Source organism: Bidens hawaiensis, unplaced genomic scaffold (genome assembly GCF_021521415.1).
Source record: "Bidens hawaiensis isolate Kalapana, Puna unplaced genomic scaffold, B.hawaiensis_p1.1 tig00038167_1, whole genome shotgun sequence".
Taxonomy (NCBI): Eukaryota; Viridiplantae; Streptophyta; class Magnoliopsida; order Asterales; family Asteraceae; genus Bidens; species Bidens hawaiensis.
In genome coordinates, this window is record NW_027496697.1 from 1 (window position 1) to 72,089 (window position 72,089).

The 72,089-nt window shown below is 39.2% G+C and overlaps 1 pseudogene; it reads left to right on the forward strand.

Moving 5' to 3' along the window:
* Nucleotides 1–2,475: 2,475 nt before the first annotated feature.
* LOC143590098 (65-kDa microtubule-associated protein 1-like) lies at nt 2,476–39,437 on the forward strand (annotated as a pseudogene).
* Nucleotides 39,438–72,089: the final 32,652 nt, after the last annotated feature.

Genomic DNA, 72,089 nt, shown 5'->3' on the forward strand with positions numbered 1-72,089 from the left:
ACTCTGACTATCAAAATTTGGAGTAGGGGGTGACTGAAAATCATTATAGTGAAAGAGATTGATATATGCATAGATACGTACGTATATGTTTAGAATTGCAGAGATAGATTTGTATGTAAAGATTTACCATAGCAGAAGCAGATTTTAATTGCTTACTCGAGCAGCAAACATCATCCTCCTACAACAAACATCATTATTATCATGCGTTATGAAGAAGATAAACCAAATTTTGACAAAGATGTAGAAGTAAAACAAATGTTTCAGAGATTACCTAAATAGCAACGGTTTCATAAATCAGGAAATCGACTCCGCCTCTATTTTTGGGTACAGGAGTCATAGTATAGGGATTGCACCATAAAGTTCATCATTCAATTGATAACGTAACTGTTGAATTGAACTAACTCTGCATTGATTGCAATTAAAGCAGCCAGAGGTAGATTTGTAAGGTCGCCTGAAAGGAATTGGAAGGTCGTCAGTGAACTAAACTTAATTATAACGAGGTCTCCCTATAAACACCGATTGCACCCTCACAACATGGGTATAAAGCAGTCTATCATCATTACCTAGCATAATCAAACACAAAAACATACCTCTTGAAGTCTCTATCGGAACTCTTGGCCTCGAATCGGTGACTTAAATCGTGTGCAATAGAGGTAAACTGCTACTCCCATTCATAGATCTCAGGCGTGAATCTCCCATGGTTTGAGGCCAAGAGGCGATTTATGGTTTTGTGTCATTCCGCTTCACTCTACTGTATGATATGAACGTGGTGAGATTGAAAATTTGAATTTCAAAATTTGGATATGGGAACGGGTGATTTAGTATAAAGCTGCATTTGCTAAAACACTTGTACTTTTAGCTTCAAAGTATTGTACCTCTTAGTTTTAAGAGTTTTTAAGTAAATTACCAACTTGCCCTTCCTATATGTATTTTAATATAGTGTATCTATTACTATATATAATGGATATAAGGGGGTGTTTGGTAGAGGGAATTGAGGGGTGAGAAATGAAATTGGAAAGAATTCTCTTGTTTGTTTATGAAAGAAAGAGGTGAGAAATGGAAATAAACCATTTCCATTTCTCTGAATTTGTTTCTCTACAAAAAGCGGAGAATTGGATTTCCAGGTTTCATTTCTCAGCCTCACTCTCTCACGCCTCTCCCTGCCCGATCGACTTGCAGCCTGTAATCACCCACAAATCATCTCCAATCCAAGAACCGATCTCAGTTATCATCATCATAATAATAATAACCCGAAACCCTCATTCGTTCTTCATCTTCACCGTACAACACACACACACACACCATCACCGTAACACACATCCGCCACGTCACCACGCCGATAACCGTCAATTGAATCGAATGCTTCACACTTAATATTATTATTATTATTAATTATTATTAGGTTTCTCAATTCCATTCACGAAAAAACCCTAAGGTACGTTCAATTTCTCTTATTTCTGTATATTACCATCACTGCTAACGATTCAATCGTTATAATAACGAAATTGTTAATAGTTATTGGATAATGTTGTGTATTGCTAGTGTAATTCGATTGGAATGTATTTATTATTATTATTATTTAGGTTTGGATGTTGATTTGTATATTTTTTTATAATTTTTGGTTGGTGTAGGATTGTGTGTTGGTGAGAGGAATGAAATCATTTGACGGGATTGTGAAAGATTATTGTTTTTGGTAGAATGAGAAATGTTGTGAGTGGTATAATTATTAAGAGATATGGCACAGCAACAATCTTCTCGCCTCCAACGGTTGCTGACTTTACTCGAGAGTATCTTTTTATTGCAATCTTTCTTTTCTAGGCTTATTGTTGTTATTATCATTATTATATTGTAAATGCATATTTTGTGGGAAAACGGATGAGTTTTTAGCAATAAGTTTATAGTTTGGTTTCATAACCGACTTGCCTTTGAATTGTTTAAAAAGTGATTAGGTGCCATGCATGTATGCCTAATCATGCAATATGGGAGTTTAGTTGAAAAATCATTAATATATATAGTTTAGATGGATTTAGAGTGGTGATACTATCTGATGCAGCAGATTGACATAATTAACGGTTGGAACTTGAATGTCACAATTTGGATTTGGTATGAGAGAAGCAGCTTAATCTAGAGTTAGGTTAATATTAGCTTGAAATAAGGTAGAGTGAAAATGTGTACTTTTTCATGTTCATGCTGGCTGCTTGTATTTCTTGACCGTTGTTAAGCTGGCTCGACACAAGCCACACGATTCACTGCAGCTCGCCAGATAGGGGAGATTGCAAAATTACATCCTCAAGATTTAAGCTCTTTGCTACGTAAGGTATGTATTACTGCATTGATTTATTTTAGTATTGTTTTTTAGTTTGGGACATATTATGGCGGTTGTGCATTCAAATTGGTTTGATTATTGCTTAATGCATTTTTCAGGTATCACAATATCTTCATAGCAAAAACTAGGATACCAGAGTTGCGGCGGCTCATGCCATTGGAGCAATTGCTGGATGTTTCAAGCATTTATCTATGACTGATCTCTTTAATCTTGTTGAGACAAAGATGAAGGAGGCTTGCATAAACTGTTCTGTTGAAGAGGTTGTTTTTTGGCCAACATCTCTCCCCAAAATAAGTGCTAGCACTTCATTCCAGAGGTTTTTCTTGGTCCCTTACGTACGCCCATTTTTTGCTCTGTTTCAGCTATTGATCTGACATTTTTTATTGACAGCTTTGAACTCTCTAAAGTGTTGGGACATGGGGCTCTTTTGGCTTCCAGAGGACAGGTACTGTATTTTTTTGAACTTTTAGCTTAGAGTCTTGTGGATATAGTTAATCTTGATATATTGATTATTCTGTTTTAGGAGTATGACCTTGCAAGTGATTCTGGCAGCAACTCGAAAGAAAGACTAGCCAAACAAAGGCAAAACCTAAAGCGGCGGATGGGTGAGTTGTGAATGTGCTATTACCCTTGGCTATATTTGCATCGTGAAATAATTTCTTTATTGAATTGCTTTAAACTTGTATGTCTGATAGCAGGTTTGGATGTGTGTGAGCTGTTTACGGATGTACAAGGTTTGATTGGAGACGAAGATCTTGTGATGCATAAACCTAATCCCGCTGGAAGCAGTGTACCATATGATTTTTACCTACAAAGACCGGGGCGTAATGTCCAGCAGTTTGTTGTAGATGTGGTTCCTGGTTACAGATCAGAGGGGGAAAGTGCTCGTCAAAGAAACTCCTCAAAACGTAAGTGTTTGGAATGAATACGTGAAGGTATATTCTAAAAAATATATTTTTAGATTTAAAATTTTAGTCTAATTTATTTGTAATTGTCTTGTAGTCTCACAAAGGTGCTGTGAATTTTCGTGACAAGTCATTTCCTTTCTATGACAAATTGTGTACCATATTCGGTAAGGAGGTAGAAGCACGGATGCTGATGAGATATATCGAGAGTCTTGCAAAGATATCAAGGAAGTTTTGCTTCGATTTGGGGAGATGGTGGGTGAACAACTTAGCAAAGAAGGTATGGAGGCTCGTGAAATCTATGAAAAGGTTAGTGATGAGTTGAAAGCTTTACCAGGTATCACTACGAAAAAACGGTTCAAAGCAGCTCATTTGATTGGTAAAGATGTGGATCTAGGACGTTCTTTTCTTGCGTTGACAATAGAAGAGAAAATTGAGATGGTCGAGTTGTATACCGATGGTTCAATGGGATAGTTGTGTATGGTTGAAGTATGTTTTGTATGTGAATTGGTTTTAACTATGGTTGATGTTTTTTGCTTAAAAACTATGTTTTGTATGTGAATTGGTTTGATCAATGCATATTTTGGTTGGAATTTATGCATCTTTTTATATGTTTTTTATTTTTTAATAAATATTTGTTATGAAAAAAATACTTGTGCTAATGATAAAGTTGATATAAATTCTCTGTTTATTTTCTATGTACCAAACAAGAGAAATGATTCTCAGCTATATTTCTCTACTGAAATCTCTGTACTACCAAACAGAACAGTCAATTCTCATTCTCCAGACCAATTCCCTTTCTTTGCAATTCCATTTCTCTACAATTCCATTCTCAGTACCAAACACCTCCTAAGAGAGAGAGAAACAGGAGATGTTGAATTTTTAAGAGTTTTACTACATGTTATGCACAATGTACAACATATAATGCACTTGTCTCAAAACCATTATCCCGCCTATATTTCTATCTGCGTATCCAATTCAGGTGAATTCAAAATCCAAATAAAGCCTTTTATGCTCTCCCAAAAGTCAGCCCTAATGCAGAATATTACTCATGTTTGATTCATCTTTACCCAATTGGCTTGGACGGTCAGATCCGATGTTCATAACCGCCTGCAGGTACATCTTCTTTTACACCTTAAATTATCAAATATAGGTTATATGATTGGATTGTTGTGTATATGCAGTTGGCGAGTAACCTAACCCTAATTTCTTTGATTTGTTGAAATTTTCTAAAGATATACATAAACTCTTGTATCAGCAACTTGCTTCAGGGAAGCTTGTTTCTAGAAAGACATCTCATAATTGTGAACATATGACATCTCATAACTGTGAACAGGTTGAAAAAACAAATTCATGAAAAAGGGCTTTTTTTTTTTTGGATAGAGACATGGGATTTTATTCGTTAGCTGAATCTGCAAGTGTAGGTAACTTACCTTACCTGATTTAAAATCCAGGGCTTGTGCAAATTAATCTGAAAGTGTAACTAAGAACATAATTTTTTAACCTTTTTTTACTTATCTTCTCTTTATACTAATAGATTAATAGGTCATTTTGCTGCTGTTAATGGGCTGAGTTCTAAATTAGGTGCATAATGAAAGTGCAGTTAGATTACAGTTAACTGCAGGGGTAACTTTGTCACAAAATGTTTGTTTGATGTTGTAAGATAAATACAATTAAATGCAAATTCTGTTTATAGCAGTTTGAAAACAAATTTACAACCAGTCAAATTTCAAACGGTTTTTTTATTTTGAATGAAAAGTTTCTACAAATTTGAAGCAAATTTGTTTACGAGATTAGTCTTGGTCAAATTAAATTTGTTCATGGGTTGAATGAGTCTCATTTTGAGTTAAGTTTGATATTTGGTTCAAAAGTAATGTGGTATGTTTCAAGTTTCGGTTTCGGGTTACAACATATTTTGATACCACATTTTGGATTAGATTTGGTCTCAGTTGTCAGATTTAGTGAAAGGGCATTTTGGTCTCAGATTTAATTAGGTGCAATATCAACTTTAGGTTGCTCATACTAATTGGTTCAAAAGATCATTTCATTAACTATACATTCTGTAATATATGTGCAATATTTAGGTTGTTCATACGGATTGTAATATATTTGCAACCTTTCTACATTGCTACAGGGAGTTATCACAAAAAAAATGGCATGCAATCAATGATCTTTTCAGCGACAAAACCAAGACAAAAGTCCAATAGAGGTTATTTTCTAATTCATAATTTGAACACAGTTTTATTTTAGAAAGTTCATTTCACTTAATGTAGTACATGGGTACCAATGGCAGGTTAGTGATCCCTTTGCGTGGATTTATCAGTGTGTTGGAGATTTTTCTAGACAATAATTTTCCGCTTGGGTCAAAACAAGTCAGGTGGCTGACCCAAAACAAATTGTCTATAACGCTTCTAAGGTACTTTACTTTGCATATATATTTTAATGTTATTCTTTTTAGATAAAGAGTTGCTAATCTGTTTTGTGTAGTCTTTCTTGATATTAAGTTCTATAATTGACCATATGTCTATTACATGTTTTTCTTTTTTAATTTCTTTTATGCTTTAAGTAAAAGAAGTTTCTAATTTGTTTGTAATTTATTCTTGCTGTTCACGCAGCTATACTTTAAGTAGCTTTTGGTTTTGATGGGCAACCGTTGGCTAGCGGTTCAGGTGATACTATGGTCAGAATGTGGGACCAAAATATACAAACTCCAATGTTCAACTGTACAGGTTAGCTACCCTTTTGACCCGTTGCTCACCCCGAGCTGACCCACATGTCTTGCCATACTTAGTACCGCTAAGGGTGTAAACTAACAGGATTGGATCGGATACAGCCATTATAAATCAATCTAGGAATAACCATATTCGGTTATTGGTATGCACCTTACTCGACCCCTTGAACCCATGATATTTATAGATCATAGGGATGGCAAAATGGAAGGTCGAGCCGACTCAATGGGTTGTACTTATAATGTACTTATAGTATTGTTAAATGTTTTAGTATGGTTAGGAATAATAATGTGGGCCGAGTACTTAACTCATTTGTTTATGGGCTATGTATCTAGATGTCTTCATAGACTTTGATGACAGTGGCGTTTGAATAAAGCGATTAAACTCAGTGGAACTGATGTTTATGGGCTATATATCTTTATTTTTTTTCATAGACTTCGATAACTAAACGGGCTTTACTCTTGTCGAGCTTTCTATCGTTCCAAGATCAAGTAGCTTGCAAGCAGCTCAGCTCGTTTGCACCCTTACCTTTAATCATATGGATATTCACATATCCCAGTTCCCAAACCAGCTTTAATTTATGTTGTTTAATTTAATATCTTCAACTGATTCTGGATGTGTTAACATAGATTATAAAGGCACAATTTGGGGTGGTTTGACTCGTGGAAAAGTTGTATATGAAGTTGAGCAAGGACTGTTCAGGTTTGATTATATTGCCTTGATGTTTTTCAATATTTGGTGACTAGCCCTGCTTTTTTTTTAATCTGAAACCCAAGGCCAGGTTCGGTTACAAATTGCAAACAAATTTATTTGTCGTCTTAAATTAGTAACTGAATTAGCAAACCATGTATTAAACTGCTAGGAATGAAAGAGGGTATTTCTGGAATTAATAATATAATGCTCAATTTTTTTTTATTTTTTTATCCGGTTAAAGTTATGGACTCATTTTGTATGGTATCTTTATCTAGATTCTTTTTTTCATGTGATTTATTGGCATTCATGCTATATTAACTAAATACTTCCACTTATCTGTATTAATATCTTCCACTTATTGTTGAAATTCAAATGATCGTCTTCTTTTTTTTTATTATTATTTTTATAAAGTTGTGTTATTTGATAGGGTGGGCATTCTAGCACTAAAAGAGTAAAATTTGAGCAAGATGTTGAATCACATGTTCGGGGTGAACCAAAGCCATCATTAATAGAGAAAACTACATCAACTATTGAGTAACAAACGGAAGCTGCATCAACATATATGACTGCAAGTATATCCTACTCAACTTCTACATCCGAGACTGAAAAGTCAGATTATGATGAGCTTCCAAATCTCAGATTATGATGAGTAACGCTGTTGTGTTGCTGCATGTAAGCTTGAGTTTAAATGGAAGAGTGTGTCGAGTTAAACGATGCAACTTTGTTAATTTTGATTATATATGTAAGTTACCGTTGACTTTTTGTGGTCAAAATCAGTGTTTGAAGATTGCACAACCATCATTGTTAGAGCATCATCTGTATACGATTTTTAAGTCATTGTACATTTTATGAAATTATTCATTCCTCATCTAAATCTCTTATTTTTTAAACTTGTGTTGCATTCTCACAATACCGATGCTACGAATAAGGAAATAAACAGAACCGATATACAATATATCACGAGGTAATTGATAAACTAACAGAAAAAAAGTACCGCATCGTAAATTGCCATCACCGCCACATCGCGCGGGTTTACCACTAGTGTATATATATATATATATATATGCAGGTTAGGTTGCAGTGATGGCACTTGCAACTTTGCAACTTGTGGATCTTTACTCCATCACTTGCAAGTCAAATGCATTTCCTATTTTAACTGATAATATTAGAAGAAAAAAAATTGACCTTCAGTGTGTTTAATTTGGCAGAAAATTTGGGATGAAGTAGGCGAAAGTGACGATGAACGGGATAAGATTATTCTTGAAATTGAACGTGAATGTTTAGACGTCTACAAGAGGAAGGTTAGCCAAGCCACAAAGTCAGTATCACACCTCCTGTAGACAGCCAGACACTAGCAGATGCTCAACTCTCTTGTTGCTTCACTCGGGAGAAAACGTTTGTTGGGATGTTGAGTACGTAATAAGGCCCACGGGATCGAATAATCGAACAATAATACGTAAATAACAACAATTATAATAAAAGAATCTTTGTATTATTGATTTGTAATTGAAACGGGTTGATTTACAATGATGGTGGTCGGAGGTATTTATACCCACCGACGGTTACAATATACCGTCGCGATGGTTTGTATAAACGACGCAACCTTCGTTTATTTTCTAACTAATTACAACCATATACACCAACTGTTAACTAATTACACTTTGTACCCTAACTTTGTTAACTTAACATTCTAACAAAGTTTATCTATTCTATAATAACTAACGAAATATTTAACGAAACTTTAACGCGATCGATGATTAACCAACAATCACCCCCTTAATCTCGATCTTCAACACGGCTTGCTTTGTCTTCATAGTAGTGTAGTTAAATTATGTATGAGATGAGCCTCCGGATCTTCTTTTTCTTTGCCTTTCCACTTTGGGCATTCATATGTGAAGTGACCATATTCATTACATTTATAGCACTAGAGATCACTTTTGTCTTTGTATCCGCGACTCGAATTTCCATGTCTTCTTTCTTCTTTGAAAGGTTCTCTTGCTTGATCTTTGTCTTGGCTTCTATTACCACGACCTTTTCCATGACACCAGTTCTTAGGATGATTACTAGCCATCAAAAGCTTTCTTTCGTTATCGTCTTCTGGTCCGTCTTGACTTTTAAGGCGTTCTTCAAAAGCTATTATTCTTCCTACCGCTTCTTCAAATGGCATTTTGTCAATTTCCAAATATTGCTCGATAGATGACACGATTGGTAGAAATTTCTTTGGAATTGGATTGAGCAATTTCCTTACAATTATCTTATCCTTGAGATTGGAACCAAAACTTTTAAATTTGGCTCTTATGTTTCCCAATTTTCCAGAGAAATCACTCACAGTCTCATTTTCTTTCATCTTTAACTTCTCCAACTCGCTCCTTAATGTCTGTAGACGTGCTTTCTGAACTAGATCCGCTCCTAGGTGTCGAACTTTTATTGCCTCCCACACTTCTTTTGTTGAGGGTGTTGTGCCACTTGTATCAAAATATCTTCCGGCAACGTTTGTAGGATCATTGCCTTGGTCGTATATGCCTTCTTTTCATCAACTTCTTTTTCTGAGCTTACCGCTTCCCAAAGTCCATAAGCCTTTAAGATTGTCTCCATCAATAATGCCCATGTCGTATAGTTTGACTCAGTCAATTTTGGACATTGAAGATATATATTCCCTTGCTCACGAGCTTTTGTTGATCCACTTGATGAATCTTCTTTGCTAGACATATTTACTTCTTACTCGATTGAACCACACAGGTTTTTGCTTTTACCACACAGGATTTGTACCACACAGGATTTATTTGCCACACAGGTCTTATTGCCACACAGGACTTAGGTTACCACACAGGACTTATATTGCCACACAGGTTTTACTCTTGCTCTACGAACCACGAAGGTTCGGAGCCACTTATTCTCAACAAATCACGAAGGTTCGGAGTCTTGCTATTCGAATCACACAGGTTCGATGTATTATTTGCTACATTTTCAAAGAAAACAATTTTCTTTTCTTTTCCTTTTATTCAAATTTTTATTTCTTTAAAAATCTTGAATATAGTTTTTAATATTTAAGGAAAACAATTAAGTTTCCTTTCCTTTTCTTGACCACGTTTCTAATTAATATGCAAATATACTTTTATTAAAAGTATATATGTATGCTTGACTTTTGTATACGTCTTTACAAAATCAAAACAACTTTCTTTCCTCCGTTCACTTTCCGATCAACACAAATCACGCCGCCGAATTTCTTCAAAACTATCGTTCTGATTTTTCTTTTGATCGGAACTTCTTTCAAATGGTGATTCTTCTCCATCTTCTAATCTGCAGGTCTGTTTCCCTCTTTTGTTCTTACCGATTAGGGTTCCGAAATTTGGGGTTTTCTTAGAGCCTCGCTCTGATACCAATTGAGGGCCACGGGATCGAATAACCAAACAATAATACGTAAATAACAACAATTATAATAAACGAATCTTTGTATTATTGATTTGTAATTGAAACGGGTTGATCTACAATGATGGTGGTCGGAGGTATTTATACCCACCGACGGTTACAATATATCGTCGCGATGGTTCGTATAAACGACGCAACCTTCGTTTATTTTCTAACTAATTACAACAATATACACCAACTATTAACTAATTACACTTTGTACGCTAACTTTGTTAACTGAACATTCTAACAAAGTCTATCTATTCTATAATAACTAACGAAATATTTAACGAAACATTAACGAGATCGATGATTAACCAACACGTAATGCATCTTGTTATTATTATTAAGAAAAGAATAATAATGTTTCTAATATTTTAATGTGCAGCCTGACAACTGACAAGACTTTAGGAACAATCAAAGAACAACTTGAAGCTATTGCACCGGCTCTTGAACAGTTATCGAAGCAAAAAGAAGAAAGAACAAAGAAGTTTTCGGATGTACAAACATCGATACAGAAAATACGTGGACAAATTGCAGGAAATAGTGACCGTGCAGGAACTCAAACCGTTCATGTGTCTAATTTATCCTTGAAAAAGTTGGATGAATTTCATGCTCAGTTGCAACAACTTCATAAAGAAAAGGTAAAACTTATTTCATGATATTTGTTTATTACGAAGTTGACTTTTGTTGACTTAACAAAGTGATAGGATACATAAGGTTCTTGAACGATCTTTGTGTTGTCCTTGGGATTGCCTTTGTAGCACGGTCACCGAGGTCCAACGAGCTTAAACAATGCAACTGATATGCAATCTAAAAGCATAAGCAATGACACTTTCGCTAGGTTGGCTAAGACCGTTGTAACTTTGGAAGAAGATAAGAAGCAAAGATTGCAAAAGGTATACACTTTCAGTATTTCATATCTCACAGTTGTTTAGATTTTAGACTTTAGACTTTAGAGAGAAAATGGTTTAATATCTGGTTTTGTTTTTCAATATACAGCTTCAAGAATTAGCAACCCAATTAACCGATCTTTGTAATTTGATGGATACACCTGAAGATGAACAAAGTTTATTTGATCATGCTACCTGTAACATATCGGCTTCAGTGGATGAAGTTAATGTTCCAGGTGCTCTTGCTAAATATTTGATTGAACAGGTAGCAGGTCGTTAATTATTGAAAAATAACAAATCAAAACTGAACCGAATGGACATGAACAGTGCAGGTTCGTGTTCATTTGGTTAACTTTAACCAAAAAATAAATCAAACACTACACTAACAGTTTGTTTTTTTGTTCATTTTCATTTGTTAAAAAAATGAACACGTTTGTGTTCGTTTATGTTCAACGGTATAAAAGAATGGTTCATGTACGCAAATGAATGGACACAACTGAACGAACATAGCTGAACATAGATGAACGGACATAACTGAGCTAAAACTAGTTACAAGTAATGTGAGGAACAATGTGTTGGGCCTAAAATGTTATTAAAACTAGATTAAGTAGTAATGAGCCAAACATTTTTAAATGAACATATTAACAAATGTAAATTAACAAACTTAAACAAATGTGAACTAACAAACGTAAACGAACATAAAGAGAGAAACATAAATGAATTTAAATGAACAAACTTCTAGCCACTGAACATTACATGTGATCATTTACAAGCTTACATATAATGGGTTTATTATTTATTATTCTACCATAATGTAACATATTATTTGTTTTAAAGGCTAAGGTGGAAGTTTCAATGCTAGATCAATTAAAATTGAGTCGAACGAAAGAGATTGCGTTTAGGAGACAACACGAGCTTGAAGAGATATTTGCATGCTCACACATCGAGATCGACACACAGGCTGCTCGGGAGAAGATTCTGGCACTGATTGATTCTGGGAATGTGGAACCATCCGAGTTGTTTGCTGTCATGGAAAATCAGATTATTAAAGCGAAAGAAGAGGCTCTCAGTAGAAAAGATGTTTTGGATAAGATTGAAAAGTGGATGTCAGCTTGTGAAGAAGAGAGCTGTCTTGAAGATTACAACAGGGTAAGTAAAAATTTGAAACTTATGTTGATGACGGGGGTAGCCCAAGGAAATAATAAAATGGCTAGAACATATTAACGCTAAAATGGTTAAAAGGTTAAAAGCTTCAATTCCCGCCCAAACTTATGTAAATAAGTACCCACGTGCTACAGTACAATGTCACATCACTGTTCACATCCTTGTCCCCTCTGAGCAAAGGACATATTCAGATAAAGTATTATTACTTTATCTACGGACCATCGGTCCAAACCTTCCCGCCCACAAAGGTCAACTCTCTATGCAAACAAGAGGCTAACTAGTTTAGTTAACTGGACTAAAAGGCTTATAGCTCTTCACCTATATAAGAGATGCTTAGTCACAAACAAGAACACACCAGATTTGGGCAGATAACATCATTTCTCTAATCTTCTCTTCTCTCTTAAGAAATATACACTTTGCTTATTTCTTTCTTACTTCAAAAATATCATAGCTTCATCCAAGAACCGATTCCTAACATCATGGTTCTTGATCTTCGGTGAGCTATAACAACAAACAACTAACTAGTGAACCTCCTTCTACGTATTGCAAACGTAGAGGGACACCATGTCCTGCGTTTGGCTAACCTGAACCCTTGAAGCCTTTTAGCCTAGCCAGTCCATTCACTATCAATGGTCTTATCTTTGTTGTAGCAACAAGTTGGCGCCCACCGTGGGGCTACGCCGCTTACTTTATCTTAAAGACCAGTAGTGTAGCTCCATTTTCACTAAAATCATTATGGTAGAAGGTGAATCTCCCGAAGAAGTTAACCAAGTGTCAAGAACACTGACACCAAGCGCCGGTCAACAAACTCCGGCGACAACCTCGATTTTCTCCACTCCGGGAGGAACCACGACGGGACCTTTGTTCCTCGAGTTGTCACCTTTTCGAACTCCGACTCCTTCACGATATAGGGTTACTTCTCCTCATGCAGGAGTCACGAACACCCCGGAACGTGTCGACTTGACAATGGAAGGTGTATCACGACATTTTTTGCAACTAAGACATCTTCTTAACCAACAAGTGAGCCAAGAAAGAGAAAAGGGGTAAGACTAAGGCTGGAATATGACGACGAAGAACCCTCACTGTCACTTGGACGTCTGCCTTCCCTTTAACCAGCTCACGACCTGCTGCTTCTAGTTTAGAGGCTGGTCCAAGTGTAACCTGCCAAACTTTTAACCCATCTCCTTATACCTATGCAAGGCAAGCCCAACGGCTTTCCCTTTGTATACTTCACAACCCCTTGGGCACGAGACCACTCTCGACCAAATATGGCAGTCACCAGCTTCAAGTGTTCCCCCTCCTACAGCCACCACGTGGGAACAGGCCTTGTCGGTCCAATCCTTGGCTCGGAATACAACGATGAGCACTCCCATTGGAACAAGCCAAGCAGCAACAACCCCTGAAAGCCTTCAAGGGTTCAACCTCATGCCTCAGATGATAGCTCAAATGATGGCACACCTCCCTTGGACCCAGCTCATCAACCAAGCACTGGGTACTCACCAAGGAACAACGAGTCATAATACAAGAGTAGATGAAGACCTTGCGAAACCTTACAAGCCCGACAACCTTTCTTGTTTCTCCCAGCAAATTTCCAATTATGACTCTCAAGCAAAGATCAAGATGCCACCCCATATAAAAACATATGATGGAACCGAGGATCCCGAAGACCACCTCCAGGTCTTCACTGGGGCAGCCAGAATCGAAAAATGGTCCCACGCTGAATGTTGCTTAATGTTTATGCAAACACTTGTCGGATCAGCCAGGATATGGTTCAACGACATTCCTGCTCAAAGCGTTCGAAGCTTCGATGATTTGAGCAAAGGATTTCTGGCCCACTTTTCACAACAAAGGAGGTATGTCAGGGATGCCAAGGTCATTTTCCAGATAAAGCAGAAGGATGATGAAAGCCTTCGAGACTTCATCGAAAGGTACAAAAAAGAAGGGTAACACTATGTGGGGGCTGGCGAAAAAATGAGGGTGGCATGCTTCATGAACGCCATCACCTCCAAATACCTCACAAGGGACTTTAACAAATGCCTACCTAAAACCCTTGAAGAAGCTCTTGAGCGGGCTGAAGCTCATATCCGAGGCGAAGAGGCTGTTGATTTCAAAGAACAAAGAAAAGGGCTCCTAGTTGGCGAGGCAATAGCCCCAACAGAAAGAAAGGGAACTACAACCCCTATGACAAATATTCAAGAAGCTCAGATCAACGAAGGCCTGAAGGTCGGAACCCTCCAAGCAGAGAAAAGACTGTGAACTTCACAGCCTTAACCAAAACACCTCAGGAGATCCTTGCCACTAAAGAGGTGAAACACAACTTCCGACCTCCTCGACCCTTGCCTAAGAGCAAGAAGAACGAAAACTCCACCCAGTTCTGTGATTTTCATAAAGAAAAAGGTCACCACACAAACGATTGCTTTCAACTCAAGAGAATAATTGAGGAAGCTGTCAAGTCTGGAGAATTGGCTCATTTGGTAAAAGGGGTCAAAGACAAGATGCCCGAAAGGAAAAGCAAAGAAGTGAACATGGTGAATGTAGACGATGGTGTCTCCCACAAATGACAACGCTTGGAGGCTTGGGAGCTTCAATGTGTCTGCTTCCCACCACCCCAAGGTAACTTACTCTCAAACCCTTTGGTGGTAGAGGCAAACGTGGGAACACTCAAAACAAGCAAAGCCTACATCGACACAGGGGCGGCCACAGAGATCATGTATGAAAGGTTCTTCAATCGTCTGAGTAGCGTGGAATGTTCAAGGCTTCAACCCTCCGGGTCTTCTATAAAAGGTATCGCCGATGTACCCTTGAAGCCTTTAGGCAAACTAACCCTTGATGTCTATTTTAGTGAAGGCAAGATGACGAGAACCAAACCACTCACTTTTGTGGTTATCAACATACCTTCCAACTATGATGTAATCATAGGAAGGCCAGGACAATGTGCGTTCAACATGGCTGTCTCAGTTGGTCAAGGTGCTGTGAAGTTCCCAACCGACAGGGGAATTTCAACCCTTCAACCCACACAAGAGGTTTACACGGTTGAAGGGGAAAGTTCAAAAAGCGAAAACGAAGAGCAAAGCTTGATCATAAAGCCAAAGTATCCTGAACAAAAGGTACGGGTAAACACGAGCCTTTCTAAAGAAACACTCTCACACCTTGAGAAGCTCTTGATATGCTACAATGATGTCTTTGCATGGTGCCCGGAAGACATGACCGGCATCCCTTGAAGCATTGCAGAGCTTGAGCTAAAAATACCACCTGATGTCAAGCCTGTTGTCCAAAAGAAACGGAGCTTGGCTCCTGAACGAAGCTTGGCAGCCTGCCATGAAGTTGAAAAGCTAGTCTTAGCAGGGATCCTATGTGAGGTTAAATATCAATCTTGGGTGGCTAATCCAGTCATGGTTCGAAAGCCTGACAAGTCTTGGAGGATGTGCATCGACATCAAGGACTTGAACAAAGCATGTCCAAAGGATTGCTACCCATTACCCGAGATGGACCTCAAGGTTGACTCCTTAACAGGCCATCCCTTCAAGTGTTTTCTTGATGCCTACAAGGGTTATCATCAAATCCTCATGAAGGTGGAAGTTGAAGAAAAAACTGCAATCCACACGGACAAGGGCATTTTCTGTTATCAAAAGATGCCTTTTGGCCTACGAAATGTCGTTGCAACTTACCAACGTTTGATCGACAAAGCATTCGCTAGCCAAATTAGCAGAAACTTGGAAGCTTATGTCGATCGTTTGGTGATCAAAAGCAAAACCGAATGTCAAATGCTTGATGACATAGAAGAAACCTTCCAAAACCTGAGGAAGATCAATATGAAGCTCAACCCTGGGAAATGTTCATTTGGATTCAAAGAATGCAAGTTTTTGGGACACATTGTGGGTAAACAAAGCATAAAAGCCAATCCCAACAAAGTTAGGGCTGTTCTTGAAACTAAATCTCCACAAAGCAAAAAAGAAGTGGAAAGCCTGAACGGAAGGCTTGCAGCCTTGAAGCGTTTTACCTTCAAGCTTGCTGAGAAATCCCTACCCTTTTTCAAAACATTAAAGGGTTGCACAAACAAGAAAGACTTCAGGTGGACGGAAGAAGCAGAAGAAGCCTTCAACCAAATGAAGCAACACTTGGCTTCACTTGCAGCTATTGCAGCCCCTAAAACAGGAGAACCGATCTCTGTCTATCTCTTAGTCGCTGAAGAAGCATTAAGCACGGTTCTAACCATCGAACGAGACAAAGTTCAGGTACCCGTTTATTTCTTTAGTAAAACACTAAAACTGGCAGAGATCAAATATCCTCCTTTGGAAAAACTTGCTCTGGCCTTAATTCAAACGGCCAGAAGGCTTCGAAGGTACTTTCAAGCACACCCTATACAAGTAGTCACTGACCAACCTATCAAAAGAGTGCTTGAAAAACCCGAACATTAAGGACGATTGGCCAAATGGGCTGTGGAACTAGGTGAACATAATATCACCTATGTCCCAAGAAAAGCTATAAAAGCCCAAGTCTTGGCGGACTTCATTGTAGAAATCCCGAAGCAAGGCATTCCTGAAATACACACAACTGCCACTGGACCTTCTGACCCCGAAGCCTGGAAGCTTTTTACCGATGGGGCTTCCAGCATCGAAGGGTCAGGAGTTGGGCTCATTTTAATCAACCCTGAAGGGTTAGAATTTACATATGCTCTTCGACTTGAATTTCAGACCACCAACAACGAAGCTGAATACGAAGCATTGATCGCTGGTCTGAAGATTGCCAAAGAGATGAAGATCCAGAAGCTACAAGTCATCACAGACTCGTTGCTTGTTTCAAGTCAAGTCAATGATAACTATATAGCAAAAGAGCCCAACATGAAGAAGTATCGTGAAAAGGCAAAAGGGTTGATGACCACATTTCAAGAATGCACTATCAAGCATGTTCCAAGATCACAGAACACGAGAGCCGATGCCCTGAGCAAACTAGCATCCCTCACATTTGCACACCTCACCAAGAATGTTTTGGTGGAAGTGTTGAAAACTCCTTCAATCCAAGAATTGGAGGTTTAAGATGTAATCACTGAAGAAGGTCCAAGTTGGATGACTCCCATTGAAAAGTTCCTCAAAAATGGTGAGTTAACTTTGGACCAGACAGAGGCTGAAAGGGTTCGAATCAAGTCCAGACAGTATGTGTTGCAAGGAGAAATCCTTTATAAAAAGGCCTACCTTGCGCCACTACTGAGATGTGTAGGCCCTGAACAAAGTCAATATCTGATCAAAGAGGTTCACGAGGGGATATGTGGAGCTCATTTTGGGCCAAGAACGGTGGTTGCAAAATTGATGAACCATGGATACTTCTGGCCCACCATGCACCGAGATGTAACGGAACAACTCAAAAAGTGTTAAGCTTGTCAGATTCATGCACCGGTTCCCAAAAGTCCTAAACACGATCTAGTCCCCATCTCTTCGGCTTGGCCATTTCACAAATAGGGAATGGATATTGTTGGTCCATTCCCACCGGCCAAGGGTGTGGTAAAATTTTTTCTAGTAGCTGTTGACTACTTTACCAAGTGGCCTGAAGTCAAACCACTTGCAAAAATAACGGGCAAACAAGTCATCGACTTCGTATGGGAAACCATTATTTGTCGCTATGGGCTGCCAGGAGTGTTAGTCACGGATAATGGGAAGCAATTTGCCGAGAAGCCTTTTAGCACATGGTGCAAGGAATTCAGAATCACCCAAGTGTTCAGCTCGGTTTCTTACCCACAATCCAATGGCCAAGTTGAAAGAACAAACAGAACCATTGTAGAAGGAATCAAAACAAGGCTGGGAAGGCACAACAACAATTGGCTTGAAGAACTCCCAAATGTTCTATGGGCAATAAGAATAACCGAAAAAACAAGCCAGAAACGAACATCTTTGTTGGTGCATAGATGTCAGTAGTTCATATGTCTAATGTCTGTAATCGAGTCTGTAATATTGTTTGTGTATTTGTTTGTAAAAGCGAAGTTGTTGACAAGTTCGCTTAGGCGAACTTGTTAAACGAGCGTAGTTATGGACAACTTCGCCTGAGGCGAAGTTGTCGTGTATTTATATAGGTTACGGTTTAACCGTTTATGAGTGATTAGTTGATCGAGTAGTTCAGTTTACGTGTAATTCAGTGAGTCAAGTGACGTGAGGTCGAGAGGCTGTAAGTATCACGGTTCAAGTTATTAATATAACGTGTGTTTGTTCGTATCGTGTTCGTGTGTTTGTGAATACCCGAAATGTGACGAATTCTACACCCGCGTGAATATCCCGAACCACACAATCGAGCAAAAGCTCTGATACCAATTGTAGGTTCCCTGGACGGATGATCTTTTGTGTTTGTTAGAATTGAGAGCAACGGTCAAAGGGGAGACTGTTGGTGCATTTTGTGACCGTCGCTATGCAATTCAGACCAGCGGAGACGCCACAGGCGAAGTTAGAACAACTTCGCCAACGGCGAAGTTGTAACAACTTCTGCCTTAGGCGAAGTTATCACAACTTCGCCATAGGCGAAGTTATGAACAACTTCGCCTACTGGCCCAAGCCCAAGCCCGAGGAGATGTTTTGTCTATATATATATGTGTCTTGTTTAGGTTTTGTATCCAGTAATTCAGAGAGTTGTGTGTTACAGTTTATTTGTCGAAAGAGAGACCGAGAGTGAGAGTCGTGTGGGACGAACCGAGGTAGAGCTCACCTCGGGTCGGCCGTCATTTGTTTACGAGTTTGGTATGTAATTCGTTTTGATTATTATATAAGAATCTGCAGATTTGTTTATCCCGTTCTTGTATTTGTTCGTGTATTTGTTCGTGTACGTGTTTGTGTTCTTTATCTTTACACCAATAAACGAGTCTAGGAGGATTCCGCACTCCTAGACCACGTGCGGATCTCGTATCGATCGGCAACGCCCCCGGGGGGACCTACAAGTGGTATCAGAGCCTTAGGCTCTTATGCTATGGTTCGAGATCTGCGTTTTGGTGTTTCTGGCACGTTTCTGTGCGTTTCTGGCCGAACAGCGCCGTAGGCGAAGTTATTGTTCATCAGGCGAAGTTGCCGTCACTGTTCGTAGGGTTTCAGCGAAGATATAAGGTCTGGCGAAGTTGACTTTAGGCGAAGATGACTTTAGGCGAAGTTGACTTCTCGGCGAAGTTATAGCCAGGCGAAGTTATAGCCAGGCGAAGTTATGGACAGACGAAGTTAACTTTAGGCGAAGTTAACGAGAAAAAAAAAAGTATTTTGGTGTTTTCGTCTGTATGGCCAGGTGTACACGATTATTGTGAGACCGGAGATGTTGTTCCGTCAACGAGTGAAACTTGTTATCTCTGGGTCTTACGTGTGAACAAATACGTGTCAACTCTGGATATGGAGTTGAGTTTGTGAATGGGATATTGATTGAAACTGGATATTGACATATATTTGGGTGTTTGTGGGCAATGAAATTGTTGTTGTTCGAGGTGACCAATTGAAGAAAGTCAAATTGAACTGAAGGTTTTTGTCATTACTGGATTGCGGTCAGAGCATATTATTTATGTTACTTTCAAGACGTTCGAGAATTGGATCCTGAAACGTGATGCTTATTTATTAGAGTGAAAATTCTGGAACAAGTTGGATTTAATCCGGAACTAAAGTGTTTATGTTCTTGATCGTTATCCCTGGTGATTGAAGATGCTTCGGATTAATTAATGGTCATGTGTTAGATTCTGTCAAGGTGGTTTTGTGATGAAATTGATCACTTGATGTTGAGTAGTTGAAGATTAAACCTTATCGTATGCCGACGAGTTGGTGAAGTTGTGGAGGAAGCCCAACTTCACGTGTTGGTGAAGTCAGATGGACTCACGTGATTGGTTGAGATGATCTATTGGCACGAGGATGCATGCATTTCAAAGACCTCAATCGTTATAGTCGGAGAAGCTTACACTGAAGGGGAGATCTGATATGGAAGACGATGGGTGACTGGTAGATTTGTGAAGCTACAGGACAGTTTCAGACACGGCTGGTTGTTGACCAAACAGAAGATCATCAGTTAAGAGGGAGTCTGTTGGTGCATAGATGTCAGTAGTTCATATGTCTAATGTCTGTAATCGAGTCTGTAATATTGTTTGTATATTTGTTTGTTAAAGCGAAGTTGTTGACAAGTTCGCTTAGGCGAACTTGTTAACCAAGCGAAGTTGTTGACAAGTTCGCTTAGGCGAACTTGTTAAACGAGCGTAGTTATGGACAACTTCGCCTGTCGTGTATTTATATAGGTTACGGTTTAACCGTTTATGAGTGATTAGTTGATCGAGTAGTTCAGTTTACGTGTAATTCAGTGAGTCAAGTGACGTGAGGTCGAGAGGCTGTAAGTATCACGGTTCAAGTTATTAATATAACGTGTGTTTGTTCGTATCGTGTTCGTGTGTTTGTGAGCTTGTATTCTACGTCCGTAACGATCTACACAGGGATTCCGCACCTGTGTATATCGGGATATCTCGTGTGATCCGTCCAGGGAACCTACAATTGGTATCAGAGCTTTTGCTCGATTGTGTGGTTCGGGATATTCACGCGGGTGTAGAATTCGTCTCATTTCGGGTATTCACGGGACGAGTTTTTGGTGTTTTTGCTCATTCTAGCCTCCTACCAGTGTGTTTAAGCCTTTAAACCGTCAAAAACGTCGTTAAAATCCGATTTTCAGATCTGCAGAAAGTTTAAGTTCGTCAGGCGAAGTTGCTGTTCATCAGGCGAAGTTGCCGTCAGGATACGTAGGGTTTCAGCGAAGATATAAGGAGAAGCGAAGTTATTCACAACTTCGCCTACCTCCTCAACTTCGCCTAACTCGGCGAAGTTCTCATCAAGTTCGCCTAGCTCAGCGAAGTTTTCTTCAAGTTCGCCTACTCTCTAAGTTCGCTTACCCTAAGCGAAGTTATTCTTAACTTCGCCCAGTCACACGAATTTAAGAAGAATCCAGCGAAGTTATTACTTAAGCGAAGTTATCCTTAACTTCGCCTACAGTACTGTTCAGAAGAAATTTTTTTTAACTTCGCCATTTTCAGAATTTTTCGGGTTTCTTAGTCTTCAAGAAGGATGTCGTCGATCAACATTTCGGAGCTTGTAAAGATGGAAGTTGAAGCGGGGTCAGCTACAAAGGCCCCAAGGTTGCTGAAGGGAACCGATTTTGTCGCGTGGAAGGATCGATTCATACAATACGTTAAGTACCAGGATGCGAAAATGTGGGTATGCATCCAAGATGGATATATTCCACCAATCATGGAGTATGAGGGTCGAGACCAAATCAAGAAATACAGTAAAATGGAAGAGGAGGAGAAAAAGATGTATGAAGCCGAAAGCAAGGCTCATGCTGCAATCACAATGGCTCTTCCACAGGAGATCCTCCATACATTCAGAAAGTATACATCAGCTAGAGAGCTTTGGGAAGCTCTTGAGAGCAGATTTGAAGGGAATGTAGGTATTCGGGCGTCAAAGATAAAATTGCTCAAAACTCAATTTTCAGTCTTTAAGTACTTGAAGAACGAATCTCTTGATGATATTATCACTCGATATTATCATCTAATGACTGAATTGAGTAACTACTCCATTTCATACCGAGAAGAAGAGATTGTGGAAAAACTTCTCGATGCTCTCCCACCAAAATGGGAGATGTATACTGTGCTAATGAGGGAAGACAAGGACTTCCCTACTTATGATCTTGAAACCGCTGTCAACAAGCTCAGAACTTTTGAGCTTAATATGGTAAGAAAAGAAACATCTATGGATCAGGTTCAAGATCCAGGCATGTACGGTGCTAAAGTAAACTCCAATACAAGTTCAAAGACTGATTCTGCCGCCTACTACTCGAAGGGCGAGTCTTGTGACAAGTCTTCACAGGAGGGGCATGTGTCAGTAAACTCAAATGGGGACGTTTGCTTTGTTGCGGGTGGATCAAGTGGTACTCAACAGACAGCAAGCAAGAGTAGTGGATCTTCAAGTTCCTCAAGCAATAATTACTCAAAGATGCCAATGAGCGTCAAATCTGCTGAAGAGCAGTTTGGCCTCTATGCTTCGTTTATTGCTTCATACGAAAACTATATTCAAGGAAAGGTGGTTGATCCAGCGATGCTGGATGAAGACTATGACCAGATCGATGCTGATGATCTGGAGGAAATGGATTTACAATGGCAGATGGCCATGATAGTGAGAAGAGTGAAGAAGTTTCTGAGAAAGACGGGGAGAAAGTTTGTTGGTGGCAGGCCAGGGTTCGACAAGTCTAAGGTGAGGTGCTATAACTGTCAACAAAACGGGCACTTTGCCAAAGATTGCAGAAACGAGAGAGTTGAACGTGGTCAGGGCCGGTCTGCACAGCACACTGGGAGTACTAAAGAAGTCAATGCCATGATGTCCAGAGAAGCAGGTGAATACAACTGGAACCTGCATTTGAATGAAACTAGTGAACAGGCAAATATGGCTAAGGTTGAGTATGAAGAATGTGAGAAGATTAACGGAGAAGAGAAAACTACTGGTAAGGAAAAAGCTTTCATGGCAGATAACAATGATCAACTCTCTGAGGTAAGTTCTAAATCTATTTGTACTAAATGTGAGAATTTGTCTGAGCAACTTGCTACCATAACTGATCAGTATGTTCGTTTAGATGCTGAATTTAAAACTCTTAAAGAAGATCATCACTTTATGAAAGCAAGAGAAAACAGTTACAAAGTTAAAATAAAAGCGTGTGAAAAAGATGTTAAAAGCTTAAAAACAAAACTTGCTGAAAAAATTGAAGTAATTGATCTAAGTTATGAAGTTTTAGAAGAAAAGACTAAACTGATTGCTGAACGAGAAAAGCAGATTGCTGACCACCAGGTGAAAGTGGTGGAACTGAACCGAAAACTTGAACAGTTCAGAAATTCCTCAGCTATTCTTGATCACCTTGTTAGTGATCAAGGTACCTCTACAAAGAGGGGAGGAATTGGTTATCACGAGGTTCCACCACCTTATAACCACAATTACACTTTTAACCCTAGTGTTCAGAAATCTGTTGACTTTGAAGTTCCTCAGACAGTTCCAATCAAGGTTTCGAGTAAAGAACCAAGTGTTAGTAGTGGCGAAACGAGTTCGCCTGTTTCAAGTGAGAAAATTTCTGTTACGAGTCCTGTCTCATCAGATTCGGATAAGTTGTCCGAATCGGGTAAGATAAAAGAGAAGGTAGTGTTACCCACTGGTGGAGAAAAAGATAAAACTTCTAAAAAGAGTACTCCACTCAATCCGTACGTCCCACTCAATCCGGTAACACAGCCTCTACATCCAAAACAACCTTTGGAAAGAAAATGGAGCATAGGTGTTGTTTTAGGTGTAATAAGTTAGGACATCTTGTTGCAGATTGCCCTCTGACACCAAAATTCAGAGGTGTGAGGCCTATTAAAACTGAGCGTAAGTCTAATGGTAATTTTAATACTGCTAAAAATGAAAACCTTTCAAAGTTCCGAAATGTAACAAATTCAGGTTTTTACAGAAACAAACCTCAGTTTAACAATGCTAATAACCAAACCGCAAGATATAACACTTTCAATATACATAGGTTTGGAAGGCCTCACACTCAATTTCCAAGGAGATTTCCTAATAGGACTGACAGGAATTATCCAAATGCTAACTTTGGAAAGCAGAAGTACGGGATGTATAGATCCAAGACCAATTGGTCTTGGGTCCCTAGATTCTAATCCTTTGCTTTATTGTGCAGGAACAGTTGAACAGGGCTGCCCACAGTCTTTGGATTGTAGATAGCGGCTGTTCCCGGCACATGACGGGTAACAAATACTTGTTGCACGACTTAAAACCTGTTCAAGGAGCGAGAGTTAGCTTTGCTGGTGAAAGTAGAGGAAGAATTACTGGAAAAGGAACGGTGTCCAATGGGAAAATAACTCTTGAAAATGTTAACTTTGTAGAAGAGTTGAAGCACAATCTGCTGAGTGTGTTGCAGATTTGTGATAAGGATTACACTGTTCACTTCACGAAGAATGAGGCGATCGTGTTGAAGCCTGGTTTTCAGATACCAGACTAGTGGATAGTGATGAAAGCTCCACGTGATACAAATACTTATGTGATGGATATGAGGTCTACTGAAATGGCCACGGGAGAATCATGTTTAATGACGAAAGCAAGCGAATCGGAATCCGAACTATGGCACAGGAGGATGGGGCACATTCATCTTCGGAAGATGAACCACATTGTCAGGAATGGACTTGTGATGGGCGTTCCCTTGAAAAGTTTTAACTTTGAAGACAAATGTATAGCATGCAAGAAGGGAAAGCAACACAAGAAATCCCATCTCACCAAGAAGGTAAACTCAATTGCCAGTACTCTAGAACTGCTTCACATGGATCTCTTCGGTCCCGTGAATGTAAAAAGTCTAGGAGGTACTTCTTACTGCTTGGTGATCACTGATGACTACTCGCGATATTCGTGGGTATATTTTCTGAAATCGAAAGATGAGACGGCTCAAATGGTGAAGAATTTAATTACTAAAGTTGAGAACGTCATGGGTAAAACAGTGAAGTTCATCAGGAGTGACAATGGAACGGAGTTCAAGAATTTTGAAATGGAAATCTTCTGTCTTCAGAAAGGAATTGAACATCAATACAGCGCTCCGTATACTCCGCAACAGAATGGAGTGGCTGAAAGGAAGAACCGAACTTTAATTGAAGGAGCCAGAACTATGCTGGCAGATTCGAAGCTTCCTGTGATGTTCTGGGCTGAAGCAGTTGCTACAGCCTGCTATGTTCTGAATAGAGTGTTAACCGTTAAGAGACTTGGTAAAACGTGTTACGAGCTTATGCATGGAAGGAAGCCCAACTTGAGTGGTCTTGAACCATTCGGGTCCCCTTGTTCGATCTTGAAGACAAATTCTAAATTTGGGGAAGTAGCCGATGAAGGAATCTTAGTCGGTTATGTTGTTGGTACTCCCAACAGACGTGTCTTCAATACTTCGACCTGCAAGGTGGAGGTGGTGTGTAACACCGACATCACAAGTTACCAACCGCCAAAACCTAGCAATGGACCTGCTGAGCTTTTCGACTATGTTAAGCTTTTTAAGTCGTTTAACGTACCGGATTTGGAAATTTCTGAAGAAGAAGAAAGAGCTGCGACGAAGATGATACTAGATGAGGAAGAAAATCTATTGCAAAGACAGCTGATTGATAAATGTCAACCTTCCTCATCAAACACTATCGGTACCCCTGCTGCCTCAACTGAAGAAGAATTTATCAATCCTTTTCACTCTCAGCATGAAACAACCATTGATGAGATCTCTTCTAATTTGGAAGATAATTTGCATGTCGGTTCTGTTCCGACCACGAGAATTCATAAAGATCACCCTTTGGATAATGTGATTGGTCATGTGTCCTCTGGTGTACAAACAAGGAGTAGCTTGAATGAACACACCTGTGTTTATACAAGCATTAAGGAGACTGGAATAATCAATGAATGCCTGTACACCTGCTTTATAAGCCAGATTGAACCGAAGAATTATCAAATGGCTTTAAAGGACAGCTCGTGGGTCGAAGCCATGCAAGAAGAGTTCGCTCAATTCGAGAAGATGGAAGTTTGGACTTTGGTTGAAAAACCAAAGAATGTGCATGCGATAGGCACAAAATGGGTGTTTAAGTGCAAGAGAGATGATAAGGGGATTATTATCAGAAACAAGGCGAGGCTAGTCGTTAAAGGTTTTAATCAACAAGAGGGGATTGATTATAACGAAGTGTTCGCTCCTGTCGCCAGGTTGGAAGCCATAAGATTGTTTTTGGCGTTTGCTGCTTATGAAAAGATGAAGGTGTTTCAGCAAGATGTGAAGATTGCGTTTTTGAATGGGAAAGTTGATGAGGTTGTGTATGTTGAGCAACCTCCGGGTTTTCCAGACCCAGACTTTCCAGATCACGTGTACAGGTTGAGCAAGGCGTTGTATGGATTACATCAGGCACCTCGTGCCTGGTATTCAACGTTATCGGATTACTTGCTCGAGAATGGTTTTGAAAGAGGGAAAATTGATAGCACGTTGTTCTTCAAAAGAGATGGAAGCAACTTCCTACTGGTACAAGTCTACGTGGATGACATTATATTTGCTGCATCAAAAGTCTCCATGTGTCAGGAGTTTGAAGCCGTCATGAAGAAAAGGTTTGAAATGAGTGCTATGGGTGAACTAACTTTCTTTCTAGGATTGCAGGTTGATCAGAAGAAGGACGGGATGTTCATTCATCAGATAAAGTATGTTCATGATGTGCTCAAGCGCTTCAAGATGGAGGACAGTTCTCCATATGATACTCCAATCTGCGTCAATCACAAATTGGGTGCTGAAGTAGACGGTGATGCAGATGTGGACCCAACTCAATATCGGGCAATAATAGGTTCTTTAATGTACTTAACTGCATCTAGGCCTGATATAATGTTTGCTGTTTGTCTTTGTGCACGTTTTCAGGCAAATCCAAAAGAATCTCATTTGAAAGGTGCAAAGAGGATACTGCGGTATCTCAAGGGCAAGCCGAAGCTGGGGTTGTGGTACCCGAGAGTAGGAGACTTCGAGCTGGTCGCTTACACAGATTCTGATTATGGAGGGTGCAATCAGAGTCGGAAGTCAACAACTGGAGGATGTCAGTTTCTTGGTGGCAGATTGGTGTCGTGGCAATGCAAGAAGCAGACTTCAGTCGCAATTTCAACCTGTGAGGCAGAATACATGGCAGCATCCAACTGCTGCTCTCAGGTTCTTTGGATTCAACAACAGTTGCGCGACTATGGTCTGAATTTCTTACTTACTCCTATTTGCATTGACAACACAGCAGCTATCTTAGTAACTAACAATCCCGTGAAACATAGTAAAACTAAACACATTGACATACGTCATCATTTCATACGGGATTGTGCTGAGAAGAAACTGATAATTCTTGAAAAAGGTGGATACGCTTGATAATTTCGCTGATTTATATACTAAAGCGTTTGACAAATCCAGATTTCAAAACCTTATTGAACTGAATGGGATGATCAATCCCGAGTAACCATGTTTTTCTTGTGATATTTAAAAAAAAAAAAAAAAAAAAAAACGTCATTAATCGCTTAAAAATATGTCGGTTACATCAGTTTGAAGGACTTGTCTTCGGATATGTTTTGGTCCTCATTCTCTACTTGTAGATTCTGAGGATAGCCATTAACCAGATTACTGATAGTGACCGGGGCGGTTTATGATGAGTTTTTCATTCTTTCGCTTAAAATTAGTCGATCATACTTAGTTAGAAGGACACATACTAGTATGTGGTCGGTCCAGCTGATCCGTTGGATCTTCGGGATAGCCGTTTACCTGAAGACTGTGTTTTGGTCGGGGCAATTAATGTTAAAATTTTGAAAGAAAAGGGAAATGAAATTATTTTTCAAGTCTGTTACTTCGTAAGAAGTTCGTTAGCTATGTTAAACGGAAAATTGATCCAACCTTGGAAAATGATAGATATACTAACTTTGTGTGCTTACCTAGTGAAGTTATTAGGCTTAAAAGGCTTTAGGACAGTCATTGTATGTCATGGTAACTTTTTATGGTGCGTAAAAGTAGACGTGATACAAACTAAATCTACTTGATTTTATGTGGAAACTCCTTAAGAGTTTTGCATGTCTTCATATATATCTTTCCGAATGATAGGCAGAAAAGCGATTACCAGTCATACACGAGCCCATGTGTGTTCTGATTCCCGTGAAGATAGCGTTTCAAGATACTGCAGTGATCCAGATTCGGGACTTGCAGCTAATATCTACTTTGAAGTCTATGTTAAAAAAAAAAAAAAAAAAAAAAAAAAAAATTATTGAAACATATTAGTGATGATAAGATAAAGACTTCACAAACATTGAGTAAGAGAGAAGAACGGGAAGCAGATCAAGAAGAGTACTTACAACTTAATCAGACACTATGGGTCGAGGTCAATTCGGGGTGACTTGGGGAAAGCCAAATATGCTTTGAGAATAGATAGAAGGCATCAATATTTCTGAGTTGTTGCCCACTTAAATTTTAAGGCTTAATTGAATCTAACTCGTATCACAGAAACGATGAAAACCACTTTAAGTTATACCTGCTTACAACCTGTCTCTATATGTCATAATACAGCTAAACACGGATCTATGTGACAGTCACGTAATTAGTATGATTCCTGTTCGGATCTTTCCTAAAACGTGGTAGTCCCTAACTAGACTGAAATTTGATCCCTTATACTTTAAATTTTTTAAGTTTTTGTACTTAGATAATTTTATGATTTTTTAACTGGTTACTTAGAATTGATCATGTTATTTATTTCTTAAAGGAAAATTTATAACTTAATTGATAACTGTTAAAATTTTAAAGGTTAAATTTGGAAATTTTAGGCGATGTTGAACAGGCGAGGTTGTGGATAACTTCGCCTAGGCGAAGTTATCTGTAACTTCGCCTGTACAACAGATTCCCTATATAAGGGATGCTTAACGTCAAACTGGACACTTTTTTCAATTCTCAGCGAACTTAAATCATCCGTATTCTCCGGCGAACTTATTGTTATCCGGCGAACTTGTTCTTTCAACCGATTACGTGTTATTTATTCCCAGTTTTCACACCGATTCAAAGGTTCGAGATGTCGTTTAATCATATATTACAAGTTCATTCATGATTATGAGGGGTCGTTTGGACCGATTTCGAAACCTCGGACCATCGGTATTTAAAAACCGATTTTCAAAACTTGTTACGTGTTAATAAACATACTGATCGTCAACATGTCCTTAAAACTTGTGTTTAAGAGTACTTAATCGTCTAAACTAGCCGAATCATCAACTGCACGTTGTTCCATAATCCTTACTGTCGCCGATTCAGATTCAGGCGAAGTTAGGGTTTAGGCGAAGTTATCCGTAACTTCGCCTGAAGCTTAAGTTCACCTGAGGCGAAGTTATCCGTAACTTCGCCTGAAGCTTAAGTTCGCCTGAAACTTAAATTCGCCTGAGGCGATGTTGTGATGAGGCGAAGTTACCATTAACTTCGCCTGGATCATTTTTACTTAAAACTAATTAGACGAACTTAAAGCTAAGGCGAAGTTGTTCCCAACTTCGCCTCATCTTTAACTTCGCCTATACAGAGTTTATCACAACTTCGCTCATGGTAACCAGCGAACTTGTGTTATTCATTAACGTTTATCTAACTTGGTTAGTTTGTTGCAGATATGGCTACGGTAGCTGGTGCTGGAGGTGCAGGAGGAGACGATGGTGATAACCAACGTCAATTCTTCCCGGGTCACAATATGTACATTACACTTGACCCGGAAGCGAGCGGCGTTGAGGATTACCGCGAGATTATTACTTTCCTCATACGCTCGAGGATTTTTCATGCCATCACAAACACTCTGCCGATATCTCTACCAAATATCGAAGACTTCTGGCAGACGGTAGAATACGACTGTCGTGTCGAGCCCCCGGTCATGAGAGCGACTGTGAACAATCAACAAGTTCAGTTCAATTCTGAACAGATCCGGGTGGCGCTACGGTTTGGAGAGGAGACTCGAGACGATCCAACTGAGTTTGTCGCTCCCTTTCGTGATGGAGCGTTTCTCCGAATGGGCTACTCTGGTCCATTAGGTGATACCCAGAGGAGGAAGGGTTTCCTTCTAGATCAGTGGCGCTTCCTCATGCACGTTACGATAGTTTGCATGTCTGGGAGGAAGGCGGGCACTGATGGTATGGGTGCGACCATGCAGTCTGCAATGACTGCACTGACCTATAACAAACGTTTTAGCTTCAGTCAAATGGTCTTCTACGAGATTGACAGGCAAAGAAGGGCGATGTCTCGGGAGCGGTTCATTATGTACCCACGTTTTATACAGATGATATTGAACCATGTGGCTCCGAATCTACCTCAGCGTAGACCGATAAGATACGTGGAATCTGTGAGCAAACGTATCTTTGCTCAATGCCGCACTTCGAGTGCGAGGAGCAACCCTGAACGTCGTCCCAGGCATACTCCACTGTTTGGGTTTTTAATTAACCCAGAGTATGTTCCTGCTGGTGGGGACGAGTTCAGAGATCCTCAACCGCGACAGGCAAGAGCAACTCAAGCTGTTCCTGCTCCTGCTGTGCCTGTTGTGTCGGCTGCAGAGGATATTGATCTTGACGCTGTCTTTGGAGGTCAAGGTTATTTTGATATGGATCAAGTTGAAGAGGTGCAGGTCTCGGCTGCACAGGGTTCGGGTGTGAGTGTTACTAGAGCAGCAACTTCGATAGCTGACTCAGATTTGGATGAGATCATGGATGAGGGGAGACGGTTGATGGTGTCTCGAGAGAGAACTTTTGGGAAGAGAAAGAGAACGGAGGATGGTGAAGAGTCAGAAGAGGAAGAAGATATACATAAGCTGATAAGAAGATCAAGACGGGAAAGGACAGGTGCTGGCATGGGAGCTGGAGAGACTTCAAGGACGGTACGTTTTGCTCCGGCCGCACTGTCTGGTATGTCTATCGTTCCTTCTTCTGTACAGGTGACAAGTACAAGCGCTGCGGATGTTCCCGTGGTGGCTACATCAACGGCTGGCATTCCATCCACCACTGCTACCCAGACGTCGACTCCGGAGATCGTGTCTCTACCACCTCCAACGCTTACTCAGTCGGTGGTAGCTGCACGATTTGTGGAGTCAACGGTCGTCACTGCTGCAGGGTTATCAGGTATGGTACCACCTGCGGTTACGCCTGCTTCTGGTGTCTCGCCTACGCCTACTTCAGACTCAGAGAGAATAGCTTCACTAGAGCGGATCGTGGCAGAGCAATCTAAGACTATTCAAAGCCTAGTGGAAGCAAATCAACTACAGGCATCCCTCCTGGTTGAGCATGGGAAAGTTATAGATGCCTTGAAGGAGTTCTTGGCATCTCAGGGGGAGATGAGCTGTAAGGGCGACGAGCTCAGGACTAAAAGAAGAAATGACCGAGACGATGATCCCAATGCATCGAAAGATGCAGGTGGTGAGCTGCCAAGAACTTCTCAAGCTCTTGGTACTTCCACAGCTGAGGGGGAGTCTACCGACGCGGCTGGTGGTGATGATGTGGTGTTAGTTGAGGATGACGTGATTGATGCGCTGAAAGAGCTTGATGATGACATGTTCAGCGATGATGTGTTGTTTGATGAAGATGTGCTGCCGAGTGATGTGATTGAGAAGATCGGTGAACAGATTGAGAGTGAGATTGAGGAAGGAGAGATAGTAGTAGAAGACGTTGAACACGAGATCCCTGATGTTGAGAAAGCCGACATGAGTACTGAGATGGATGAGACTGAGTGGGAGGAGCAGCCTAGGTGGAAGGAAGGCTGTGCTCATTGGTTTATTAAGACCAAGAAGCCTGCTGTTCCAGCCATGTTCAAGAAGAGTTATAACATCAAAGGCTATGCTGAGTCGAAGAAGGGAATTATCTGTTGGATATATGATGAACAGATAAAGTTGTTTGTGGTGAAGCGTTATGATGGTATTCAATACTTCAAAAGAATGTTGAGATCTCTCAATACGTTGCCGGAATGTGAGGTGAAAGATTTGGCCAGGTTGGGCCTGATAAATAGAAGTGACAACAACATGGCAAGAGTGATTGAGAAGATCGTGTGGAAAGAAAGCATAAAAGAAAACAAGTTTGAATTATTAAAACCATAGAAGGGAAAGCTCGTGGAGGATACAGAAAGGGGATTGAGAGCAGATGGCAAGCCATGGATGGTGATGAAGTACAAACCGATCCGATGCATCAAGGAGATTCCAATGAAGACTATGCCTCAAGATGTGTTGAAGAATCTAAAATGGTGGTACGTTGATTGCCAGACTGCTGAAGCCGTGATGGAAGACGAAGACGAACAAGAAGTGCTGAGGGTGTATGATCCGATGCATCTTGTTAACTTATCGAAAGCTGATCTGCAAGTGTTGAACGAAAAGAAGATATTCTATATTCCTGCTTGGAAGGATGAAGCAAGGAAATATCAGCGAGTAGTCACGGTATGTGTTAGAGAAGGAGTGCACGCGTGAAGATACAGGATTACGAGACAAGAGCTGAAAGATCAAGATATGAATCTACTGCCAAGGGGGAGTCTGTTGGTGCATAGATGTCAGTAGTTCATATGTCTAATGTCTGTAATCGAGTCTGTAATATTGTTTGTGTATTTGTTTGTAAAAGCGAAGTTGTTGACAAGTTCGCTTAGGCGAACTTGTTAAACGAGCGAAGTTATGGACAACTTCGCCTGAGGCGAAGTTGTCGTGTATTTATATAGGTTACGGTTTAACCGTTTATGAGTGATTAGTTGATCGAGTAGTTCAGTTTACGTGTAATTCAGTGAGTCAAGTGACGTGAGGTCGTGTTGGTGCATTTTGTGACCGTCGCTATGCAATTCTGACCAGCGGAGACGCCACAGGCGAAGTTAGCACAACTTCGCCTTAGGCGAAGTTAAGAACAACTTCGCCAACGGTGAAATTGGAACAACTTCACCTGAGGCGAAGTTAGCACAACTTCGCCTTAGGCGAAGTTAAGAACAACTTCGCCTACTGGCCCAAGCCCAAGCCCGTGAAGTTTTTATCTATATATTTATGTGTCTTGTGTAGGTTTGTATCCAGAAATCAGAGTATTGTGTGTTACAGTTTATTTGTCTAAAGAGAGACCGAGAGTGAGAGTCGTGTGGGACAACCCGAGGTAGAGCTCACCTCGGGTCGGCCGTCATTTGTTTACGAGTTTGGTATGTAATTCGTTTTGATTATTATATAAGAATCTGCAGATTTGTTTATCCCGTTCTTGTATTTGTTCGTGTACGTGTTTGTGTTCTTTATCTATACACCAATAAACGAGTCTAGGAGGATTCCGCACTCCTAGACCTCGTGCGGATCTCGTATCGATCGGCGACGTCCCCCGGGGGACCTACAAGTGGTATCAGAGCCTTAGGCTCTTATGCTATGGTTCGAGATCTGCGTTTTGGTGTTTCTGGCACGTTTCTGTGCGTTTCTGGCCAAACAGCGCCGTAGGCGAAGTTATTGTTCATCAGGCGAAGTTGCCGTCACTGTTCGTAGGGTTTCAGCGAAGATATAAGGTCTGGCGAAGTTATGAACAGGCGAAGTTGACTTTAGGCGAAGTTGACTTCTCGGCGAAGTTATAGCCAGGCGAAGTTATGGACAGACGAAGTTAACTTTAGGCGAAGTTAACGAGAAAAAAAAAAGTATTTTGGTGTTTTCGTCTGTATGGCCAGGTGTACACGATTATTGTGAGACCGGAGATGTTGTTCCGTCAACGAGTGAAACTTGTTATCTCTGGGTCTTACGTGTGAACAAATACGTGTCAACTCTGGATATGGAGTTGAGTTTGTGAATGGGATATTGATTGAAACTGGATATTGACACATATTTGGGTGTTTGTGGGCAATGAAATTGTTGTTGTTCGAGGTGACCAATTGAAGAAAGTCAAATTGAACTGAAGGTTTTTGTCATTACTGGATTGCGGTCAGAGCATATTATTTATGTTACTTTCAAGACGTTCGAGAATTGGATCCTGAAACGTGATGCTTATTTATTAGAGTGAAAATTCTGGAACAAGTTGGATTTAATCTGGAACTAAAGTGTTTATGTTCTTGATCGTTATCCCTGGTGATTGAAGATGCTTCGGATTAATTAATGGTCATGTGTTAGATTCTGTCAAGGTGGTTTTGTGATGAAATTGATCACTTGATGTTGAGTAGTTGAAGATTAAACCTTATCGTATGCCGACGAGTTGGTGAAGTTGTGGAGGAAGCCCAACTTCACGTGTTGGTGAAGTCAGATGGACTCACGTGATTGGTTGAGATGATCTATTGGCACGAGGATGCATGCATTTCAAAGACCTCAATCGTTATAGTCGGAGAAGCTTACACTGAAGGGGAGATCTGATATGGAAGACGCTGGGTGATTGGTAGATTTGTGAAGCTACATGACAGTTTCAGACACGGCTGGTTGAAGGGCAAACAGAAGATCATCAGTTAAGAGGGAGTCTGTTGGTGCATGTTTTGTAACAGATGATCTTTCGTGTTTGTTAGAATTGAGAGCAACGGTCAAAGGGGAGACTGTTGGTGCATTTTGTGACCGTCGCTATGCAATTCTGACCAGCGGAGACGCCACAGGCGAAGTTAGCACAACTTCGCCTTAGGCGAAGTTAAGAACAACTTCGCCAACGGTGAAGTTGGAACAACTTCACCTGAGGCGAAGTTATAACAACTTCGCCTTAGGCGAAGTTAAGAACAACTTTGCCTACTGGCCCAAGCCCAAGCCCGTGAAGTTTTTATCTATATATTTATGTGTCTTGTGTAGGTTTGTATCCAGTAATTAGTGTGTGTTTTGAGCAGTTTGTTTGTTTAGAGAGAGTAAGAGACAAGGAGAGTCGTGTGAGACGACCCGAGGTAGAGCTCACCTCGGGTCAGTCGTGTTTTCTGTTTATGTTCTGTATGTCTCGTGGTTGATTATTATATATAAGAATCTGCAGATTTGTTTATCCTGTTCTTGTATTTGTTCGTGTATTTGTTCGTGTACGTGTTTGTGTTCTTTATCTTTACACCAATAAACGAGTCTAGGAGGATTCCGCACTCCTAGACCTCGTGCGGATCTCGTATCGATCGGCGACGTCCCCGGGGGGACCTACAGGTCGAGAGGCTGTAAGTATCACGGTTCAAGTTATTAATATAACGTGTGTTTGTTCGTATCGTGTTCGTGTGTTTGTGAGCTTGTATTCTACGTCCGTAACGATCTACACAGGGATTCCGCACCTGTGTATATCGGGATATCTCTTGTGATCCGTCCAGGGAACCTACAATCTTACAGCCTAGTGTTCGGATCAGAAGCTGTAATTCCAGCTGAAGTTGGAGTTGTGACTCAAAGAACACTCAACATGGATCTCGAATCAAACAACAATGAGACCATGTTGAATTTGCAACTCCTTGAAGAAGTTCGTGATCAAGCCGCAATTCAAGAGGCTAAGTACAAGCAGAAAATGGAAGCTTATTACAATATAAGAGTGAAACATTAACGTTTCAAGCCTGGAGACCTTGTACTCCGAAACAACGAGGCCATCAAGAAAGAAAATCAAGGAAAGCTTGGCCCAAAGTGGGAAGGACCATACACAATCCTTGAAGCTCACAATGGTGGATCCTACAAGCTGGCCTACACAGAAGGCAAAAAGCTTCCAAGACACTGGAACGGCAAAACCCTTAAAAGGTTCCATGCCTAGTCAAAGTCTTAAAAAATGTATTTCAAGAGATGTATAATTCTCCTTTTTGTGAACATCAACCTCTTGAATGAATGGTAAAGTTTTTGTCATAACTTTTCTTTACTATCCTATAATCAGGTTGAGAACCTAGCAAGAAACTGCATGGCAAGGCCATGTAAGGGGATGAGCTCCCAGGCCACATCGCTCAATAGGTTCAAGGGTTAAAAGGACCTATATAAGGGGTGAGTTCCTATGTCAATCCAACTCCATGAGACTTAGAAAAATTTTCAACTAAAACTTGTCTCATAGACGGGTCTGAACAGCCTACATCAATTCGTTCCTTAAGCTTTGAAAAAGTTTATGAAACAAAAACATACACTAAGTAGTGATACAAAGGATAGTCAACATGTGCTTTTTACCTAATGAAGCCTTGAAGCTAAAGTGACTGCAACACTAAACTTCTTAAGGAAAGTTAGTTAAAATCACATCAAACTAACAAGACAAGCAACCAATACACAAATACATAGAACATCATAGTTCATAAACAAGGCCATTCCAAGGCCATAACTAACAGCATTCATACATAATAAGCCAATTAAGGCTAAACAAGGAAATCACAAGGATTCCCAAGAAAATGTTCAAAGTGCCAAAAAGGCCAAACACAACCACAAGGTAGAAACTTTAAGAGTTTCATGCCAAACCTACATTGTTTAAGATTACATAACATTGTTTTAAGGTGCTAAGAAAGCTACGAATCAAGTATTTAAACATCAGAAATAGGCTTCAAAGTACTAGCCTTACCACCCTTAACACTTTTACCCTTCTTGGACTTCTTGACTTGTGGGGCAACATCAGCAACAACCAAGCTTTCGAGGCTTGCAACATGAGATCCGTCGCTGCACCCAAATAAAGTTTCTTCACTGTCACCAGAATGGGAGCGCTTTTTCGACAAGGACTCGAGCACCTCTCTAACAGCCTTCTCATCGAGGGCGGCTGGCTTCAAACCCTGCAACACAGAAAGATGCTTACCAAAGCATGATGACACTTCACCCATATAAGGGTAAGTGAGCCTCTCCATGGCATGAACCGAGTCCATAGAAAGCTTGTAAGCATCGCGGTTGAACAGGGGAGATTTCTCAATAGGCTAGCCAGACTCGTGATAGCTACAACCGGCAACGAAGCCCAAATGCTTACCATGGGCCAACAGCTTCGTGTACACACCGCCCAACACTGAGTTGAATTCACTAGAATGAAGCAAATAAGCCACAACCTGTTGAGACCCATGTTCAATTAGCCACTTGTTGTCATCAGAGTTCCGGGTGACCGAAGCCTAGCCTTCTTTCTCCATCTCAAAAGCCCTTCTCTGCACCTCAAAGGTTTCCCGATCAGCATCCAACTTGGCCCTATCAGCCTCCATGGCTTTCTTCAACCCTGCCAGCTCAATCTCATGACCGCGAGACAACTCATTAATCTTCTCAACATAACCTTCCCCTTTCCTCAAAAAATTAATCTCATTCTTCATCTCCATCATAGAAGCTTTCATTCCCTCCTTCTTTTTCATAAACTCCTCATACTCCTCCATCCCTTTTCGAAAACGAATAACACCCTCTGCCAAAAGGGCAGAAACGTTACAAGAATTCAAAATCAGCCTGGACAAAAGGGAATCACCCTCCATCTTGGAAATAGTATCACGAACCCCTAGAGGAGGGAAATTGGCTAACGCGTCATCACACACTTCGGGATCTTTGAAGCAATCCCCAACCTTGACACTCCACTCTGGCACATAAACCGCATTGCCATCCAACCCTAGAACCACATACATCGCAGCTTTCTTCCCAACCGATTTCCCTTTCTTAGAAATCACCAACCCCTGCTCCTTCTCAACTTCCACAGTTGGACTTGGTCTTCAGAAACCTGAATATCATCACTACTTCAACTGGTTCACGAGAAGATGAAGTGCCAACAGACTTCAGCAAACATCGTGTGGAACGGCGGGTAGAAGATTTCGGAACAGCGGTCTTGGTGAACCCTGTAACATTTGCAACCCCAGCATACTCAGCATCCTCAAATCGACCCTCCTTCCCTCGAACAACCGAATCCTCCCCAACAGTAGCCGCAACATCAGTAAACACAACATCCGAAGTGTCATCACTTTTCAAAAAGTCTAAGGCAGACATAACTACAAAATACAAAGGAAAATCATCAGCAAACACATCGACAAGATAAAGCAAGTACAGGATAAACAAATGCATACCCTTATCATCCCTCATAAGCACGGGATCCCGATTAGGCTTATCCTAAAGTTTGCTAATTCCTAATAACACGAGAAGGTGTTCGGTAAAAGGACGAAGACGTGACGGACACTCCCTAATACGTTTCAAAAACAAATCGTTCAAATCCGATTCGGAAGGCTCAGACTCGTTTAGAACGGCCTCGGGTTGTCTCCAAACGGGTTTAAACGGAAGGATAGAATAGGAAACAAAGAAAAAACGGTCTTTACAAGAACTGAGGGTCGTAACCGCCGAAGAAACCAAACACGTTTCAACCTTTGTGTGTTCAAAAGTGTACCAATCATCGTTCTTTCCTAAACGAAAGAAACAGCGAAAACTCAACAACGAAGGGTCATAACCTAGGGCTCTACACAAAACCTCAAAATGAAACACCCTAGCAAGCCCTAAAGGATGGATTTGACCGAACAATATACGGTAATATTCCAAATCATTCAAAACGAAAAATGAAAACGGGTGTCGGAGATTGGAAAATTCAAAGTGACGGAAATATAAAGCAATTAAGCCCGCCGGACAACGATCAATCGAAGAATCGACCGGCGGAGCAACCGGTTTGTACTTTAACCCTCTTCCCTATTCAATACAGAACGATTCAACCTCTTCTTGGGTTAATCGGGAAAAACTGATCGAAAGATCCTTTTTGGAAACCATAATTTTGAAGAAAAGTGAAGGATCGAAACTAACCTGGTAGTGGATTGAATAAAACTTGAAGGTGTTTATGGTGGAAATTGTTAAAGAAATCTGGAAGAAAGTGAATAGTTATCCCATTGATAACTATTAATGAAAAAGCAGTTGTTGGAAACCGCAATCTGACAGTTACAATCACATCAACTGTCACATCAATAATTCAAAAAACAACCAAAACTGAACAAAGCTCCGAAGCCCACAAGCCTTGAAGCCTTTAAGCAATAAACAAAATGTGCAAAAGTCAGAAGCCCTTTGAGCTTCCCTCTCAAATCCCTCTGACTTGGGGGCTGATGACGGGGGTAGCCCAAGGAAATAAAAAAATGGCTGGAACATATTAACGCTAAAAGGGTTAAAAGGTTAAAAGCTTCAATTCCCGCCCAAACTTATGTAAATAAGTATCCACGTGCTACAGTACGATGTCACATCACTGTTCACATCCTTGTCCCCTCTGAGCAAAGGACATATTCAGATAAAGTATTATTACTTTATCTATGGACCATCGGTCCAAACCTTCCCGCCCATAAAGGTCAACTCTCTATGCAAACAAGAGGCTAACTAGTTTAGTTAACTGGACTAAAAGGCTTATATCTCTTCACCTATATAAGAGATGCTTAGTCACAAACAAGAACACACCAGATTTGGGCGGATAACATCATCTCCCTAATCTTCTCTTCTCTCTTAAGAAATATACACTTTGCTTATTTCTTTCTTACTTCACAAATATCATAGCTTCATCTAAGAACCGATTCCTAACATCACGGTTCTTGATCTTCGGTGAGCTATAACAACAAACAACTAACTAGTGAACCTCCTTCTACGTTTTGCAAACGTAGAGACACCACGACCTGCGTTAGGCTAACCTGAACCCTTGAAGCCTTTTAGCCTAGCCAGTCCATTCACTATCAATGGTCTTATCTTTGTTGTAGCAACATATGTGTTGTAGGATAATGATAATATTGTTGAACCAAGTCATAACTGATTCTATTGGTGGCTTTTGAAAAGCCATAAAAATGAAAAGTCATAAAAATTTGTTCTGTGTTAAAGGACGACAACAAGTACAATGCAAATAGAGGCGCGCATTTGAATATCAAGCGTGCTGAAAAGGCGAGAATTTTAGTGAACAAAATTCCAAGTATTTATGATTCTTTATTAATAGGTTATAAGAATTAATAAACCGTGTAACCGAAATATCTTAATCCAAATGAATAATAAACAATATTCTCTTGAATGGCTTATAACAAACAATCAATTATTAATTAACAAAAAGATCTAAGGCCCAAGTTAATTATTTTGGGCCAAAATTTCTTTATCAACCCAAAAATTTCATGCCTAAATGTTAAGACCGAAAAAGCCAGAACCCAATTCAACCCATACCGGAAAATTCGAAATCGAACGGTTTCGGTTTAAGCCCAAAAGTATAGTAAACAATTAATTATTAATTAACAAAAATATATAAAATTAATTATTTTGGTTAGTTTTTTTAGCCCAAATGGTAAAACTGAAAAAACCGAAACCAAACGGTTTTTCAAAACTCAAAAGACTGAGTTTTGTTTGAGCGTAGAAGTATAATAACAATTTGTAATTAATTAACAAAAAATAGATCAAATTCATCATTTCTTGCTAGTCCTTTTTGGCCCAAAAAGGTCATGCCCAACTGGTAAAACCACAATTACCCAAATCGAACTGAACCTAAACCGAAAACGAAATGGTTTTCAGAAACTCAAAAACCGAATGAAGAAACATGGAATGGATCCGGGTAAGATCCAAGTCGATATTCCCCAAACTTCGAGATGAATGAACCAACGCCTTGATCTTCTTCTCCAGTAGCTCGAGATCTGCCATATAAAAGTGGGGGAGTGGAGGTGACTGCTTAGAGTTTCCTCTTGTTTACAGACACAAAAATATGTTGGAGGCCAAGGTCCAAAAGAAGGTCCTTCAAATGAAGGATGAAGGCTCCTTATATAGGAACTCCATGGCTACCATCGTGAAACCCTAACCTTTATTGTGCCAGGCCCGGTTAGGGGTTACCTCCACAAACCCCCAGCCCAATGGGCCTAGTTAGTACACAATAATAATAATGTAATTAACATAATACATAATGTAATAAATACAAGGTCGTACCGGTATCAGTACGATCTTTTATTTATTGCATTATGTATTATGTTAATTACATTATTATTATTATCTACTAACTAGGCCCATTGGGCTGGGGGTACGACCTTTTATTTATTACGTTATGTATTATGTTAATTACATTATTATTATTGTCTACTAACTAGGCCCATTGGGCAAGGGGTACGACCTTTTATTTATTACATTATGTATTATGTTAATTACATTATTATTATTATTGTCTACTAACTAGGACCATTGGGCTGGGGGTTTGTGGAGGTAACCCCTAACCGAGCCTAGCACAATGGTACGACCTTTTATTTATTACATTATGTATTATGTTAATTACATTATTATTGTCTACTAACTAGGCCCATTGGGCTGGGGGTACGACCTTTTATTTATTACATTATGTATTATGTTAATTACATTATTATTATTGTCTACTAACTAGGCCCATTGGGCAGGGGGTACGAACTTTTATTTATTACATTATGTATTATGTTAATTACATTATTATTATTATTATTATTATTATTATTATTATTATTATTATTGTCTACTAACTAGGACCATTGGACTGGGGTTTGTGGAGGTAACCCCTAACCGAGCCTGGCACAATAAAGGTTAGGGTTTCATGATGGTAGCCATGGAGTTCCTATATAAGGAGCCTTCGTCCTTCATTTGAAGGACCTTCTTTTGGACTCTTGGCCTCCAATATATTTTTGTGTCTGTAAACAAGAGGAAACTCTTAGCAGTCACCTCCACTCCCCCACTTACTCTCTCACTTTTCTATGGTAGATCTCGAGCTACCGAGGCGTTGGTTCGTTCATCTCGAAGATCGGGGAACATCGACTTGATCCGACCCGGATCCATTCCATGTTTCTTCACCGAATTTTCAGTTTTTGTTTTGGTTGGAGCCCAAAACCGACCATGCACATACCTACTGTTTTACGAGGTAACTTAACACGTGTCGGTTACCCCCAGCTCTTGTTGACACGTTGGTAGTTGTAACATGGCGTAAATAACCCTATATAAATTTAGCTAAATATACTAACTTCATAAGAACAGGGACCAAACTTGGAAATTCGGAAAAATCTATCCATCGCGATACGCGATGGGATAGGCACTAAGCCCATCGCGTAGCGCGATGAACTTGTACAACAACCCAAATATGGGCGGCGTAGCGATACGCTACGGCCTGATCAACAAGGTCATCGCGTATCGCGATAACCATGCTGAGTCACTGGACACGTGTCCAACCACATGTCAACATGTGGCACGATATGATAGGCCATTTGTCACGAGCTGGTAAGGCGGCGACATATTGTGGCGTTGCGATACGCGACGCGGTTGAGAGGAACCCATCGCTTATCACGATGGGGCACCATAAACGCCTATAAAAGGGGGAGACGGGTATGAGGCTTTCTCATCCCAATTTCACCTTCCTTTACACACACTTAGCATAGAAAGGCGTGCCTTATTGCCGTTGTGAGACGACGTGCCATTTTCTTGAAGTTCGTGCAAGTAACGAGGTTATAAATGAATAGAAATCATATAAGTGAGTAGATCAAGATCCTACCGTCAAGTTTTCTTAGTATTATCATTCCAAGTATCTATACTAAGGTAGGAGTTATGTTTTAGTTATTCAAATTATAGCTTAGATATCAATCGAAGCTATGGCCTTTAACCTTGAAAGTACTTTATAAAACATTCGCATTCATAAATGAGTTTTCATATATGTTACTTCATAGCAAAGTTGTAAGGTTCCGTTACCGGTGCCTCACATTTGGACGTTGGATTTACTCATAAACGCGGTTCTAAATATCAGAGTTAATAAAAACTTTCGGGGAATAATATAAAGGTCAACCATTCATTACAAACATCCACAACTTGTCTTTCAAAAACATAACATAAAGCATAGTATTTCAAACATCACGACATATCTCCAGATGCCAGCCTCTTCGGATCCTGCCATGTGTCTTCCTCAAGCCAACTGCCTCAGTCGATTAGCCTGCGTGCATACTAAAAGTCAGCTACGCTGAGTGAGTTCTAGTTAATCATATAGCATTCAATACATTCATAACTACGTACTTCCATACGTACTTTATACTTTCATAATTCATTCATAATATACATACTTACCTTCATACTTTATTCTAAATTCTACTTTACATTATTCTATTATTCCTCGGATTTTATTAGGGTCTGGTCCCTTTTCTGCATTGAGTATTATTAGGGCTCAGTCCCTTTCTGCCTCGAGATTTATAGAGGGCTCGGTCCCTTTTCTGCCTCGGATATTATTAGGGTCCGGTCCCTGTCTACTTTGAGTATTATTAGGGCTCAGTCCCTTTCTTCTGTAACTGACTATCTCTTACATTCATTCATAACATGCATACATATCATTCGTACATTATACATAACATTATACCTTGACAGTACATTCAATATCCGAAGATCGTTCACGTACCGACAAGCAATCATTTATACATAATCATATAAGGCATACAATTACATATCATTAATTAATTTGCTACTTAAAAGTTCAAGGGCTTCTTTGTAATTAAATCATTCTTTTTCTAAGTTCAGGGACCATTCTGTCATTTATCAAACTTCTGATTCGTTACTTGGTTCTTAACGAATTGGCTTATCCTAGCGAACTAGTTCTTGTAACGAATTGAAACCTTTAACGAACTGGTTATTTAAACGAATTCGATTTATAACGAACTGGACTCTTAATGAATCAGTCCATATAGCGAACCGGTCCAAGTAGCGAGTTGGACCCTCTAATTCGTTATCTCCTTTAACGAATGACTATAACGAATTGGGGCAAATTTGTTATCTTTTCCTTAACGAATCTGGATAAAAACTAAAGCTAGTTCGTTAATCTTTCCTTAGCGAATCAGCTGACGAATTGCCTCTAGTTCGTTAATCCTCGGTTTACGAACTAGGTTTAGGTCAGAGAATGTCAGAACATTCTCTGACATTCCCTTAACCTAGTATATTTTCCGGCGCCGTCGCCGGAAAAACGCGGTTTCGTCGGAAAAACGAGTTTTGACTCGTTTTTCACCGTTTTTCGCCCCGTTCGATCCAGATCTGAGCTAGGGTGACCCCTAAGCTCATCTTAGGTTCGGTTTATACCCGATTCCACCCGGATCTCGTGTGTTGAGTCAAGATTTGACACAAAACTGATCAGACGGAAAATTGGAATCTTCTCAGCCTCCTCAGAATTCGCTAAGTATGGATCCGGGCACACCTTAGACCTCCGAGCATACTTTTACTTAGCCGGGCACGATATTTTGTCTATCGGGCAAGGTTATCTTCACTAAGTCTTCTTTATTGAATGTCCAAGCAGGGTTTGCTAATTAGTAAGTTACCGGGTATGGTTCACTAATATATGCAAGTCCGGGCAAGGATCACGTTATCAAGCAGGTTTGTTCTTCATAGCCAAGTAAAGTTCACTTCCGAGTAAGCTTTAGGCTAACCAAGCTCAAGAAACCAAGTATTTGGAGATCGGGCAAGGTATTCATTAATAATGATGGTCCAGGTATGCCCAGTGTCTAATGAAGTATCACAAGTATCATCGGGCAGGATTCAACTCTAGCAAGGTAAAATGCCTCCGAGCACACTTTGCTAATAATCTTATTCCAGGCAAGGAGTTGATAGGACCATTGAAGAACAAGGTTGCTCGTAAGGATTTATCGGGCAAAGTCTGATAAAGCTAAGAAGATTGAAGTCTACCCGGTGTTGGTAAAATACTCTTCAAGTAAAGTCTACCCGGAAACTGATCCCGAGCACACTTCTATGTTACCAAGTTATGAAGGATGGCCGAGTATACTCGGAAAGATAAGATTGATGCAAAGCCTACCCGGAAGACTTGTTTTACACTTAGAATATTTCTGAATATGTAATTTGAATATGTATTATCGGGTAGGGTTTCTAGAAGGAATGACAGCTGTCCACAGGTGTCAGGCCTATAAATAGAATAATTTAGGGCACACCTGGAGACGGACACAGACAAAAAACACAACAAGGTAGACAATCACATTTATCAAGAAAGAATTTTATGTGTGACGGCTGAAAACATTCCTTATCAAGAAACCCTAAAACGATTATCCACTTTGTATGATTCATTTATTTAAATGGAAATCTTTTGAGTAAATCTTGTTTGTGTTGATTACCTTTGAATACATTTTAAGCAACCATATGTTTGTTATTGATTCCGCCTTTAACAAACGGTGAACTTTCTAAATATAGCAACCCGTCATTAACTCCCTTGTCATCACATCTATTTGTGTGAGTTATGACATGATTTGAGTAAGATCCAGCTGAAATCGGGGACCTGACAAGTGGTATCAGAGCTTGTTGCTGCTAGTTTGGAAAGATTCTTATTGCTGATTGAAGATTTGAAGAAAGATGAAGTAAGCAGACCACTGTTCCATTGATTCGTGACATCAGCAGCTCTGTTCTTCATTTTTCTTCCAGATCTACAATATACCGGTGTTTTCTCTTCCATATTTCAATTAAAGCTTTAATCTTTATATCTAAATCTTGCTCTAATCATATCAGACACATCAGATCTGAACAACCTGTTTTCAGATCTGATTATTTTTAAAACTTTGATTTTTACTAAGAAACTGATTTTTTAAGTCTTTGAAAATGTCTGGATATGAGGAACAAGAGGTGTCTACTAACAAGATACCAAGATTGTATGGACAGGAAAACTTTACCAAGTGGAAAGTGCTTTTTGAAGCAGCAGTGTGCTACAATGATGTTGATATGTGGAACTCCATCAAGAATGGTCCACAAGCTGCAGCTGAAGAAGGTGCAAATACAGCTGGAACTGCAGCTCTAAGAGAAAGAATGAGAAAGGTGGATGACAGAGCCTTAGCTATGATTAAGCTAGGACTGTCTTGGGAGATTTTAACCAAGGTGGCACATCACACAACTGCCAAGCAAATGTATGATGCCATCCTTGAGAAGTATGAAGGGAATACTGAACTGAAGAACATAAAGAACCAAATATTGAAGCAACAATTGGAAAGGTTCAAGTATAAGGAAGGAGAAAGGTTAAAATCAATACTAGAACGCTTTCTAGGTATTGTGAATGAGTTGAGGACAACTTATTATGTCATGACTGACTTTGATTTAAACACAAAGTTACTCAACTCAATGCCAAAAGAATGGTATACTGCTTGCAAGTTCATCCTTCAGAAGCATAATTTCAATGACTTGAAATTGGATGATGTGATATGCTTCCTTCAGGCTGCAGAACTGGAGATGATAGAGAATGAAATGATTAAAGAAGAAAGACCCTGCTTCAATGTTTCAAATGCATTGATTGCACCCATGGGAAATTTGACTACCAAGAGTCAACAACAAATTCCCATTATTGAAGAACCAGTTGAGCACAATGTTGATACTCCAAAGTCTTTTATTGGTGGTAGCACAAGTAATCAAGGAAATCAGTAGAGATTCAATGTGCAACTGATTGATGACAATGATACTGCCTCAATGGCAAGTGGGAATGTACCTCACTCTAGTGGTGGAAATGGTCAAAGCAATGAAACACAGGCATTGCTGTCTATGTTTACTGATTCATATAATGCATTTGTTGCAAAGAATCTAATTCACACAAGTGTGGTATAAGATGATTTAGAGCAAATTGATGCAGATGATTTAGAAGACATGGATTTGAAGTGGCAAGCTGCCATGTTAGCTTTGAGAAGTAACAGGTTGTATAATAGAACTGGCAGATCTCTGATTTCTAGTCCTAATGAGAGGATTGGATTTGACAAGTCAATGGCAATCTGCTACAATTGCCAACAGCCAGGACTTTTTGCAAGAGAATGCAACTTGCCAAGGATATCAGATGAATCAATTCCAAAATCAACAACCAAGAGGTCAGCAGCAATACCAGCAGAATCAGCAAAGAAACAACAACCAAAATTTCAACAACAACTTCAATCCCAACAACAATTACAATCCCAACTTCAACAACTTTCAGCCTCAAATGAATAATCTTAATCAAGGGGTGCATCATAATCAAGGTTTTCAAATGAACAATAATCAGAACCTTCAAGCAGTTCAAAATGTTCCAAATAACACTGTTCCAGCCAACCAAAATCAACCAAGAAACCAAGGAAATGTGGCAGTTACTACACAACATGAAGGTAACTTTGATTGGAGCAATCATGAAGAAGACATTGCAGATGATATCAAGAGAGAAAATATGGCATTCATGGCTATAATTGAGAAAGAAACTGCATCTTCATCTCAGGTACAATTTGCTCCTACTGTTGATTTAAATGAACTTATCAATGAATTGAAAAAAAAAGTAGGCAAGCTGGAAAGTGAGTATTTTAGGAAACAAAGTATCATCAATACATATGAGGCAAGTGAACTGATAAGTGAGGAAAGAATGAAAAGTTTGTAAGAGGACTGTATAAACAGCTACAGAGCCCAGAAAAGGTTCACAACTGAAATAGATGGGTTGAAGAAAATGGTTATAGAAGAAAAGGTACAGAACACAAAACTACAAGCTGATAATGATTTTTTGAAGAACTTGATCTCCACTGAAAACATCTGTGGAATTTTAAATCAAGTTAAGGAAGAAGACAAGTACAAAGCAGTACCACCACCATTCAACAACAACTTTATGCCAAAAGTTGATAAAGAGAAAAGAAATGCATATCTACAACAATTCATAGATGCTTTTCAAGACAAAAAAGAACTTGTAGATTTGTATAAGAATGTTGAGGTTTGTGAAGAAGGAGAGTTTGTTGTGAAGAAAGAATTGAAAGAAGAAAAGTCAATTGGAGTTCAAGTCTCTGAAGATGACCTTGATTCAATTGATTTGGATCAAGATGACTTGAGTGATTTGAGTGTTCAAATTACTGAAGAGGAAATCAAAGCTGCTGAAAGAGGAAGAAAATACAAGAAACCAGAGTCTGTTGATCAACTTCCAAAGTATCCACCAGTCCCACCAAGAATGAAGAAACAAAATGATTAGATGGAAAGAGAACAGGTATGTTTTGACATTTGTGAAAAGAAGAAGATAAGCTATAATGCAGTCAGGCCACCAAGCAAGGCTGTGTTGGAAAGGATAAAGCAAAACAAAAAGTAGAGAATAACTGAAGAAGTTGAATCAGAAAACTTTATTCCAGTTTATCTAGTCTTCTCTAGTCATGAAGTACTGCATGTTGGAGAAGTAGAAACTATGGAAGAATATGAAAAGAGACAGTCAAGGGTTAGAGAAAGCAGTGATGAAGAACCTATGATTATGGAAAAGGTTAACTTTGTCAAAAGCAAACTTGACAGACAGGATATCAAGATTGAGGAGTTTGTGCCTTTTTCAATTGATTTTGATGATTTAAAGAATCAGAAGACTCTAGGAGTCAAGACACCTAAGCCAAGTGAAAGGTTCAAGAAACCAAAAGAATATGAAAAATTTAAAGGCAAGGTATGGTGCAAGAAGTGTGATGAATATGGTCATCACACAGACTCATGCAAGGAGAGATTGAAATTTCAACCATTTCATGTCCCAGATGGAACAAAGTTTGGTCAAGACTTTTTCCTGTACAAACAGAAGTATGATGTATATCTAGGAAAAGGAAAGGTGTGTGGAAATGAAACCATGAACAGAGAAGAAAATAAATCTGAAAAGGAGACAAGGATTGAGAAGAAAGCTGGAGTAAAGACAAAGAAGCAAGTGACAGAATCAGCAAGGAGAAGTAAATCTCCTAAGAAGCATGAGAAATTGACCAAAAAGAACTATCAGCCATTGAGAATCAAACAAGATACTCAATCAGTCAAATCTGATGAATCTCAAGAATCATCAAGCAGTGAGAAGACAAGAAGAAAAGGTGCATATCCTAGAAAGAAACCAATAGAACTCACTGTGATGAGAAGTTTTTGCTAAAACATGGATATGAACCACATGGTTTCCTTTGGAAACCCAAGACTGAAACTAAAGTTGAGATAGTTGCTAATGTGAGAGACTACTCTGAAAAGAAAGATTATGTGATCAAAGAATATAACACTGACTCAGCTGAATTACAGACCTCAACTTCACTTGTTAAAACCCCAAGAGAGTGTGGTTATGAAACTGATAATTCAGACAACTTAGAAGTCAATCATGAAGATTCAGAACCAACAACACTCACTTCCCAAGCTGTCAAAGAAACTGAAATTGATGAGCCGCAAGCTGTAGAAGCTTGCACTTCATCACTCAACTAATCAAACTCTTTCTTTTGTGCAGGAACAGTCCACTCCTCTAAATGAAATATGGTATATGGATAGTGGATGTTCTAGGCACATGACTTGTGACAAAAGATCACTTGTTAATTATGAAGAAAAGTATGAAGGACCTGTAGCATTTGGGAGTGATGAAAATGGTGGAAAGAATGTGGGGAAAGGAATCTTAACAAATGGAAAGGTTTCTTTTGATAATGTGTTTCATGTTGAAGGTCTTCAGTATAATCTACTGAGTATATCACAAATGTGTGATAAGGGACACAAAGTCAGTTTTGATGATTCCCACTGTTTCATATTAAAACCTGAGTTTGTCATTCCACCTGAAATGATTATGATGATGGCACCAAGAAATGGCAACTTGTATGAACTGAATATTAAAGAAGCTGTTTCAAGAGGGGGTGCATGTTTTGTTTCCAAAGCCACTGAAAATGAGTCCAAATTGTGGCATAGGAAACTGTGTCATGTGAACTTAAAGAACATGAATAGACTTGTCAAAGGTGAGCATGTCATAGGATTACCTACAAGAGAGTTCAAATTGGAAGATCATTGTAATTCATGTCAAAAGGGAAAACAACAAAAATCTACTCATAAGCCTAAGCTCATCAATTCAATTGATCAAATACTTGAATTACTTCACGTGGATCTTTTTGGTCCTATGAGTGTGCCAAGTTTAGGAAAGAAAAGATACTGTCTTGTGATCATTGATGACTATTCAAAATATACTTGGGTTTATTTCCTAAGTACCAAAGATGAGACTGCAGAGTTGATTAAGGGTTGTGTTACAATGATTGAGAACAAGTTGAATAAGAAGGTTAAAATGATGAGAAGTGACAATGGTACTGAGTTCAAGAATGGAGTTATGCAAGAATTTTTTACATAAAAGGGAATACTTCAACAATTCTCAGCTCCTAGAATTCCTGAACAAAATGGTGTTGCAGAAAGAAGAAATAGAACTTTAATTGAGGCTGCAAGAACCATGTTAGCAGATGCTAATCTGCCTGTTACCTTTTGGGATGAAGCAATAAACACTGCTCAGGGTGCTTGTAAACAAAAGGCATAACAAGACTCCATATGAAATATTCCACAACAGAAAGCCTTATATCAAGTTTTTCAAGCCCTTTGGATGTAAAAGTTTTCTTTTGAACACTAGAGATTATTTGAACAAGTTTCAAACAAAGTCTCTAGCTTGTTTCTTTGTTGGATATTCTACACACTCAAAAGCTTACAGAGTATATGTGAAAGACCATTTGAGTGTCATAGAATCATCTGACATCATTTTTAATGAGAATCAATTCAATACAGTTGATGGTACAACATGGCTGTTTGGTCATGAAAAGTTAATACTTTCAAGATTTATTCTGAAGACTTTGATGATTCATTCTACAAGACCAGTTTAATTGAAGAGAAATAGTAGAAACCACTGGACTTAGAAAAATTGTGGAAAAAGGTTGCTAGAAAAGAAGAGGAATATACCTTTGTAAAGAATTCCTCAAATGATAATGTTGAACAAGCTCAAGAAGATAATCAAGATGTTCAGAATGATCAGTTCAAAATGAGGAAGGCTCAAGCAACCAAGCAAATGAAGAAGAAGCTGCATCTACTGCAAGATTTCAGCTTTTATTTGAAAGCTTAAATATTGGAAACAATGGTGCATCTTCTTCAGGACAACATAATGATGAAGCACCAGAATTTCATGATAAAGAGACTGATTTGATCATTGAAGAACCAGAACTCAATGAGTCAAATCTTGACACAACTGTGTCTACAGATATGATTGTTCAAACTCCTTATGTGGAAAAGAATCATCCTTCTGAAAACATCATTGGAGATTTGCATAAAAGAGTTACAAGAAGTCACTCATAATTTGCAAACATCTGTCTTTACACCTATTTTCTATCCCAAATAGAACCTAAGAATATTGCTCAAGCACTGAAAGACAATAGTTGGGTGGAGGCTATGCAGGAAGAACTGGCACAGTTTAGAGATCTACATGTGTGGGATCTTGTTGATAAGCCATTTGACAGATATGCAATAGGAACCAAATGGGTTTTTAGGAATAAAAGGGATGAGAGGGGTTTGGTGATTAAGAACAAAGCTAGACTTGTAGCTCGGGATGTCTTCAAGAGGAAGGAATAGACTTTGAGGAAGTCTTTGCTCCTGTAGCAAGACTTGAAGCTATCAGGATCTTTCTTGCGTATGCTGCCTCAAAGAACATTAAGGTGTTCCAGCTTGATGTTAAGTCTGCATTCCTAAATGGAAAGATATATGAAGAGGTGTATGTAGCTCAACCTCCAGGTTTTGAGGATCCTTTGTATCCAAACAGGGTGTATAAGCTAAACAAAGCCCTTTATGGATTGCATCAGGCTCCTAGAGCATGGTATGATGAGCTGTCAAATCATCTTATTGAAAATGGTTTCAAAAGAGGAGCCATTGACAAGACACTCTTCTACAAAGGAAAGGGATCAGACTTGCTCCTGTTACAAGTGTATGTTGATGATATCATCTTTGGTTCTACAAATGAACAAATGTGTATGGAGTTTAAAGGGGTAATGAAGTCCAAATACAACATGAGTTCAATGGGAGAAATGAACTTCTTTCTAGGATTACAAGTTCAACAAAAGGATGAAGGGATCTTCATTCATCAAAATAAGTATTTGTAGGACATCTTGAACAAGTTCAACTGTCGTGAGTACAAAACTGCCTCTACTCCAATGGATACCAAGGAAAATATGATTGCAGATGAAAAGGGAGAGCCTGTAGATGAACATGAATACAGAGCAAAAATTGGATCTCTGATGTATCTGACTGCTACAAGACCAGATATCATGTTTGCTGTATGTGTGTGTGCAAGATTCCAGTCAAGTCCAAGAGTCTCCCACATGAATGCTATTAAAAGTTATTCAGATATTTGAAGGGAAGACCAGATTTGGGAATTTGGTATCCAAAGAATCAATCATTTGATCTGATTTCCTACACAGACAGTGATTATGATGGCTGCAATATGAACAGAAAGTCAACATCAGGAGGATGTCAATTCTTGGGACAAAGGATAGTGTCATGTCAATGCAAGAAGCAAACAACTGTCTCAATCTCAACTGTAGAAGCTGAATATGTTGTTGCATCTGCTTGCTGTGCACAAGTTCTATGGATTTAGAACCAAATGCAGGACTATGGTTTGAATTTTCTGAACACCCCTATCCTTAATGATAATACTGCTGCATATTTTACTATTAAGAATCCAGTTCAACATTCTAAGACTAAGCACATTGAAATCAGACATCATTTCATCAGAGATTGTAGTGAAAAAGGTTTGATTGAAATGCAAAGAGTTGATACAAGTGACAATTTGGCTGACCTATTCACCAAACCACTTGATAGAACCAGGTTCAACTTTCTTTTGAAATCCCTGGGAATGATCAACTCTGATGAAATCTGATTAAGGATGTGTGCTTGGTTGTATACCTCTATGTGCTAATTGATTACTTTGTTTAGAGGTTTCACAAATTGAATGTTATGTGAATATGCTTGAGTGTGATACTGAGTATGCTATTGAATATGTGGATCGTTATGTGCTTTGACTGATTATGTGTGCAAAAATTGACATGATTGAATTGATTAATATGTTTGCATGTTTATTAGTTAATGTGTGTTTGTGATGTTAAGATAAGTAGTCTTGTTATGAATTATCTGCTAAAATGTTTATCTGACATCGCTGCTTAATTGGTTGAATATGTGTTTTATCTGATCATCTAATGTTGTTATGATAGAATAGACTTTGAATGTGTGTACTGTCTATCTGTCTTGATGATGTTATGTTTGATTAAGATTTGATTATGTGCTGCAACTATTTATGTCAAAATGTGTTTTATGACAAAATTAAGTGATAAAATGAATTTTTCTAATGAATTCTGCATAAATACTATATTTTGAACCAAAACATGAGCATGTTGTTAATGGTGTAGAGACATGATAAGACTTCAGTTCAAGCTTTAAAGAAGCTTAAAAGAGGGATTTTTCAATGAAAAGTCTCAGGTAGTTATCTTTGCTGAAAATTATGTCATTTGCTCAGTTGGAAGGACATACACCAATGTATGTTTGGTCCTGCAATCTGCAAAGATTAAAAGGATAGCGATTAACCAGAAAACTGAAAGCATTTGGGGCAATTGTAACTTGTTTCTTATTCCTTCACTTAAAATTATGTCAATAGCTCTGACTTTGAAAGGACATATATTCACATGTATGTTTGGTCCTGTTGACCACTTGTGGTCAAACAGAACAGCCATTTACCTGACAATTAAGAGAAATTGGGGTGACAGAATATTAAACTGAATATTAATGGGAAATGATAGTACATTGACTACTTAGCCAATCATATGGATTTATTAGGCTAAAAGGGCTCTTAGTACATTCATTGACATGTATGGTTGCTTTCTCATGATATGTAACATCTAAGGTGATATAAACTTAAAGAAAATGCTAAAATTTATGTGGAGTTACATTGCTGTCTATGCATGTTCCTAGATAAATCTTTTCAAATGATAGGCAGAAAAGTGATTATCCAGTCATACACAAGCCTGTTGGTCTTCGGAATGAATCATTTTTTTAAAGGAATGACAAAGAACTGATGTGAACTACTTTAATTTCAAATGTTTATTCAACATGTTCACAAATTTTTATTGAGAAAATACAAACATGAGGGTTAATTACAGAACTACAAGGGTGGGGCGATCATATAAGTCCTTTAAACATCCTGAATGAAAGGCCTGTAAGACCGACTTGCGTGGCATGTAAGTCCAACGTTCAACCTCACATATGTTTGTAGATTTGAAAAGAAATATCTTATAAATGTTTAAAAAAAATATGTTCTGTCATTAAAGTTTTTAACCAAAACCAGGGGGTCAAAGTCAAATTGGGGTGATCTAAAGAAAGCCAAATAAGCCTTGAGGATAGATAATGAGCATCAGAACACAATAAGTGTTATCCATTAAATTTTCTGCAAATTAATTGAAACTTAATCATATCACCAAAGAGATGAAAATCATGTTAAGTCTAGACCTGCTGTTGACCTGTCTTTGTAGTCATAATAATGCTGAGAATGAAGTATTGAGAAAGCTACTTAGTCAATATGATCCCATTCCTGAGATATTTTCAGTTTACAAAATGAATTTGTTTTTAAAAGAAAAATAACTGAAATTTGATCTCTAAATGCACCATTTGCTCTTAAACTATGATCTTTAAAAATAAAATTGTTCTGACAAGTGATTTAAGTCAAAAAGTGTTGCATTTTGCCTAAAATAGGTTGAATATGTAAGTACGGGTAAGGTTTGATGTTATTGAACCTTCCCAAGCACAAACTGTTTGAATATGTATTTTTGGGTAAGGTATGATATACTCAAACCTTTCCGGGTACAAAACAGTTGAATACGTGTGTATATGTATTTTTGGGTAAGGTATGATATTCTCAAACCTTTCCGAGTACAAAACAGTTGAATATGTGTTAATATGCATTTTCGGGTAAGGTTTGATGATTCATAGCCTTTCCGAGCAAGCTTTGTCATTTTTGACTAAGTTTATGATTTGCGGGCATGCTGTGAAGTGTTTACACTTTTCGGGTAAGGTACACCATTGTACAAATTTCCCGAGCAAGCTTGAAGTCTTGAAATGATTATGTGTTCTAGCTAGCCTATTAACAAGAGAAAATTGTTTCGGGCAAGCTTTGCATTTTATTTATGCTGATTGATATTCCAAGCAAACTTTGTGAACTCCTTGAGTACACCAAGGTTTGTGTGTGTGAATATGTTTTCTTTGAAATTACAAGTGTTTTCGGGCAAACTTGGTTTTCCGAATACACTTTATATTTCGGGTACACTTTTGTTCCCCTAATATACTTGGTAATTTTCAAAAGTTGATTTTCCAAGTACACTATCTGCTAGAAGTCCTTTCCGGGCACACTTTGTACTCTTGGAAGATTATTCGGGTATGCTTTGTATAAGAAGGTTGTTCGGGCACACTAACATTGTGTAGGTTGCTCGGACACACTATGTTTTCAAGCATACTTGAATGAATGTGTTACTTGATTGAATATGTGTTTAGTATGATTGATTGAATATGTTTCTGATTTTGATAGAGTTTATGTTAGATTAAGGTCTTAATTTAAATTTGAGAAATTTATATGGGGATCTTAACTGATTCCTAGCAAGAATGTTTATTTGATATTTTATACTTGATTAATTATCTTGTGATTAAGTTCTCAAGAAATCTGGTATGTCGGGTAAGCTTTCTTCATAATGTCTTGACTTTAAATTACATAGCTTAATCAAACAAGGTTTGTGATTAAAAGGGATCGGGTAACCCTTATAAAATTAAAAGAAAATGTTATCAAAAGAGGTTTAAATATTCTTCGAGTAAGCTTTGCATAAGTGGAAATATACCGAGTAAACCTTGCAAAGGATTACTTTTCCGAGTAAGGTTTGCTAAGCTTAAAATGATAAAGTGTTTATATGTTTTAAAATTGTTTTAAAATAAAAAATGGATAATGTTACTGTTTGACAGCTAATAATTCATAAAACGACAAAAAGCATTTAAAACCCACTTTCGAAAGGTATATAAGAAGGAGTTAGGCAAAATTTTCAACATTATATTTCCCTCTCTCTCTCTTTCCACTGCAACTGCTTTCTCGCTAAGAAACCTAAACCCTAATTAGTATCAGCCCTCTAATTCCGACTCGGTAAGCAACAATAATGTGTTTTTCGATCATGATTAGACTATAATGGGCATTGATTATGTATTTGTTTACTAATACTTTGTTTATGTGTTTAGGTTATAAACTTGTCGAAGAATAGATATGGCAGAAGAAGAACAGCCCAAGTACTTCTTTGAAAAGAAACACAATATGTGTGCACTTTTACAAGTCACACCTGACAATGAGCCCCTGGCACCAATGATTACATGGATGGCTCGGTCAAATGTCAGTTTTGCCCTTACAGAAAGTCCTATCATCTACATAAATCACTCACTTGATTTCTGGAGATCTGCAACACTTGTGGAAGACATCAATGGCTGAAGAATTGAAGCCTCTGTTGCTGGCCATGAGATACATGTGACTGAAAGAATGATCAGAAGATGTTTACGGTTGAATGATGACGATCATTACCACATAAACTTCAATACAGCACACCTGCTGAAAATATTTGAACAGACCATGGGATATCAAGGAACTGTGCATGAAGGACAGTTTCAAAAGGGTATGTTCCCAATGTTGTACAGGTTTCTTATTCACCATGTGATACAGGGGTTTGCTCCCAAAAAAGGATCATGGACTTTGATGAGTCATGATTTAGCAAACGCTACTGTTGGGATTATGTATGATCTACCCTTTAATTTTTCAAAAATGATCTTTGAGGGACTAGTAGCAAACTTCAAGAAGGCTGAGAGGGACAGATTCTTACAATATCCAAGGTTCTTGCAGATAATCTTCAACAGAGAATTACAAGATCTACCCACTATGGGAATTACTCACCTACTGCAAAACCCTGATACATACAAGAGAATTAAGAATCCTGGTGGTGCAAATAGATTCAATGCTGAAACTCCATTTGAGATCTTGGTTATTGGACCATGACTTGAATGTGATGCCAGTGCCTGAGTTAAGCTCAGAGAAGGAAGGAGGAGATTATGTTGAGAGTGATGAGGATGACTCTGATGATGGAGATGATAATGTTGACGGAGATGAAGGAGGAGCTAGAGTAGCTATGGAAGTTGATGCACCTGATCAGGGGGAGCAAATTGAACAACCAGGTCAACCTATTCCAACACCACCACAGTCACCATCACACATTGACCAACCCATTATACCATCACCACCACAGTCATTACCACATTATAACATCACCACCACAAACCCAAACCATTAGCCAACCTGATACATCAACCCATATATCCCCAACACCATAAATACCACCAACATCTAGCCCTATATACTCAGATCCATTCATTCCAAGCCCACATCATACACAATAACCACAACAATCTAATTACCAAACTCACACCACAACCCATGACCAAGCTGAATATGAAACATTTTCCACATCACCACGTACAACACCACCCATTGAAACTGACATGTTAACTCTGTTAAAAGAAAATGCTGAGTTGAAGAGAAGAAATGAGGAGGTGACAGAGGAGAATGTGATATTGTTAGAGAAGTTGGTACAAGCAAAACTGAGAATTCAAGCCCTGGAGCAGGAGGTTGAGAAAAACTCAGCTGCCCCAAAACAGGGGGAGAATGATAATATGCCAACTATCTCTGGTGTAGATGCTCAAACTGAAATTGTAACAACTGTGGAGACTGCAGACAGTTTAAAATTGATTATGATTGGTTATGATGATGGAGAGGAAAGTAGTGAGGAGAGGAGGATTGAAGATGATGAATATGAGGGTGACAGATCAGATATAGGAGAACAAGATTATGACTACAATGAAGAAAGAAATGATGAAATGAGAAATGTGGAAAGGGATGAGGTAAGTGTTGAAAAGAATGTTGAAGAGAATGATGGGAGAATGGATGATATTGAAAAGATAGATGTTGAGGAGAATGTAGCTGCTACTGACTTAGCTACTGATGTTTTCAATGCTACTGATGTCTTAACTGACATAGCTACTGATGTCTTGACTGATGTACAGACAGAAGTAGAGACTGAAGTAATGATTGATGAAAATTCTACTACTGAGGAGCTTATATACACTAAACCAGAAACTGATCAACAAGCAAGTTCCAAGAGAGTAGAGCATGATCCAGAACTGGAAGCACTTGAGAAAGAAATAGATGACTTTGTACAGTCTGAAGATAAGGATGAAGATTTGAATTGCTTACATGATGAAGACTTAATGGATATTAGGGACTGGGTCATACCAGAGGGTCACACTCATTACCAAGCCCTTGATATTTTCAGAATGAGAGCTGCATCAGTGATAACCAGCAGAAGGCAAGCCGCATACTGTGCATGGAAAAGACAAAATTCCTAGACTAGGCTTTTACTTTGTAATGTCTTATGACTGCCTTTTTGAATATGTAATTTTTGTTTGTGATAATTGAATATGTAATTTGACTTTTAATTTGATGTGTATTTTGACTAAGTTAAGTAACCTTAAAAATGTTTTGGGTCAGCTGAGGTGTTCCAATCTAGGTGGAGATTGTTGAGTCAAGATTTGACACAAAACTGATCAGATGGAAGATTGGAATCTTTTCAAATTCCTCGGAATTCGCTAAGTATGGATCCGGGTACACCTTAGAGCTCCGAGCATGTTTTTACTTAGCCGGGTACGATATTTTGTCTATCGGGCAGAGTTATCTTCAATAAGTCTTCTTTAGTGAATATCCGAGTAGGGTTTGCAAACTAGTGCATTACCGGGTATGGTTCACTAATATATGCAAGTCCGGGCAAGGATCACTTTATCAAGCAGGTTTGTTCTTTATAGCCAAGTAAAGTTCACTTCCGAGTAAGCTGTAGGCTAACCAAGCTCATGAAGCTAAGAAATTGGAAGACCGGGCAAGGTATTCATTAATAAGTATGGTCCAGGTAGGCTTGATGATCTAATGATATATCTCAAGTATCATCGGGCAAGGTTCAACTTAAGCAAGGAACAGTGCAACCGAGCACACTTTGCTAATAAGTTATTTTCTAACAAAGGGTTGAAGGGACCATTGAAGAACAAGGTTGTTCGTAAGGATTTGTCGGGCAAAGTCTGATAAAGCCAAGAAGATTGAAGTCTACCCGGTGAGTATTTTACTTGGTAAAATACTCTTCAAATAAAGTCTACCCGGAAACTGATCCCGAGCACACTTCTATGTTACCAAGTTATGAAGGATGGCCGAGCATACTTGGAAAGACAAGATTGATGCAAAGCCTACCCGGAAGACTTGTTTTACACTTAGAATATTACTGAATATGTAATTTGAATATGTATTATCGGATAGGGTTTCTAGAAGGAATGACAGCTGTCTACAGGTGTCAGGCCTGTAAATGGAATAATTTAGGGCACACCTAAGAAAAGGAAGGACACAAAACAAGGTAGACAGTCACATTTATTAAGAAAGAATTTTATGTGTGACGGCTGAAACCTTCCTTATCAAGAAACCCTAAAACGATTATCCACTTTGTATGATTTGTTTATATAAATGGAAATCTTTTGAGTAAATCTTGTTTGTGTTGATTATCTTTGAATACTGTTTAAGCAACCATATATTTGTTATTGATTCCGCCTTTAACAAACGGTGAACTTTCATATTATAGCAACCCGTCATTAACTCCCTTGTCAACACATCTATTTGTGTGAGTTATGACATGATTCGAGTAAGATCCAGCTGAAATCGGGGACCTGACAGGATGTGACTGCTGAGGTTTACCCTGATTTGTTTCAACATACAAATGTTGATCAGGGTGCTCCAGTATTTAATGAAGATATGGTAAAAGAAGTAGAAGACCATCTTGAGAAGACTTCCAAGAGAAAGAATGTCGTTGAGACAAGTGTTGATCCTAGGGCTGATCCATCGTTGGATGACATTCATAGCTGGTTTGCTCATCAAGAAAACAGGGTTGGTAAGATTACCAATACTTACAAGTATGTTGATAAAGAATCGCTAGAAGCCATCGCACGCGCCAAAAACAATCAAAAGACTACTTTCAAGGTCATGTCGAGAGTTCAAGGTGATATAATTTCTTGGCTTTATGATTCTGAATTGAAAGTATGCATTGTTAAATGGGAGAAGGGCATCCAGTACTACGTAAGGATGTCTGATCTTCTCTCATTACCGAGATGGGACGTACGTACTCTGGCGTATCGTCCATTTATTAATCGAGGTGGGTGACGTGAGGTCGAAGACTCAATCAAAAATAAACCAAATACAACTAAATAGATAGCGGTAAGTGGGTATTGAACACATGGAGTTTGTGGAAAATGCGTTACTGAGTAGCTATAAAAATAATCTAAGTGCAAAACGTAAATTCAAAGATTTGGTTGTTTGACTTTTGATTAACAAAATTAACTAAAACAATAAACAATTTTTAAACAATATAAGAAAGAATGCTCTCTCCCGATTTCAGGTTTCCAATATTAATCAAGTTAACGCTTATTTGTGGGATAAACTACACGAATATAGTTTGTGAAAATGCAGTTGATTGTGATAAAAGAGGACTAAGTACTTGGGTTGTAAAAACACAAGGTTATCACTCGATAATCAGTTTAATATAATTAACCCTAATTCTCTTCTACTAAATCCCGATTGCCTATGGCACCAAGAATGGATAGTCAAGAACACGAATTCAAATCATACTAACAATTACAACACAAACTCACAATCACTATAGCAATATATTCATAAGATCAAAAGATTATCTCAGAAATAACATAAGCGAATAACAAGTAATCCAATTGAAAACCTTACAATTCGGGAGAGAACATATAGATGATTAGCCACACATGGTTTGATTCATCATCACATCAATAGGGTTATAAGAATGAATCACAAACATCAATTAATGATTAAAATCACCAAAAACTTGTTCTTGGACTCCAACATTCGTCTCTAAGGTTGTTTAGATGCAAAGATAATCAAAAGACAGCCCAAAACCTCCTAAAATATCCAGAAAAAACGGCAGTTACGACTCCGGACCATGGCCCATGGTTAACACCGTGGGTCACGGTGATTTTTGCATAGCCTGGACCGTGGCCCACGGTCGGACCGTGGGTCACGGTGAGCTCCACGGCCACCGTACCAGCCACGGTACGGTGGCTTCTGTTTGAATCACCACTTTGGACCGTGGCTCACGGTCTGGACCGTGGGCCACGGTGGACTTCAACCATACACCATTGTTTTTTTACGTTTTTGACTTCTTTCTCCGGTTCCTTAGGTTTCTTCGTTATACACCATAATCGCTCCGGAACCTCCTTTGTACCTACAATTCATCAATAATACCGTAGTCATCTAATTCCACCAAATAAACCAATACAAATCATGATAATTACGGTTTTAAATCAATTAAGGGTTGTCCCATGGACCACCCGTCAGTGGGGATAAACATGCAAGTTGGTTTCACCAACATCTGCTGTTTGAGGTGGACCACGGTTTCAAATTTTTTAATCCACAAATTCCCATCCGTAAGTGTCTCAATGAGATTGACCCAAGGACAAGTTGGAAGAAGTTGGTTCTTAAGGTTAAACCGTCGAAAAAAATGAAGCGTGTACCGGTGAAAATGATGAATCAACACATATGGTTATCTTTCAACAGCTGGTACTATGACAATCGTACTGGCGAGGCCGTTATTGTCCTTGGTACAGGTTTGAAGACAGAGCTGATCAAGATCATCGATCTGATGTGGCTCATTAACTTAACCGAGACTGACAATGACGTGTTACACAAGAATAAAATATTGATCGAGTGAAATGAAGACTATGACCCGGCTATGCAGTTCCAACGCGTTGTGCGTGTATGTTATGAGAACGGAATTCATAGTTGCAGAGACTGGCAGTCCAAGCGTTTCAAGTAAAGACAAAGACAAAGACAAAGAGCTCAAGACGAGGGGGTGTCTGTTAGAGCACGGATTTGCGTCTCGAGTCTTTGTATTTATCATTAATGTATTTGTCGTTTTGGTTTATGTAATAAACAATTAATTTATCCTTTAGTTCGTTAATGTAATAGTCTAGTTCGCTAAGGATGTTTAGCGAACTAGATCTAAGTTATTATCCCTCCTGATTCGTTAAGGTATTTATTTGTTAATGTATGTAACGAAGTGGACCCTAGTTCGTTATGGAATGTTAACGAACTAGGTCCATCTTCCTATTTATAATGAACATTGTTCACAGTTTAATTTAAGCATTGAGATCTTAATTAACGAACCTCTGCACGACTCTCTCAATCTTCATACTAATATTAAACACATACACATACTACTGATAACTTATATATACATATATCATACAATCAAACGTAAGAATGAACTAGATCCGTATTTAGGATTAATCGTATATATCAGATCTGAGATCTGTTTATTGCTAAGGATTAGTCAAGGTTCAAACAACGTGTAACGATTAACTAACCAGGTAATGACTCAATGGAGTAACATCGGCTTAGACACTTAAGATTAGTTAAGTAAGCAGCAAGAAGGGCTAGAACAATATTTAATATTGTATCTATCAAACAGTTAGTCGCGCATAGCAAAGGAAGGGAATAACCTTAAAAGGCAGACGCAACCGAGATCAGGTGAGTTTCTAGCCCCATTCCTTGTTATGTTTTCGTGGCTGTGTGCATACTCGATGTGATAGTTAATACACTTACCTTAAGTGATAAGTGTATGCCTCGTATGATTTATATATGATGATTGCTTGATGGTGCGTGAACGATCTTCGGATATTGCATGTACCGCCAGGTAGTAGTTAAAGATATGATTGGTATATATGATGTATGAATGAAGTATGTATGATATATATTTATGATGTATGAATGATGTACGTAAGATATGTTGACAATACGTGAACGATCTTCGGATATTGCACGTATCGTCAAGGATAGTATGTAAAGACAAGTATGGTACAGTGGCACGAAATGGTGGGTGACCGGACCCTAATAATATCCGAGGATGGAGGGTGACCGGACCCTAATAATATCCGAGGATGGAGGGTGACCGGACCCTAATAATATCCGAGAATGGAGGTTGACTGAACCCTAATAATATCCGAGGATGGAGGGTGATCGAACCCTAATAATATCCGAGGATGGAAGGTGACCGGACCCTAATAATATCCGAGGATGGAGGGTGACCGGACCCTAATAATATCCGAGGATAGATTGGCCAGTAAATATATAGTATGAAAATAATAAAGTATGAAAGTATGTACGACATTATGTAATGATAGTAAATCAGCATAGTAATTATTATGTATCTTTGGATGCATAATTGGTGGTAAGTGCATGTATTGTATGATGTGCGATTAACTAGAAATCACTCAGTGTAGCTGACTTTTAGTATGCACGCAGGTGAATATGTTTAATGAGCTAGCTTGAGGAGGGCACATGGCATGGATTGAATGGCTGGCATCTGAAGATGGAAGAAATGATGTTTTAAATATAACGTTTTATGTTATGACGTTAAAGAAAAGATTAATGTTTTTTATTGAATGATTAAAGTTAACGTTTCCGCGAATGTTTTTAATGAACTCTGATTTGTAGAACTGTGTTTATGAGTAAATCCAATGTTAAAGTAGGGCTACCGGGAACAGGGCCTTACAATAAACCTACGACGCTTGCGAATACATTGTCCTTCGCCATCCTCATTAAGATCAACATCACTATCATCTTCAGAAGATATGTATGTTAACAATTTGCGAAAGAATGTACGAGGCATGTGATCAAGTATGCGATTAACTTAACCTGTCAAAATACGCACAAGTTTTTATCAACGCTAAAGATGAAATATGTTGGAACAATTATAGTGCTTTTTATTTGTAATTCACAAATAAATAATAGACAAATAAGCAATGCCTAACATCCCTTGATGCTGATAATGCAAGTTTTAACTTACATTGAATAACTAATTTATTATGTAACGGGCCATATCAGGTCATAACAAGTCGGACTCCGGGTCAGGTCTGGTTTTCCATGAACATATATAGTTTTATTACAAAAATATCTGTTTGGGTCAAACTAATCATCAGCAGCATCCGAAACATTACTTCAGGTATTATTATTTGCCCTCAGTTACATACGTATTTACTTTTGAATGCATCGTATCGGTGAAAAATGGTGTTTTTTTAATTATTATTTAGCCATATAATTGCAGGAGCCAATTTGTTATTTCTTTTCAGACTTGGCGATGATAATATGGACTTATCCAACTTTAGGCAGCCTTGAATATGTAAGTATACTTTCTTGATTTTGGTCAAACAAACTGAACTTATTTAATTCAGTTTAATTTAGTCAATTTAGACTATTTTTAGTTCAAATACATTCTACACCAGCTTTGACTTTGGTCAAACTATTTGATTATTTCTACTCAAAATTTTTATTGTGAACAAAACACTCCTTTTGTTTACAACAGCTTTATGGCTTTTGCAATCAAATTATCAATACCTTCGATTTATAATTTTTAATAGTAGATTCACTTTGAACTTGCAAACCAAATCCAATACATGTGCAAGCATTACTTTTGACTAGGTAATACAAGTTTTGTGAAATGCCTGAACTATTATCTTTGTTTGTGGTTTAATATAGTAATTGTATGTGTTTGAGGAAGTGTTTATGGCTCTTCTTCATTAATAACTAATCCATAATTTTCATGTATGCAGGTTTCCCTGTTTATTGTGGTTCTATAGCACTACTTTCCTATGTATATACTTGCAGAGAAATAGCTTTGCTGAACCTGGTAGCAAGTAATCCTTGCAGCAAGGGTTTATTTTTAAAATAATGTAATAGAAAACAGTATACATTCTGAATTGAAACATTGCAAAGAAACATTAACTTTGACTGTTCTTTTGTCTTTGACATTTAGTTATTATTGGTACTAGTTTTCTTAGGAATAAAGAAATAACAAAGAGTAGGAGCTCTAACTAGCTTTAGAGAAAGTTGGATAGGAATAGGATAGAATCGTGTCGCGCTACAAACACGTATAAACGTAATGATGCGCCGCAACGCGCGCGAGTCTATTTACTATTTAATAATAATAACAAGCAAGATAATAGTGAGCAATGGCCGGATCAAAAGGCTAATATGTAATATTTAAGTCCAAATTTGAATGTGCTTTGTCTATCATTGGCTTCTTTTGTACATGAAAAAAATAAAGCAAAAGAATTTAAACTTATAAACATATATAAGATGCCATATTAAGTTCATACAATTATTAAATGTCTTTTTTTTCAATTAAAACGTCTCTACAGTCTACACCCTATTTGTGTTGGCCTCAACCAGATATATATAAATTACAGAACAACTTATGTGCATGATAAAATTGAAATTTTTAAATAACTCTAAAACAAACTTATGTCAAATGACTAAATGTATAACCATGGGCCTAAATAACTCAAACTGAAGTCAACACAAGTCAACTGTAGGCTAGTCACTAATACAGTACACATCTGTGCGGCCTACTAGCCTAGTTAACTCCATAAATTATTCAGACTGAATGAAACATCCAAATAGAAGCAAAGTGACCATTTTTGTCTAATTTTTAGAATTGCAGTTATTTATATGTATTATATTATGGAGCAATTGAGTAATATCATTGGTGTTTGGAGAACGTAGATATTCGGTTGAAAAAATATTTACTATCGTCTCACATAATTTTTTAAGGCTCTCCATTGCAGTGTTTTCACCGATGCTTATGTATTTATCCATAAAATCAGCGGTTTTGTACTTTCACACCTCTAAATACGCCTGTTTGAATCATATTCTGGACAACTTTTGTTTCTATACATTGGAACTTTAATATTAGTATTTGTTCATACCTTTTACCTTTATATTTAATAGATGCATTTTAAATATCATGCTAATTAAACATTCTATTTATTTCTTAACGATTTTTCATAAGTGGTGTTCTATCCCTTCAGCAAGAGCAGGAACACTACTAATTAGGTGGCTTTGATAAATCCTTTATTATTTCTATCTGTGCTTTGCTTATGAAATTTCTTACTTTCTAAGCTTCATGTATTACAAACTAGCAGTTTGTGAAACATGTACTCTTTTCTCTTTTTCAATTTCAGAAGTTAACTTTTTGACCACTGTTTTAGCTAGTGTTCCTAATTTGTGGTAGATGAGGGTAAATTTCATGAAGATAGTTGTAATCCTACAATAAACATAATGAAATTGAGAGATAAAGAAAGAGAAAGATACCTCTTGCAGCTTGTATCAATGAACACAAACACAATTGCTTCAAATCAAACAACTACAAGAACTCTTTGATTTTGGTGTTTGAGTTGCTTCAGAGGGAATAGAGAGGGCCGTTGATTTGCTTTAAAGGGTGTCAATTGCCTTTGATTTCTTGAATTTGGCTGAGGAACCCTAGAAAGTTGAGCGAGAGAAGGATTGAAATGGGCGGGTGAAACTGTGAAAGTAAATGCCGTTGAGATGGGGTGGGCTACACTAGCTTTTCATATAGGATGGAGTGAGGAATTGGAAGTTTTTTTAAAATTATAAAGATTATGGATGTTTTGATGAAAGGGATGAGAATGCTCTAACATACAAAAATATTTATGAAAAAACGTTTGTTTTTAAAGATTCATTCAAGTTCTTAAATAATCTATGAGTTCTGTAATGATACTCATTATATATATATATATATATATATATATATAGGGTGATGTTCAATTAAGAACTACTATATATGTTAAGAACTTTGAGAACTCATTTAGACCATAGATTATTTATTCAATGGTTTAAAAGAGTTATTGTCACACCCGGCCCTGAGCGGCGGAAACAGCCGGGCGCGCGCGAGTGGGAATTGATACTTAAGCACGGGCCATTGCAAACATTCAAAGTAAGATTTTCATTGCGCATGAAAAGTTTAATACAAATACATTACATTGTTTAAAAATTACATAAAAACATCCAAGTATAAAAATTGTTGAAGATTTCCACGCCATATCCCCATGCGCGGCGGGAACAACCACGCGCATCGAAGGGATAGAACTAAAATCTTCCAAAAAGCTAGTTTAGATGTTCAGCGTGAGGTGCTCTAAGTGTGACTCCATGCGCTACCTAGTTATATCCTGAAAGACACGTAAAAACATTTGAATCAGTATAAACTGAGTGAGTTCACAAGTCTTAGTAACTTGATAAATCGTATTGCATCATAATCTTGATACAAATCATTCTGAAACATAATTCTGATAGCATCATTAAAACACATGCTTGGTAAGACATAGTTATATCAACATATTCTGATAAAATCGTTCCGCGGGTTACGCGCGAACATTTCTGGGAACTGTGCTCGTCTATGCAAAGTGGCGCTGCCACTACGAGCTAAAATAAGTAATACCGTCCCGCGGGTTACGCGCGAACGTTTCAGGAACATGTGCTCGTCCATGCAAAGTGGCGCTGCCACTACGAGCTAAAATAATAATTCCGTCCCGCGGGTTACGCGCGGACGTTGTGCCGGAAAACAAGGCGCTCGTCCATGCAAAGAGGCGCGACCCCTACGAGCGGGCTCAACCCATAGTACTGCCCCATGACCATACTAGGCACTCGTCCATGCAAAGAGGTGCGACCCCTACGAGCGGGTGGATCAAACCAGCAGTCCCTACCCTTAGAGTTCCAATGGTAAAGTGATCACTTACTCGAGTTCTAGCGCACATACATCGAAAACCTTAGATAACCGTTTGCATTACTCATCATGAAACATAACTTAAACACATAATCGCTTGCATAGCTTGTAAGTATACCATGATAAAACATTATTTAAGTACGTGTCCCTCGCCCCGAAAACAGTTTAAAAATAGTGAAAACAGTGAAAATAGGGGCTGTGAGACTCACTTGTGGTTCTTGTTAAGGGATTAATCGAGATTCGGGTTTTCTTGGTGTTGGCCTCGGAATCGAAGGTCTAGAATACGATTAAATAACAAGTATATATATTAAGATCAAGAAATAGGAGAATATAAGGGTTGGATAGTAGGTCTCAAGGTTATATTCTCGGCTTACCTAGTAACAGGATCGGAGCTGGAAACAACGGATGCTTGGGAGAGGATTAGTGCAAGTTTGTAGTTCTTTGAAGTGTGTTTTGGGTGATAATTTAGGTTACAAATTTATAGGCAAACTCAAGGGAACACAATCCCTTGCTTTAGGGGATTGAAATCTTTTCATATCTAGGTGTAATGATGATAAAGTATGGAAATTATTATTGTTTATTGTTTACTTATAAGTGGAGGAGTGGACAAAAGATCTTGATTTGATTTGGACAGGACATGCAGGTCTGGGGTTGGTGAGAATAGGGTGGCTGACAGTTGACTTTTCATGTTACAGTGTGCTTTTTCAGGTACTTTTGTCAGTGTACAGTAAAAAGTGGAAAAATCTCTGAAACACGCTACTGTTTCCTTTTGGGCGGGAGTAATCTCCTTATGTCTGGAGAATAGACTAAGTGTTCTGTGCGCATCACTTTGTGCGCATAGCTTTCTGCGTGTAGGACATTTCTTTGCTGCGGGTAGGTGCGTAACCTTCTCGCAGTTGGGGATATTGAGTTTCATTTGTAGATTCTCCAGGTGGTCTTGGTATTTCAACATAGTGATCAGTCATGTTGAAGTCAATTCCATCTTGGAGCTTCAGACAAACTAGCTCTCAATGTTCCCGCCATGCGGGGAGGTTAGTTCCCTTCCGCACGCGCATAAACGATGTAGGATGTACCCGCCTTAGCATCATGCGGGATGGTCAACCCATAGACAACATAACGTTTAAGTTACATGAAAACATAAAGCCAAAACATTCGCGCATGGCGCATATAACATAGGCTCACGCTGGTTCTTAACATGGTGCGCTCGCGCAGGTTGCACATAACAAATGCACGCGCTGACTAACATGGCGCGCTCGCGCAGGGCGCACATAACAAATGCACGCGCTGACTAACATGGCGCGCTTGCGCAGGGCGCACATAACAAATGCCCGCGCTGACTAACATGGCGCGCTTGCGCAGGGCGCACATAACAAATGCACGCGCTGACTGACATGGCGCGCTCATATTTACAATCACCTAATTATTAGGTTGATTACTTAGTTTAAGGGATTGGGAATTTACCGGGTGTCACATTCTCCCCTCGTTAAACGAATTTCGTCCCGAAATTTAGGAGACGTTGCTGGCAGAAGCCATGCTCTGAAAGAGGTGTGGGTATTTCTTGCGTATTTGGTCTTCTCTTTCCCAGGTGAATTCAGGCCCACGCCTCGAGTTCCATTGAACCTTTACTAACTTGATTTTGCTCCTGCGTAACTTTTGTTCTTTCCAATCGGTTACTGCTATAGGTTCTTCTACGAAGTGCAGCTGTTTGTCGATGTGAATCTCTTCCAACGGCAAAATCAACGTTTCGTCAGATAAGCACTTTTTGAGGTTGGACACATGAAACGTATCATGAACTCCACTGAGTTCGGCGGGTAAACGGAGTTTATAAGCAACCGGACCGATCCTTTCCAGGATCTCGAATGGTCCAATGAAGCGCGGATTCAACTTTCCTCGCTTGCCGAAACGGGGGACTCCTTTCCATGGAGAGACTTTCAAAAGTACTTTATCCCCTACTTGAAATTCCAATGGTTTCCTTCGCACATCTGCGTAGCTCTTCTGTCTGTCGCGCGCTGTCTTAAGGCGATCCCTTATCTGAAAAATCTTGTCTGTTGTTTCTTGGATCAATTCTGGACCAGTCATTTGCTTGTCACCTACTTCAGCCCAGCACAGTGGGGATCTACACTTGCGCCCATACAAAGCTTCGAACGGCGCAGCCTTAATGCTTGTGTGATAACTGTTGTTGTAAGAAAATTCAACCAATGGGAGATGAGTATCCCAGCTACCTTCGAAATCGATTGCGCACGCGCGTAGCATATCTTCCAATGTCTGGATTGTTCGCTCGCTTTGCCCATCCGTTTGAGGATGATATGCCGTACTCATGTCAAGACGAGTACCTAAAGCCCCTTGTAACGATCTCCAAAACCTTGATGTGAACCGACTATCTCTATCAGAAATGATGGACACTGGGACTCCATGCTTTGAAACTACTTCTCGAATATACAGTCGGGCTAACTTTTCCATCTTATCGGTTTCCTTGATCGGCAGGAAGTGCGCTGACTTAGTTAGCCGATCCACAATAACCCATATTGTGTCATAACCCCCAGGTGTCCTTGGCAGTTTGGTGATGAAGTCCATAGAGATTTGTTCCCACTTCCACATGGGAATTTCTGGCTGCTGAAGCAACCCTGATGGTTTCTGATATTCAGCCTTTACTTTTGAACACGTCAGGCACTTACTGACATACGTCGCGATGGCGCCTTTAAGATTGGGCCACCAATACAGCGTTTTAACATCTTGGTACATCTTGTCTGCGCCAGGATGTACGGAATACCGCGTCTTGTGAGCTTCGTTCAATACCTGCTCGCGCAATCCTCCCTTGAGAGGGACCCATATGCGGTTAGCGAAATATAGATTGCCGTTCTCTTTAAGTTCCAAATTCTTAACCATACCCCCAAGGCATTCGTTTTTAACAAACTCTGGTTTCAAGGCTTCTTGCTGAGCGTCTCGGATGCGGGTAGAGAGATCTGCGTGAATGGTCAACCTTAGAGCCTTGACTCGTAGCGTTTTTATTCGCTCCTTCCTACTTAGCGCGTCTGCTACCACATTCGCCTTTCCAGGGTGGTACTTAATCTCACAATCATAATCGTTCAACAACTCCACCCATCTTCGTTGCCTCATGTTTAAATCCTTTTGATCAAATATATGCTGAAGGCTCTTGTGATCCGTAAAGATTATACACTTTGTACCATAGAGGTAATGGCGCCAAATCTTTAGCGCGAAGACAACCGCTCCAAGTTCTAAATCATGCGTTGTGTAGTTCTTTTCATTGGCCTTGAGTTGGCGTGAGGCATACGCTATGACTTTGTCTCGTTGCATAAGGACACATCCAAGTCCCTGATGTGAAGCGTCGCAGTAAACAACAATGTCATCCATCCCCTCGGGCAAAGACAAAATTGGCGCACTACATAACTTCTGTTTCAACATTTGAAATGTTGTTTCCTGATTTTCGCCCCAAACAAACTTCTTGTCTTTCTGAGTTAGCGCGGTCAGAGGTAGAGCTATTTTGGAGAAGTTCTCAATGAAGCGTCGATAGTAGCCAGCTAGTCCTAGGAATTGCCTCACCTCAGTTGGGGTTTTTGGCGCTTCCCAGTTTTCGATGGCCTTGACTTTGGAAGGATCAACGTGAATTCCTTTCTCGTTTACAACGTGACCGAGAAAGTGAACTTCTCTAAGCCAAAACTCGCACTTGGAAAACTTCGCATACAACTTTTCTTTCCTCAACAATTCCAAAATCAATCTCAGGTGTTGCTCATGCTCGGCCTTGGTCCGTGAGTAAATCAGAATATCATCTATAAACACAATCACAAACTTGTCCAAGTATGGTTTGCACACGCGGTTCATCAGATCCATGAACACAGCCGGCGCATTAGTTAGCCCGAAAGGCATCACTAAGAACTCATAATGGCCGTATCTAGTTCGGAAGGCTGTTTTCGGCACATCTTCCTCATGGACCCTAAGTTGGTGGTATCCTGACCGTAGATCTATCTTCGAATAATAACTGGATCCCTGCAACTGGTCAAATAAGTCGTCAATCCTCGGTAAGGGGTACCGATTCTTGACTGTCAGCTTGTTCAGCTCCCTGTAGTCAATACACATTCTGAACGAACCATCCTTCTTCTTAACAAACAGTACTGGAGCTCCCCAAGGTGAAAAGCTTGGGCGTATGAAACCCTTATCCAATAGTTCCTGTAACTGATTGGATAGCTCTTGCATCTCAGATGGAGCTAGTCGATAAGGCGCTCGAGCTACTGGCGCAGCTCCTGGGACTAAATCAATATGAAACTCGACTTGTCGCGGCGGCGGTAATCCGGGCAAATCTTCAGGAAAAACTTCTGGAAATTCGCGCACTACTGGTAAGTCTTCAATTCTTCGCTCATCTCCTTTCTTCTCTACGACATGCGCCAGGAAGGCGTAGCACCCTTTCCTTAGGCACTTTCGCGCCTTTAGGCACGAAATCAGTTTCGTCGCAACTCCCCTTCTTTCCCCTTGAATTACCAAGGTTTCTCCGTTCAACAGTGGGATCCGAACCTGCTTCTCATGGCAAATAACTTCCGCGCGGTTCTCGACTAACCAATCCATACCTACCACAATGTCAAAACTTCCCAAGTCTATTGGCAACAAGTTAATATTGAACCCGTGACCTCCCATGACTATAACACATTGTTCAGTTCTTTCGTTCGCGCATAACTGCCTACCATTGGCTAGTTCTATAGTATAAGGCGTGTCTAGTCTACTGGTTGCTAGGCCTAGGGAGTCTTTAAACTCAGCGGATATAAAACTTAGGTCAGCGCCAGTATCAAATAAGACAGATGCAAAATGTCCGTTAAGCAAAAACGTACCGGTTACCACATTCGGCTCTTCTTTAGCTTCGCCTGCGCCGATCACAAAAGCTCTCCCGCGAGCTTGGTTCCCCTTTTGCGGGCAATCCCGACTAAAATGCCCTGGCTTCCCGCATGCGTAGCAGTTGTCGCTTGCTCCAGCTTCTCTGACACGGCAATTCATCGTCTTGTGCCCTGGTCTGCCACATTTGGCACATTCGATTCTTGCGCATTCACCCTCGTGGTGATACTTGCATTTGTTGCACCATGGGCGAGGCCCGCTGTATCCTTTTCGTGGTGGCTCCGCGGCCTGAATCGCGTAAACCTTT